The 72,089-nt window shown below is 34.3% G+C and overlaps 1 protein-coding gene across 2 annotated transcripts; it reads right to left on the bottom strand.

Moving 5' to 3' along the window:
* Positions 1 to 35,653: 35,653 nt before the first annotated feature.
* Positions 35,654 to 62,734, bottom strand: LOC145675936 (uncharacterized). 2 transcript variants are annotated; one of them, XM_081746753.1, is made up of 3 exons: positions 62,287 to 62,734; positions 37,879 to 38,177; positions 35,654 to 36,762 (listed from the first exon to the last, which is right to left on the bottom strand). In XM_081746753.1, exon 3 carries the CDS (start codon positions 36,569 to 36,571, stop codon positions 36,071 to 36,073), a length of 501 nt encoding a protein of 166 aa, XP_081602879.1. In that variant the 5' UTR covers positions 36,572 to 36,762; positions 37,879 to 38,177; positions 62,287 to 62,734; the 3' UTR covers positions 35,654 to 36,070. The 2 variants fall into 2 exon arrangements, with proteins under 2 accessions (XP_081602879.1, XP_081602884.1); XM_081746758.1 differs by having other exon boundaries at positions 38,035 to 38,177.
* Positions 62,735 to 72,089: the final 9,355 nt, after the last annotated feature.

Genomic DNA, 72,089 nt, shown 5'->3' with positions numbered 1-72,089 from the left:
CTACTGGTGGCCTCCATTTGTTACCTATTGTGGCAAGTCTCTTTCTATACATCAGTTGCCAGCATTGTATTTTGCCGTGACCCCTCCTTTTTTTGCGGAATTTGCACTTTTTCCCCTTGTCCAACCTTGCTGTTTCCCGAACTTCCACCCCTTGTATTTCTTGGACCTATTGCTATGGGCAGCTAATTTTTTGGGAATGCTCATCTCTGTTACAGCTCTTTCAATTGGCATAGGCCACATCTTTCACTGCAACTATCATTTTCGGAAGGTTCCCTTGTAAGATTTACTATTAAATAGTATGCAATTTATAATATGTTCTTTCTAGAAATTAATTCTTTAGTATTTCGTGGGAGCAGAGGCGTCATTTGGGGAAAGCAAGAACAACATATATATACACGCAACAATATAATAATATACTAAGGAAAAACGTGAAACGGTCAATAATGAGTTTATATACCGAATTTCAAATGCAAAACTTGAGAGTTAGCGAGACATTCTATATTTTCAGTGTTTTTTCTATCCCACTCCAACCTTAGAACATTCAGTATAATAAAAGTAAAATGATAAAATTCCGGCTCAAGATTAGTTCCATGTTCAAAAATTAATATAAAGTTGTTCAGCTGTTTTCCGTGATGATACAGACAACGTTGATTTGAATGTGAAGAGAAAGGTTATTACAAATAAACCCTTCACCCCTTAAATGCAGAATTTTTAGAAAGACTGGTTTAAGTACATGCTTGTTTATAACGGTAAGTATGTACACTCATGTCCAAAATTATTGTCGCATATCTATAACTGTCCTTTTATAAGAATATAATTTGATAATGATTTTGCAGGGTACTTTTAATACTGATACTATTTGTATAATTTGGAAATGTATATTTTTGGTAAATTTTATACGAAAAGAATTATAAATACGAAAATTATAATAAGTAAAATAAAATGTTGCTAAATGGACAAGAAAATTTTGTTTTCGTTTTATTGTTCTTATTTACTGCTCTTTTGACATGAAATTTGCCACATACATGTCTTTGTCGATTATACACATCTAACATTATAAGAAATACCGGGCGAATTTGTTACCAAATTGTATTTCTATAAGAACATATTTATAGACATGCGACAATAATTTTGGACATGAGTGTACATCGAGTTTCATTTCCCTAACTTGTAAGGCTCATGTGATATTCTATTTTTGACATTAATTTTGAGCCGTCTCTACTCCTCTGGAGTTATATAATATAACTTATACAAAACTAAGTTCTAGCTGTATTCAAAAATTCATTTCAAACTTTTCACCTGTTTTCCTGTGGCAATGAAACAGACAACCTTAATGTGATTTTAATGTATTCAGAAAAATGGATATTGATCTTCATTATTCCCTTAGAAACTGAATTTCCCAAAACGTTAGCTCATACGTCCGCTTGTTATTCATAAGACCTTATATACCAGGTTTAGTCTCCTAACATGGGTGACTTGAGAGATACTCTACTTTTGGTATACATTAAAAACTCCTCGATATTCCGATATTCCTTATAATCGAAGTTCCGTCTTTCTAACTTGACGGGCTCGTGAGATATTCATCTTTTTTTTTTCATAAATTTTGACTCTTATACCCCCCTTGGAATACGCTTTTTATCCCAAGTGACATGATAAAATCCAGCTTCAGCTAGGTAAGAATTATATTCAAACATTATTATTAAATTGTTTAGCCGTTTTTCTTTTGCGATTACAATTATTGCTTTCAAGTATATAGACAATTACTACAGAAAGATATTTTTCAAAGAATTTCTCCTTTAGGAAATTGTTTAAATTTCCAAAGCTTTCATTATTTTACACTAAGTGAATGCTTTCCCAAGACATTGTTTCTAATCCAACCAAAAGATTTTAACTAATTTTTCACCATGATGTTGTGAAATAACATTGATATTTGTCTTTCTCCCACCACAAAACATGCATTTTTGCAAATATTTTATACGGAATGCAGATGTTACTAGGGTTCAACTCTAAAATTGACTAACTAGTCATAATATAGAAATTGAGTAACTAGTCATAGTACAGTAAACCAGAAAGCAATCTATTTGCAATCCAGAAAAGCCAGAAGTTATGAATGGAAGGATCTATTTATTTATTCCAAAGTTGAATTGAGCATACTTTGTCTGTATCAGCACTGTAAATACAGTTTCCGCCATTTATAAAGTAGCATGCAGGAAGCCTGTGAAAAGAGACCAAGGAGAAATAAGGAGGCTAACATTAAACTAGATCTTAGAAAGATCTCAAATTAACCTCAAATTCATTAATTGAGCTTGCGAGCACATTTGGACATATGTGCTAAATAAACCGATAGAAAGCCTGAAGTGTGAGCGAACAGAAGTCCCAATGAAAACAGTGACTTAGTGCAAGCGAGAACGAGCGAGTGCTATCTCCACTGTCAGCGAGCCCGAGTCCTTGATGAACGCGAGCCTAGTTAGGTAAATGGGTGCGACATCGGGCTATGCTATCATGATCCTTTTGAGGACAGCGAGACCGAGCTCAGGTGAGTACAAGTGTGAGCCTACGAGCACGAACTTCTTTAAGGATAATGGGGTTAAGCCCATAGACAGACAGTCTAAGCTTGTGCAGAAAGACAGTAGAAAACGTTAAAGAAATTAAGTACAAATTTTGTTGTGAGAAAATATGATTTCCACCATGTTTTTGTGTTATGCCTTTAGTTAGTCATTAAATAGAAACAGCTTATTTAAAGCGTCAACAATTTTCTTTCGACTGTCTCACCCTATGCGTACATTGGAAAGATTCTAGTATCCAGACACAAGACATCCTGGATTAAATAAGTAAAATCTTGTAAAAATTTCATCCCGTTCATGAAGACGTCGTACTGACTTGTTGCGACTCGTTCAAAAATTATAGCGAGATGAGACTTCAAGCAAAGGAAAACTACGTCAAGAAAATGGTGACTCAGCCAGGATAGCGCTAGATGGTGCTAATTTACATCCTTGAACTGTGGTTAGCGGAGAACATCCAAATCTAATAGTAGCAACATATATAAGCAAATCACTTATGTTCTGAGAGATGAGAGGGGGGCCTAACTTGGAATTTATTATTACGTAGATGATCATTAATCAAAATCAAACCAATCTCTATCTGAGAGCAGTGTGTCTGTAGATCAATTTGCTTGTGGTTGCAAAATGCTGATCGATGATCAGGATACGATGTGATTACTTGAGGTGTGGTGTACTTACTTGTGGTTCTTTCTACAGTGTTTCAGTTCCTTAACATGTCTGAACCCTTGTACAGAGGTTACACAGTCCGAACAGTCTTGGAATTGTGATCGCTGTTCAGGAATACCAGTTCAAGATAATGGAGCTATCAGACCTGGGAATGAAACGACTGCGAATGGCAGTGCTGCTATTCGAACAGTTACAAATTTCCCTTGAAATGATGTTTATATTATGTTGACTTGATCACAAATTGTCGGACATCAGGGAGGACATGAAGATACAAAATGAAGAAAGTATCTAGTGTTCGATGTGAACCTATTGTTACTAGTGTGGATAATTGTAATATGTTTGTGTCTAATCCTATACTTTCTTTTTCAGGGAGCGTGATAACTATCCACACTATAGCCACCTCTAACTTGATGGGTACTCCCACTGTCAGCAATGTCGATTGTCAATTAAATACGAATTGTTCAGTGATTAGAGTGGTTAAGACTTGTTATACGAATGCGACTATGAACTTTGAAAACGCGGAACGGCTTGTTTGTCGTTGTAGAGAAACAAACTAGTTGAATAAAAATGTATTCGGTACAAAAAATACCCCTCACCAACGTCAGAGTACGGGTGTAAACAAAACCTTCCATGAAGAGAATATTTCTCTAGCCGATTTAAAGAAAGGAGTGCTATCAGAAGAAAAGAAGCAGGAATGGATTCCCGATAATGTCATAGAGTTGACGCTGAATGGCCTAAATGAGCTTCCAAAACTATGATAGGTACACTACCTCAGGTGCTGGTCGGATGTTCCTCGAGAATTTTGAGTATTTTTCTCGTTGTTTCCATTAATTGGAAAGGATAAACTGCTGGTCTTGTCCCGATACCTAACGAAATCTGAACGTGCTTGATTGCGGAATATGATAAACTCCATGTTCTCATATGAGGACTTTGTTAAACTGTTTAGACGACAGATCCCTTCTTGTATGAGCACTTCGTTAGACTCTTTAGACGACATGTGTCTGTCAAGTTTCGGCAGATACAGAAAGTGAATCTTATAGAAGAGGTATGATAAAACTCGGCATGGTACATTGATGGAATTCGCTTGAAAATTGGCAGAGAAATGTCAGTTTACAGTCGATGACTATGATAGAGTGAAATTATAAGATCATACTGTTCTGGATTTCATCAAAAGACTCCCGCGTTATGAAAGGACCATCTTGCGAAACCGTAGATGCATTATTTTTATACCTATGAGATATGCGGAGATCTTATGTACGAACAACTATCATACCTCACATGCTGATATATGTACTCTAGCTGTACGTATGTGTAAGATTTTAAACAAGAGGATAAACACAATAGATTCTACACTGCAAAAACTTACGGCATTGACTATAACAATAATAAGAGGACGCCGTAAAAATGAAAACAATTATCTTCACCGGCGCAGGTTTTACCCTAATCACGAATTTCACTGTTTTAGTTCTAATTGAACTGCCGAGGTCTAATATAAGGAAACGTCTAAAATAATAGATGTGTTATTCTCAACGACTGATCGGGAAAACTTATCCAGTAATCTGAAGGTGGAGGAAAGAAAGGTTGCACGATCAATGAAAGTTCCTCTGAAACATTTATAGAATCTAGGTTGTATTCTACGAGTCTTCCGATTTGATTTAATTAAAACTTCATTAGGAAAATTATCAGTAAATTAAGAAACGAAATTTTCACGAATCAAAAACTACTGGTGAAAGTGTTGAAAATGTTGATGGTCTCTTATTCGTTCAGAAAATTCCTAGATCAAATTACAGGATAATAATAGTGTCACGAGTTGCTGAAGAATAACAATGACCGAGGATATATAGCTCTGAAAAAGTGTCTAGTTTTTGCTATTGCTATTGTTAGAATGAATGAAGAAAAAGTTTAGTCGTTGCATTAGAGAATATGTGGAATGTGCAAGAACAAAACTTCGGAATCATGCCACCTTGAGTATAGCATATGAGATTACTGTTGTGAGGACCACATGATAAGATATATGTGAATATAGTAGGTAAACTCCCGATGAGTCGCGGATATTACTACATCTTAATTGTGGTCCATGTATATTCGAGATTTGCCGTCTTTCATCCGCTTCGAACTGCACACACCAAGGAAATTGTTCGTGCTTAACAAATATAATTTTACCATTATTTGCAAAGAACACAGATTATTATCAACAATGGACCTAAATTCACGTCAAAATTGTGATAGGTGTTTTATGAAAAACTAGATGTCAGACATGCTACAACCTTACATTACCCTTCATAGACAAATGATGTTGAGAGAAGACACCGAGAGCTAAGTAGGATACTAATATTGAGGTGCGAGAAAGACCATTCAAACTGGAGTCTGTTATTAAAAGAAGTTCAAGATCAACTGAATAATTCGGTTTATGAAAACGCGAATGAGATGCCAGCACAATGGTTTCTCTCTTCCTAGGCTGTGAAGGCGTTAAAGAGACGATATCATTGGCCTTACGTGATTGAAACAGGGAATCTTGCTGATTGGGTAATACACACAAATACGAAACCAGAACAAGGAATTATGATGTAGTTTGGATACTATTGCATTCTAACTACATATTGCATAATCTTGACGTGTTTTACAATATTTGCACATTCGTACATGCATACTCATTATCACAAAAAACTCAATAAGAAGTCACACAGGGTCTGAACTCGAAGTAAAGTTCTTCTAAATTAAAGAGATATTACTTTAAACCACGTATGCGATACCCGAGAGTTCCCTTTTTTGTGTGTATGTTTCATTCTTGGTTTTGTTGCTGAATCGGTCGTCACTGGTATGCCAATTTTTTAGTATTTTTTCTCTTTAATTTCTTATGTTCTTTACATGGCATTTATATATTTATTCAGTAGAAACGTGTAGAGCTGTATTTAGACGGTCTACTCCTCTTTCACACTCTGTATCTGTTTAAGCTGTTGCAGTCTTTTTTTTATCAGGGTTGGAAATTCTTAACATATCAAGGATCGAACAGGAGCATAATAGTTAACGTGTTTTACATAGAAATATCGTACTCTATATATGTGTAATAATAAAAATACATTGTATTAGGATGTGGAATACATAGAAAATACCCTGTAAATATAGCACTGAGGCAATTATTCGAATAGATGTAGTTATTAAGTTAAGCATGAACGCAATTATGGATGTGAGTGTAACTGGTCTACTTCACGAAAGAAATGATAATAGAAAGTGCGAAGTATTTTATTTATATTATTTAAACGGCCCAAGTGGAGTCTTTGTTAAGGGAAAAGCTGGAAATATCCATATTTCATTATTTTTGGAGATAGAAAAATTAAACTACTAATTTTTTGTTCTTATCACCTAGATTTAAATTCTAAACGCAAAGATATTGTATAGCAGTGGTGTAACCGAGATGAGCGCTGAAAGGTTCGATCCGCTATGCTTGAAAGAATATACTGTATAGTTCGTGCTTACTAAACTAAATATAACTAAATTGAATGAAGATACCTCACCAGCGGCACCGATTTCTGTATAACTTTGGGTAAAACACTTCAATGCAATGCCAATTCGAAAACTCAAGTGAATTAGGGACTTAAGCCTCCTAAGCTATTGTCTTGACGTGAGAACTTAAATTACTGTTGGCTCCCAATTCGCAAATCAAGGTAACAAACAAATCAAATTTATTAGGTTCGTCATTTTAATGTTTTCCCATCGGTATTTAAATGCTTATTTTCAATACAAATTATAGATTTTCTTGCAGTTTAACATCACAAAAATTACTTGACATTACTTACAATAAAAATAAAATACTTCTTTAGATGCTTTGCTACATTATTGTTATACGATATTGCTTTCAGCGGCAAAATATATAAAACGCATATCAGCACTTCAAGTTTTGGTTTACTTTCTGTTTTCTGCTTTATTAAATTTATAGGGCTATTCTACAAGACAATTTACCGTGATGTGGGTACACTAGAGTTTGCAGTGAAACTATTAACAATACACATAATAGATGAATAGTCATCGAAGCTTATTTGTAGTCATGACGTTACTTCCATGTCTCTTTTATAAATAGTTTTAGCTTTAATATCAATTAAGTATCAAATTTGTGGCTTTAAAATTGCAGTAATTTTTCTGTTTAGTAGCTACGTTTTCACCGTATATCGTACAAGCTGTGAAATTATGGTATGCATATGAGAGTAACTATCGTACAATTTCCAAAATACAGAGAAAATGAATCAGCTCTAAGGAAATTCGCAAAGATCTACTGTCTTTTTTGGACTTAGCATCTAGAAAGCACTCTCAGATTTTGTGACCATATCTGTCTCCGGTATTGAAATTGAAGCAATAGTCGACAGATGTCATAAATGCGCCAGGTATTGTTTGCAAATTTCCAGTTTTGTAGAATGCATATCTAATCATAGCTTGGAACCTTGGTGCTGTAAACTGAAAGCGGATGAGTGATTGCAACTTAATGAAGTTGTCCCGTAGTGATATTTTGAAGTCGGATGACAGAAAAACGGTGTCTGTTATATATTTTACGAAATTCCTATACAGGCGGAAGAACATATCCAATGGTTGTATGAGTGATGTGCAACTATCAGGGATAAGGAGTCGGGTAAGTTCAACATTGTTCTGTTTCTGCACCAAATCTTCATCTTTATTGATTCATGAATCAACGAGGAGCAGCAGTTTTAGTTGTTCTATAGAAGGCCAGAAAACCTCAGTCAAGAACTCTTTCAGGTTGTCCTTGGTCATATTTGCACTTTTACCAGCATGTGAACGAATATTGGATGGATCGGGACGTTTGTTGGCTGGAAAGTGGTCTCATTCACGTTTGTGGTTGTTCCTCATTCACGTCACCTTTACGACAGTGTTGGTACATTGCCATAGCGTGGAACACGTCCTGTTACAGAAGTCTCAAACTGTACTGACATATTAATTTCAATCGACGGTGTGCGTCAAAAGCCATATATCACATAACCGCCCCTTATATTCTTCTTGCGGCAATTTCAACATGGCAGCTTTTCTCATGTCACCCATGATTCATGTTACGCCTATTCAGTGGAACTCTACATGTATTCCTCATATCCAACATTTGACCTCAATTCCTCTACTCGTTACAAAATTAAAATTACATTTCTAGACATTTTCTACGTTGCATCTTCGAACTTTGCCCTCACTTATCTCCCACCCTGTATATGGTCTGCCACTAAACACCCTCTTTTTCTCTGTTTCTTTTGGTGCTGAATCCAGTGCTACCAATCATTTTCAGCAATTGAATTCGCCAAATAGGAATGTTCCCTTGTCGGTTCTCTAGATTGAAATAAAAGAATTGTTAGATGTAGGGTTGATTGGTTCAAAACCAATTGATCTTAATCAGCAAATATTGCAGCATAAGAATTCTAAGCTTGAGTTCCCTTTTCCTGGACAGAATAATAACAAGTTATTCTTCCAATCCGCTTAACTGCTCTCTCACTTCTTGTCCCAACTTATATCCTCTAGAATCCCATTTAACCAAATTTGATGAGATCGATGATGGTTCGGTTGAACGATAATTGGATTAAACTCGCCAAATAGGAATGTTCCCTTGTCGGTTCTGTAGATTGAAATGAAAGAATTGTTAGATGTAGGGTTGATTGGTTCAAAACCAATTGATCTTAATCAGCAATATTGCAGCATAAGAATTCTAAGCTTGAGCTCCCTTTTCCTGGACAGAATAATAACAAGTAATTATTCCAGTCTGCTTAACTGCTCTCTCACTTCTTGTCCCAACTTATATCCTCTAGAATCCCATTTAACCAAATTTGATGAGATCGATGATGCTTCGGTTGAACGATAATTGGATTAAACTGAAATAAATGGTGTTTGATATATAGTACTACATATATGATATATTTTTAGAATAAAAAGACGTTGTTTTGAATATATGATGCCTTCAAAATTGAACATTGTTAAACTAAAGCCATGCGAATAAAACAATGAAGTTTAATTCAACTTGTAAAAGATTTTTTTTTTCTGGTTTTTATTTTAAGCGATTCGATTAGCCCGGAAATTCGGCTGATCAGAATTCAGTGAACGAGGACTGTAATATATTTCCACTTCATGTTCTTATGCGCTAACAATAAAACAACTAACAGTTCGTTGCAATAGTTATAAAAAAAACATTTATTCACTTTTTTCACAATACAAAACTGTTCATTGTTTATTCAAAAAGAATTAAAAAGAAAACACTTTAATAAAACTCACAATCTACTACTTTCAGAAAGTTGGAACAGTAACAAATCATTGTAATAACATTGTTTATTATGAATACTGAGAACTAAAACGCTGGAATAATAAGAAATCTTATACGTATTACATTTCTCGCAGCGAAAAACGAGGGAGTTGTTATAGCTTAGTTATTAATAAATATTATTTACAAAATATTTACAAAACCACCTGATTTGCTTTAGAGAAAGCCATCAGAAACAAACTTTCTCCCAGCAGTAAACTATTCTTGTAATGTTGTTAATCAAAAATGGTGATGGTATGCTGTAAGGTTGTTTTCTGAAGAATAGGTATTTATCAAATAAAAACAAAATCGCCTAAGTCGTTTTTGAGAAAATTGTCAAAAACAACTTATCGTATGACCATAGTACCCCTTGTGGATTTTCTAAAAAGTCACTTGTGTCATAAAGCAGGATTGTAAGAAAATATTTATAAAATTCGAACAACATTGCACGAGGCGTTTTGAGAAAATTGTCTGAAAATACTATTCCCAAAAGAGAACTATCCTTCCTTAAAAAAAAAAAAAAAAAAAAGTTTGAAATAATATATCGTGTTTCTGCCAAAAAATTTAGTAAATTATTATTATTATTTCTTTAGTTTCCTTGGAGGAGACCCTCGTGCGTGCGTCACTTTCAATGATTTCTATAAAGAAAGAGAAGATGGATGCAACTGCTTTGTTTCTACTCTGTATGTCTTTGAGTATGCCTGCCGAGTGATGTTGAAGAATATTGTATGGAGAGTTGAAAATGAAATATGAAACAAAGCAGTTGCATCCATCTTCTCTTTCTTTATAGAAATCATTGTAAGTGACGCACGCACGAGAGTCTCTTCCAACGTTTAACGTCCCACGCTTATGCCCGTTAGACTAAGGGAGACAATTTTATGCAGAGTTCTTAAACGTATTTAATTTAGGTATTCTGGACGGAAGAGAAACAATTGAGATAGATATCTGGAGAAAAAGACAAATAAGTTGGGTAAAGTTCATGGAACGTTCGTATTATGTTAAAGGAAATAGAATTACAAAATCGTAAAGAAGAGATTAAACGGAAGATTGTTAATAGTTCATGAAGTTAGGCGGAAAGGCTAATGGAGAATTGAAGCGAAAGTTATAGGAAGTTTTTCGCGGAAAATGAGAAATATTGGCCGTGATGAGAGTAATTCTCGGTCAGTGTCTTAAAAATAAGGTAGTGAAAGTAAATTTGTCAATGGACCGAGTTATACAGAGGTTGTTCAGCCTACGTTTGGGCGATTTCGTTCCTTCCCCCTCCTGGACAGAAAGGACTCACCCGACCTGGCTCGTGGCGTCCTGCAGTGTTGTGCAGTGGCTTTCTGAGAACCGAGTTGTTTTTCCGCGCGGACGACAATAACGCACAAAACAGGACCATTGTTGTGAGTGTTGTGTTAAATTTGTTTCCAAGTGTGTGGGTTTCCGCTCTGTGACCAAAATACCGCCCAAACTAAGCCGCTTTTGGGAAGGCTATGTTGCGGCTCTTTATGACGCCCACTTTAGTGTTTCTGTCATTAGAAAACAGTGCAAGAAGAATGGTTGCAACATCAGTTTAAGTGGAATAAAAAATGTTACTAAAAAGTACAAGGGCAACGGAGCTCCACCATTTGGATCACCAACAAAGTTGCCTAGGAAGCGGGAATGCACCAAGACCACCTCCACCATGCATAGGAAACTTCGCAAAATGGCAATGCAAGAAAATCCGCCAACACAAAGGTGTATGACTAATCGTCTTGACGTATCTTTGGGGACTGAGAGCCGGACGTTACACCATCAACTCAAGCTGGAAAAAGCCATCTTCTCACGGATGCCCACCAAAAGGACGAAAGTAAAACGCCCGAAAGCTGTACGAACGGCATCTGACAAAACAAAGGTGGATGTACGTCCTAATGCTCGATTAAGCATGGATTTACCTTTCCGACAGCGGCAAACCTAGAGCCATCATGTACTGAGAGAAAGGCGCCAAGAACTTCAGAAGGTGGGTCCGTGTCTGCAAAGAATCCTTCCCAAAAGGGTTCATGGTCTTTACTGGATATTGTTACCGAGGTAAACAGAAGATTCGTAGGGTGGCGAAGAACTGCAAAATAAATTCGCAGTATTTTCAGGAGCAGATCATGCGGCCGATCTACGAGCATGAGATTCCAACAATGTACGGAAATGACGCCAATCTGGTGCGCATTCACATGGACAAGGCCTCATCACATACCTCACGATCGTTCCTCGCATTCTATAGGGAGATGGAGGAGGCAAGTGGTATACAGGTGATACCTTTCAATGAGGTACCTGTTAAATCTCCAGATGCAAATCCTATGGACTATTGTGGATTTAGATTACTGAAGCAGGCTTTGGGAAAACGGCGTGTGACAACTGTGGAAGGACTTTGGAAAGCTGTACAAAGAAAATGGGAGAAGATTCCCTTCTCAGTTCTTCAGAGAAGCCTATTACAGTGGAAATTACGCTGTCGGGCTATTGTTAAGAACCATGGGAAACACATCGAGCACTTACAGACCTGGCGCCATGGATTCTTCTAAATTTTTAAGTAAGTCGAAATTGGCCAAATGTAGACTGAACAATCTCTGTACAATCTGGATAAGAAAAACAGAAGTTGGTAGTGTTAGACACGTACGCACCAACCTCTACACAGAGTATATGAAAAGTATGAGAAAATAGAAAATATATAGGCAGGATAACGAGAGATACGTAGGTAATTTTAATGAGACATTTCAATACAGCTGGGGGGAAGGACTGCAAAAAAGCCAAAAAAAAAAAAAAAAGGTTTGAACAAAATAAATTAGAGGTTGGAGTTGAGAAAGCTTCACAGCATTTCGAGATATCAAATATCTTATGAATAGTGTAAAGAAAGCGAAGATTACCTGGGAGGGGACCAACATTTTCTTTGATAATGTCCTTGTCAGCTGATTGAAGTGGATAACCAATAGAAAAACGTAGTAGCCAGGAGGAAAATAAGGAACACTAAGTTGAACACTAAAGATTTAAAGAAGGAAAAGGTAAGAAATAGGTTAATACCAACTTTCGAAGGAAAGAAGAACACTGAAACAATACATACTCGTAACGCGCAATTGGATCATATTAAACTTGGCAAGTGTCAGCCTGCAAAAGAAGCAGTAAGGTACGTACTAAAGCAGAAACAAATTAGAGAAGAAATATAGCAGAAAATAATGAAAACAAGGCTTGCAAATTGGACAATGAAAAGAAAGGCATATACCAAGTTAATTACAAAAGGAGACAGAGCAAGAGAAAATTTTACAAAAGAAAATATGAGGACATAGAAAAATAAAGAGTAGTGAAATGTCAGGAAATACACAGGGACGTGAAATTTCATGAAATAATAAGGAAGCAAGAGGGTATTAGGATGGTAGTAGAATATAAGAATTAGAAGACACTTAGTGAGTGGAGTGAAATTTTAGAAAGATGGGAATAAAATGAGGATTTCTATGAAACTAGGGGTAAACCGTGTAGTCAAATGATGAAAAGAAAAACAGTACGCGAGAATGATAAAGAACTTATAATACTTTGGGACAAGATTGTGAAAATAGTATCTGAGATGAGAAATGGAAAGGCAACTGGGATAATTACAAATAAAATTAATTAAAAATATAGAAGAAAGGCCAAGAAGGTATTTTTCTGACTCTGTAAAGAAATTTTCCAACAGAGGGGTGTTACTAAAGAATTTCTTGTAGACGACAAGAATACCATATTGCCAAAGATATCGAACCCAGAAAGATATAAGAATTGCACTATATTACACCATTAACTTATCCTTCAAATACTGAACAGAACACCATGTGAAAAAACAAGTGATAAAGAAACAGAAGGGGTTTCAGTAAATATAGTATGAACTAGGTAAGAGTAATCGAGAAAAGTTTATAGAAAAGGGTTACCATATCAAGATTATCGAATGCCAATATTTTCTTTCAGTAAAAGCATGACTTTTGAAAAAAAAAAAAAAAAAAAAGAATCTTTTACTTTCTACTATATAGTTGTGTTGATGTTGAAGCTCTCGCGTTTGAAATGGGAAAACCTCTTTCATAGTCGTTGTCCAGATATCTTCGGTTCTAAAACAAGGCAGCGCCAAATTTCAAGTAATTTTTTAATACCTTAAGGTCTTATATCAGATCGCCATTTAGGTAAGCTATTCAAGTCACAATGGTTGTTTCTCTGTTGTCTCTTTAAGCAATTAAAAATAAAAATAAACACTCTTCATTTTTACTAAGAGTGAGATATCCGACTGAGCGCAGAATACAGTATATACGAGGCCGGTCCGGAAAGTAAGTACAGTTTCGAAAAAATACTAGAACAGGTTTGTTCAAGCCAAATTTATTCTTACATGAAAGAGCACACCTTAAACTATCTTTCGAGATACTTTCCACCAATGTTCAAACACTTGTCACAGCGGGTGACCAACTTGTCCAAACCTTCCTCAAAGAAACCTCCCGCTATTGTGAAGACAATCATAAATCCACATAGTTTTTTTTTCGTCCTCGTCACTATAAAAGCGCTTACCACCGAGCTCGAGTTTCAGGTGCAGGAACAAGTAGTAGTCAGACAGCGCCAACGGCTGTGCGGCGGTGGTCAAACTGTTGGACTAACGTTATGTGACACCAGCAGTATGGGGACGAGCATTGTCATGGAGCAACACAATTCCTTTACTGATCATTTCTCTCCTTTTGTTTTGGACTGCACGCCGAAGTTTTCTCAGAGTCTCACAGTATCGTTCCATATTGATGATTACACCTCTAGATACGAAGTAAACCAGAAAAACCCCTTTCCTGTCTCAAAATACTGTGCACATGAGTTTTTGTTGTGATATTGTCATTTCGAACTTCTGTTTTATGGGAGATCCTATGTGCTGCCACTCCATCGAATGCTGTTACGATTCTGGAGTGATATGGCGAACCCACGTTTCGTCATTAGTCACGATTTTGTTTAAAATGTCCTCTCCTTCTTTGCTGTAACGGATAAGGAATGTCAAAGTACTGCCAAGCTGTTTGGTTTTGTGGATATCTGTAAGGACCATTCCATGTCAAATCACCTAATTTTAAAACATGACCGTGCTTCAACATCTCAGATTCTCTTCAAAATCTTTTCATATATTACTAGCAATGAAATTATGCTAAATTAATTATTTCCGATTTTTTGGATGAGTAGTGCGGGGAGAATTTTTTGAAAAATGTGAATTTTGCTTCAATTTTACCTTCCGGCACAGCATCATGGAACTAAATTACCATAACCTCCTTATTTTTGAAGTTATTGGGCTCATCCAGGTGTCAAATGAAAGCTTAATTTTTGCTCTTTCAGTAGATCCTAAGTAACCTTCCAAAACCTTACACTGTCAAACATTAAGGGACATAAAAAGCAAATTTTAGGGTTTTATACAAATTGTGCTGTTGCTTAAAAGTTACAACTATGAAACTTTTGAAACCTTTTTGTACATTCATCGTAACACATACATGGTATGGTTAAAAAATAAAGAGGGTGTTTTTTGTATGATCTATATATGTGCTAAAATGATCCTATAAAAAAGATTTCAAAAGTTTCACAATTGCAATTTACGCACAATGACACAATTAGTAACAAAACTTAAAACTGTATATTTCCGTACATGTAAAATACCAAAAGCACCCTTTTTATACAGGGTGCGGCAGAAATAGAGGATTTTTTTTTTTTTTTTTTTTTTTTTGCAAAATAATATTTTAATGACTTTTTATGAACAAAAGTTTTACATTTCCAGAATGTACATACAAAAGCATTACATATGGTAACTACGTCTTGAAAATTATGTCAGTGAGGTGTGCACCATGGTTATTCAAACAGATCTCTGCACGTCACCTCACAGCACTCACAGCTCGTTGAACCATGTCCAGCGGGGTTTGGTGGATTGCATGTTGAATGGATTCACGCAAATCCTGTAATGTTGCAGGTTTTGTTGCATACACTTGTTGCTTCAAGTAACCCCATAGAAAGAAGTCACACGTCGATAGGTCGGGCGAGCGTGTAGGCCAAGGAACATTGCCGCGACGAGAGACAACCGGTCCTGGAAATATCCTCCCAAGAATGTTGATTGATGCAATTGCTGTGTGTGACGTGGCCCCGTCTTGTTGGAACCACATCTGTCTAAGACGACGCCGTCGCAGTTCTGGGAGTAAAACGTTTTCGAGCATGTCCACATATCGAGCACACGTGACAGTTACAGTGTTACCATCCTCGTCGTTGAAAAAGTATGGTCTAATAACCCCATCAAAATAAACACCACACCATACTGTTACTTTAGGGCTATGAAGGGGCACTTTATGCAACATCCTTGGATTTCTGGGTGCCCAGTAACGGAAATTCTGCTTATTTACACACTCATCCATGTGAAAATGAACCTAGTCGGACATGATTAACCTCTGTAGCAAATTTGGGTTCTCATTAATCATTTGCAACAGCGTATTCCAGAATTGTATGCGAGCATTAAAATCCTCAGGGAGCAACTTGTAAATCATCTGAATTTCGGATGGGTGGAAGTGTAGGTCCTGGTGTAATATTCGCCGCACACTCCTATCTGACATACCAAGTGACACAGCATGCCGACGAGCTAAACGCCTTGGACTTATAATTAATGCTTCTCGAACTCTCTCTATGTTGCCTGGCGTTCTCATGAACGTCGACGACATGAAAATTTCTTTGATCTTGCAGAAACCGAAGCTCGGAACTTGTTCACCCAATTAAGAATAGTTTGTCGTGTCGGTGCTTGTCCATTTCTGCCATTGTTAAATTGATTCCGAAACTTACGCTGCGTAATTGTTGCAGAGTCTTTGTTCTTGAAGAAACACTCCACTGCGAAAGCGCGATGTTCGTCCGACCAACGCTCCATGGCTACTGACGGAAGGCTTACGTAATTCTTCCAATACTGCGCATGCGCACTGAACAGTCGAACAAACCTGCATGCATACACAATGCTTTGAACTACTTTATAAAACAAAACAACAATGAGCACGTTATCTATCGGGTTACGTTTTCTATATTCATTTTACATCGTCTATTTCTGCCGCATCCTTTATTTTAACCACAACATGTATGGGCTAAGATGATTCTATTTAAAAATTTCAAAAGTTTCATAGTTGTGACTTGCGAGCAATGACACAATTTGTAACAACACTTAAAACTGAATATTTCCATACATGTAAAATACAATAATAATAATAATAATAATAATAATAATAATAATAATAATAATAATAATAATAATAATAATAATAATAATAATAATAATAATAATTACAAAAATACCAAAAGCACATATTTTATTTTTAACCATATCATGTATGTGCTAAGATCATTCTATTTTAAAATTTTCAAAAGTTTCATAGCTATAACTTACGAGCAATGACTATTTGTAACAACACTTAAAACTGTATATTTCCGTGCATAAAATATAATAAATACAAAAGTACAAAAAACACCCTCTTTATTTTTTAACCGTACCATGTACGTGTTAAGATGAATGTACAAAAAAGTTTCAAAAGTTTCATAGTTGCAACTTTTAAGCAACGGCACAATTTGTATATTTAAAAAAAAAATTATGCCGCTTAATGTTTGACAGTGTAATGTTTTGCAAACTTAGAATCTACTGAAAGAGCAAAAATTAAGCTTTCATTTGACACCTGGATGAGCCCAATAACTTCAAAAATAAGGAGGTTATGGTAATTTAGTTCCATGACGCTGAGTGCCAAAGAGTGAAATGAAAGCGAAATTCACATTTTTCAAAAATTTCTTCCCGGCCCATTTCTCATCCAAAAAATCGGGAAAAAATAATTTAGCATAATTTCATTGGTATTTATGTATGAAAAAAATTTGAAGAGAATCTGAGACATTGAAGCACAGTGCTCTAGGTAATTTGACATGGAATGACCCGTAAGCATTTTCGGAACCCAACAGGAACACAGTTTGTAATAATCACGCGCTCGGTAACAACCTCATGCAAACAGTTCTCGAAACTTGAGGAAACTCATCTGAAAGCATTGCCATTGTGCACCGTCTATTCTCACGAAGTTTCTAATGCACTTTCCTCACCAACTGATCTGTGACAAGAAGGCCGTCCACTTCATGGTTTGTCCACCCTTCATTGAACTGCCTCACCCACTTTCGCACCATGCCATCATTCATTGCATTTTCACCGTAAGTTTCTACAATTTGACCATGAATTTCGGCCGGCTTAACATTCCTTGAATTCGAAAACCGGATAACAGAACGAATCTCAGTCAGAGGGTTCAGCAATTGTTTTAAACATTCGGCCGCCTAAAGGTAAAAGGAAGTATCTACATTTTGCTTGTTTTGAGAACGACGGCAAAAAAAAGGCGTTTTTTGGTAATTAACATTACTGTTAAAGACTTTGTTTTCTTTTCGGCGTCAATGTATACTAAGTGCTCATTTAACAGTATTGTTAATGATCAAAAATCGTTCTTTTTGCTGTTGTTCTCAAAACAACCAAAATGTAGATACTTCCCTATACCTTTGGGCGGCCGCATTGTAAACAATCACAGGACACGGTACACTCGCGACAACAACCGTACTAGCGTCAATGGAGAGGCAATGAAGAAGTGAAACGAATGCGCATGTATGGAGCGCCGACACTAGCACTGCGTTGGCGTTCAAACGAAAGTGCGAACTTACCGGACACAGGAGAAATGTTTCGTTGAGGGCGATTTGAACAAGTTGGCCACCCACTCTGACAAGTGTATGAACATTGGTGGAAACTATGTCGACAATAGTTTAAGGTGTGCTCTTTTATGTAAAAATAAATTTGGTTTCAACAAAACTTTTAGTAATTTTCTTTAAAAAACGGTACTTACTTTCCGGATACGCCTCGCATATATTGAAAATCGAAACAATACTGTATGTTGAAATATATTATACAATCTCTCGTTTCATACAACATACTTAAAAACATACTGTAGCTTTGTTTAAATAAGCAAGTTTTCTTTTTATGCAAAAAGGTTAAAATATACTACCAATACACGTGATCCCTGGTTCAAATCCTGATGAAGCACACAGATTTGAAAAGAAGTTACCAATACCTCAAGTCACATTACGATATTATATATTTTTGGTGTTGTGTGAATTAATGATGATTCCAAAGGGTGGCCCTGGGAGTAAATTCTATCCGTCTTCAAAAGCTGCGAATTTTTCTCCGTGCGTATCTCTGACCAGGTTCAACGTGTTATCAGTGTTTTCGCAGTATCATTTTTACCCCTCCCTATATAAGGTGCTGTTGTAATCTTTGAGTTCGTACTACTGCTGACAAGGGTACAATCTTTATAGTAGCGCAGGTGTAAGTGCACCCGTCATGTGTTCGGTGAGCTGGATAGCAGATTCTCAAGAAAACCACTACAGTACGTAATAAATTTCGAGAATTTCAACTACTGCGGTATAAATATACGAGAAGCGCTTGATAAGTCTTAAACCTACCTAGGAAGGGAATGTCGCAGGCGCCTGCCAATTTTAGATTTCTCTACTTAGTTCCCTATGGCATTATGTACTTCTCCCTCCAGCGTTGCTAATTCCTGAAAGTTGTATCTCGGTTTTCATACTAGGCACACACAACCCTTATGACAGCATCATCACTACAAAACTTTTGTCCCTTGAGATACTTTTCCATTGCGGGGCAACAGATGGTAGTCATAGGGTGCAAAGTCCGGTGAATAAGAGATGTGATAACTATTGGAAGCCATGATCCTAGAGCTACAGAAGGGTGATATAGTCTTGATAAAAGATGATGATGCCATTTTCCAGTTTGTCAGGTCTTTTTCGACAATTTTGCCCATAACTACCGCAGGAGATTGCATTAATACTCCGCGTTTGTGTTTGGCCTTTCTTAATGAAGTCACACAAACACAGAAAACAGATGCCACAATATTTCTGCTGAGAACTACACACAAAATTTCTTGGGTGGTGTGACGTGCCATGTTTCCATTGCTTTGAATGTTTCTTCATTTCCGGGTAGAAATGATAAACGCGTGTCACGTCATGGGTGACCAGATAATTCACAAAGCCATTTGTATCAGCAGGATACGGGTCAAATGGGGCTATGAAAGCCGAATTCGGTGAAGCTTCTCATCGACAGTAAGATTTCGTGGATTTCGCAGTACAGATAACTTCTTCGTTTACAGAACATCATGGATAATGAAATAAACACTCTCTGCTGATATTTTCGCGCAATCAAATATGGTTTTTACACGGCGATAATTCAGAACGATAATATGCAAACTTGTCTCCTTTTTGCAGTCAATGATGTCCTGCTCCGTTTGAATTCTGCTACCCATCTTTTGACCGCTGAGCATCGTTCCTCAATGTAGCCAGTATATCCTCATGAATTTCCTTCGCCGACATGCCATTAAGAAACAGGTAACGGATCACAGCGCGTTCACCAACGTTCCTCACTCATGCATGATTCAATCACAACTGACGTTGTAACACCACAACTACACGACGTTAGCGATTAGCCTTCATAGTTCTTGGACTTTCTCAGAAGGATAGAGCTTCAAGTTGATGAAGAAATTTTCAAATCACACAATTCCTTCCTAGGTAGGCTCAAGACTTATCATTTTTCTCTCGTATTTGCGATTTTTGAATATTTGACATTCATCGCAGTGTGTAAATGTATTTTTTTTTCTGTGCAAAAGAACAACTTTATATAACCTGTATGTTTTTCTTCATATGTTCAATGTTTATATGTGAATAAATACTACTGCATGATGTCTTATTTATAAAATAAGACTGTGTAAATATTGCATTTTCTTAAATTACATGTAAGCAATTTACAAGTTAGACTTACGTAGAATTTAGTTACGTAAAGATTTAGGAAACGCATTAATTGTGTATAGAAGCTTCTCAGTTTGTAGAAAGATACCTCCCAATAATAGTTGAATACTTGTGATAATTATTATAATGCAAATTAATTACTTTCTTGAATGATGGTAAAAAGGCAATATTTGGAAAGAGCGATTGCATTAAAAGCTGTCTCTACCTATTAGTAATTAAGGTTTGTATAAAGGGACAAGTTTTGCCGATAGATATCACTACAATCTTCGTATCTCTCTCATGTACTTTTTACTTTTCACGAAAATTCACAATTTCTCTTCCAAATTTCAACCTACAGACTTCAAATTTTTAGAGAGGGAACTTCATAACTTATCGAAGGCAAGAATCCGTGCCGATTTTTTATCTTGCCTTCGATAAGTTAGACTTGCAAATATCCAGTTTTGTAGAAAGCATATCTAATCATAGCTTGGAACCTTGGTGCTGTAAACTGGAAGCGAATGAGTAATTGCAACTTAATGAAGTTGTCCCGTTGTGATATTTTTAAGTCGGATGACAGAAAAACGGTGTCTGTTATATATTTTACGAAATTCTTATACAGGCGGAAGAACACATCCAATGGTTGTATGAGTGATGTGCAACTATCAGGGATAAGGAGTCGGGTAAGTTCAACATTGTTCTGTTTCTGCACCAAATCTTCATCTTTATTGGTTCATGAATCAACGAGAAGCAGCAGTTTTATTTGCTCTATAGAAGGCCAGAAAACCTCAGTCAAGAACTCTTTCAGGTTCTCCTTGGTCATATTTGCACTTTTACCAGCATGTGAACGAATATTGGATGGATCGGGACGTTTGTTGGCTGGAAAGTGGTCTCATTCACGTTTGTGGTTGTTCCTCATTCACGTCACCTTTACGACAGTGTTGGTACATTGCCATAGCGTGGAACACGTCCTGTTACAGAAGTCTCAAACTGTACTGACAAATTAATTTCAATCGACGGTGTGCGTCAAGAGCCATATGTCACATAACCGCCCCTTATATTCTTCTTGCAGTAATTCCAACATGGCAGCTTTTCTCATGTCACCTATGATTCACGTTACGCCTATTCAGTGGAGCTCTACATGTATTCCTCATATCCAACATTTGGAAAGAGCGATTGCATTAAAAGCTGTCTCTACCTATTAGTAATTAAGGTTTTTATAAAGGGACAAGTTTTGCCGATAGATGTCACTACAATCTTCGTATCTCTCTCATGTACTTTTTACTTTTCACGAAAATTCACAATTTCTCTTCCAAATTTCAACCTACAGACTTCAAATTTTTAGAGAGGGAACTTCATAACTTATCGAAGGCGAGAATCCGTGCCGATTTTTTATTTAGATTTTCCTTCATTGTTGAAATGGCTTGATTCTTGAAATGATATCCAAACCTTTAACAAGGAAACTGTTTCAACAATGAAGAAAATTCTAAATGATAAAATCAGCACGGATTGTTGCTTTCGATAGGTTATAAAATTCCTCCTCTAGTCTCTAGGTTGAAATTTATAAGAGAAATTGTAAATTTTCGTAAAAGGTAAAAAATACATGAAAGACATACGAAGATTGTAGTGACATCTATCGGCAAAACTTGTTCGTTTACTCTAAAGCAGATAATCGCCACTTCGATGCTAATACAAGATCCATATGTTAAGATTAGTCGAAGATGTATTGCATTTGTTTTCGGTGATGAAATCTCACGAATTTCACTATCAGTGGTAGAGTAGACTGATCACCAATAAGCTTTGCCAACACGGTGAGATTTTAGGTAAACATCTCCATTTGTTTTCTACCATAGAGAGAGAAAGAGAAAAAAACTGGTTCTTATCCACAGAAATACGAAATGTGGCTGGACAAGGCAGTGTTCATCGTCACATGCAGACAGAGAATGCTAAGAATCCAAGTTATGAACTAGGTTACTAAATGACTATTATTATAAAAGTGCCAGCTCTTTCAATCAGAAACAAGACTTCAGGAGTTTGAAAATCAACAATCTCACCATCGATATAAGTGATCGAAGAAATAAATAAACAAAGTGGAGAGGACTTATTCTGTTCCAGATACTCAAAGTGTGGCATGACAGGTGCTCGCTCCAAGAAGTGTGAGTCCGGAATCCAAAACAAAACACGAGCCAAATATGAATTGCGTTTTTTTTTTCTTTAAAATTTATTCCAGACGCCCAGTTCTGGAATTTCAGGCAAGCTTCGCCTTAGCTTCCAACAAAATATGGATACATTGGATATCATATATAATTTTCTTAGATGTTATGAAGTTTCACAAGCATAAATAAAAATTTATTTCAATCAGATGTTGGCACTCGTTCATTTTACTGAAGTTGTCGTTCATTTCACTGAAGTTGTCGTTCATTTTACATGAAACGAACATACCATATGCTAAAAATTAAAATAACGTATTTATTCACTTTCACTGTTCTGGCAAAAATACACAGCACTCATAATTACGCGTTTTAGCCATAGTTTAAATTAACCAAATATCAAACAAAATAATTTTGTAAGGGTACATACGACGGGGTTAATTTGTTATAATGATCCTTCTTAGCACTCTTTTCCTTTGAAATTAAGTATTAACCGTATTCCAATGGCTTGAAAAAAATCATACTTACGTTCTGATTTTACTCTAATGATCATTGTCGAAAGTCTACATAAAACTTTTTTATTCATTCGATAATATTTGCCTTTGTCAATCGTTGAGTTTATAACCAAATAAAATAGTAAAACTAATGGTTAAAAATGTAAATTCTTGAATGTGATAACAGAACAAGATACCTTTCAAGGATAATTTAGAAGCTTGCCTCCCAAAATTCAACTCTGCAAACTTAATTGATTTCCGAAACGACCATATAACTCAATGGTTCAAACATTTGAAATGTTTATACGAATAGATAATAGACTGAAATAGTGTGATGTCATATCCGTCTCGTTGCTACGGTGATCGTGGTTTTATTTTATAAACAACCTGGCCTAAGAACAAAGCGAAACAGTAACATGTTAACTTCCGGATTGCAAACATTAGAGTAAAAGAAACACTTGAACGTTTTTTTTTTCTTTTTTTTAATCCAATGAATGAAACTATGAAAATATAGAAAAAAACAAGCAATTAGGTAAATAAAAATGTTCAAATATGTCAAGCGTTAAAAGTGAAATGTTTCCCCTGCTATTGCAGATTTTGTTATTTATACATTTGGATGTTACGTTAAGTATCAAAATATACTTACCTTATTTATTATCGGATATTTAACTTAAATAATGCTCGAAAATTTTTATTTACTATCAACAATATCACACACTGCATTGCAAATGTGTAGTCCTACAGAATTAGTGTTTAAAACTTATGCTGAATCACTCATAATTGTATGTTTACTTGTTGTACTGTCAGTATATATTTTTAAGTTATATAAGAAATATAAGGAAAAATTCGACGCATGTTAACCGATTAAAAATTGGTCCATGTTGAAAATTCTCAACAAGCATATGGTTACAAGCTCTGTCTTTTTTTCATTTTATTGTTTGTTTTTTCTATATTTTGTAGCCACTGAAACTATACACTCATATTTTAAAGGGTAGGCGTAAAATTTCTAAATGCACCAATATAATTTAATATTATTTTCAAAGTGGACAATTATTTTTCCTTGTAGACAAATCGTATATTTGTTTCATCTTCATTGTGCTGACAGCTCATCAGTCTGTACCTTAGAGTTTTTACACTGCGTATAGTTGATTTTGTTCATTGTGCATTACGTGGGTAATAGCGCTGGCATTACTTATGCAATTTCTATCTTATTAGATTACCTAGAAATGCGGCCCCTGTAGAAAACAGTTCCTTATGTGTTACTTCGTTAATCACTAAATTCCATTCGTAAACTTTCTAAATGGTGGACCCATATTCTTTATCTGTATCTTTTCGTGCCAACTTTGCTTTTTCCTCAAAATATTCTAAAATTATTATTAACTGTCTGTTCATATTAACAAGATACTTCATACTATTTCTATCGCTTCATGCATTTGTTTAGAAAAAAAAACATGGCGATCACCATGGTAGCGAAGAGGAAATGACGACATCACTATTTCAGTCTATTGGTTCACTTTAAGGCTCACTATAAATGCTAAAAGTAAAATGTTTTGAATACTAAACTGTTACTAGCATCAATTGTAATGTATGAAACTTTTTTTTTTCTTTTTTTTGTATAAGTTATATTTCTATCATTCCAACTACTTAATTCTTCAGACTCAGCCAACAAATTTCTGCTAATAGACATAACTTCGCCTGTTTATAATATTCTAAGCACTACACAGCAAATCTACACTTGTTTTCTAAAAATGTATAAATCTCAACAGTTAAAGTTTCTTTTCACAAGCATCACAAGAATTTAGAAAGATTATAGTCAGTAGAACTATTTATAGTAGAACAGATTATAGTATAACAGATTATAGTAGAACTATTTATTCTACACTGAGTTGCGACTTTTCGGGCCCCAACTACACAAGTCTCGTTGACTATACTGTAATTCTAACTTTAATAGACAATTAAATTATATAATTGCATTAGAGGGAATAAAAAAGAAATCCCATGCTATAACGTAGATTCTTTTAAAAATCGTCATTTACAATCAACATGAAACCTATGAGAATTATTAAAGTACATATATTTTTATAACAGTAAAATTTAACACATTGCTATCAAAATGTGGAATTATAAGTGAATCAACGAAAAAGTCACAGTCTTAGGTAGTATGTGAATTATATATGAATGGTTGAATACCAGAGTAAACTATCCCTACAGATGAGAAATTAATGTACAGTATGCCTAAAGGAAATCCATGTCGTGATATTTCCACAGGAAATGCTGGAAGTTCCTGATAGACTACATCAGAACTGAGCACTAATAAAATAAGCATTATTTCGCGAATAGTTGATACTCTCAGTTCGTCTATAAACTTATTGCTAAGACTTGAAAGATGTGCTATAAAATTACAAAAGCAACCTAAGCATAACTTAATAACAAGAAAAAAATGTAAATAATTTTACATCATAAATTGCAGTAGAATTCAGTTCAAACTCAAGTTGTAATGATTTTCTCTCTCCCATTCTACGCTGAAACGTGAATTTTAAACTTGACGTCGATAATTTGTTTAATCCTTATCTAACCTGACGTGCGACCTGAATTCCTTACCACTACTACCAATGTTAACATATACACTTACTTGTACGAGCTTCACTGAATACCACTGGGATTTAGGTATTTTACGTGAGACAACTTTCTATACAAGATCCTTGATAACTACTTCAGATTGTACCAGTATAATAGTAACCCTTCACCATTTTAACCAAACTAGTATATGCAACATGAATTTCAATTGTAGTTGTTACCAATTTATCAAAAAGTACGTTGTTCTTGAAGACCACTTATTGAGAAATACTAAGAACAATTTCTTGTAATTACAAAGAAAAGAATAATACTTGTTCATCCTTATGTGTTTTCAAAATTTCATGTTTTAATGGTCTCAAATTACTATACAACTTAAGTTACTATTACAATACTCATAATTGGCGTTAGGTATAAAACAAAAATACAAAAAAAAAAAGTAATACTTGAATTTGACGTGTTAGAGACTAGTACAATGTATGAACAAAAATAATGCTATATTCTACAATATTGTTAGAGTTGCACATATCATATGAATTAATGAAACCTCATTTATAACAAACATGCTTAATACTATATTGCAGGAATCTGATTTAAGACTTCTATATAATTCCATTCATACAATAGGCAAAAACCAATTCTACAATGCTGAGAATTCTCCATTCTGACGATTAAGATGGACCCAAAAGTGTATCTGGACTAGATCTTGATGTAACTGTAGAATATAAGAACACTTGCTGCGAAGATGAGGTGCTGTTCTTAACTTCGGTAACCTAGCTTTATGACGTCAATTACACTCATACAGCTAGATAACCAAAGAAAAAATCAGCGCCAAATTCCACTGGAAAGGAATTTACTACATAAAAGGTTATAAACACAATGTGAAAATTTTAATACTTTAACAAAATGTATTTAAATTTCCTTTAAAATACTACAAGTAAAGTGCTTTATCAGTGCGTAGAATTAGTTGCTACAAAATTAATCTTAATATAGGAACAAAGAGAATAATATAAACACTTCTTGTGTACGTTTATAAATATATACATAGAATTTTTAACCAATATATATGTAGATGTTTGTTGCATTGAAGACAAATATGTTTTGTTTAATTAAAAAATATTCTTCAGATCATTCTGATATTCTTTTTATATATTCGAAATACTGTACACGAAAACAGGTATTTTATGCAAGATCCCAAAAACATAGTATTTACCTTTGCCAATGTTTTTTGCTTACATGATTCCATTCTGTAGATTTCGGTAGAATATCATCTATTCCAGTCTCAGAACAGAAAACATTTTACTCAAGTTGTAAATCATATAATTACCTAATAAAAATAATTCTTAATGCAAACTTAACAGCAATTGAATACATAAGTCTATTATGATACAGAAACACTGTTTCTAAAAATGTTTGCTTTTTTTCTGATACTTTTATAAAAGAACACTGACGTAGTAGTATAAAGAAAACATGCCGTCACTTTCATCCCTGGGGCAATTGTTGATCTTGAAACGCCATGTAGACAAGTACGTTTTATTCACTAACTTTGAAGGTCGCAAACAAAGCAGAATAATTAGCCAATAAGCGTCGTACACCTGCATGAACTATGTTGAGTAAGCAAACACATTTTTTTTTTTCTAGGAGTAATCACTCTAGAGTTGTTCAGCCTTGTTATTAAAGCTTAAAGTGTATACATTAATCATAACGTTTACCCAAGTAACTAGGTATTTATTATACTATGGCTTTAATACTTGTACAGTAACATGCACCAATACACTTTGTGACTAGTATTATCAGATTTGTAAATATTTAAATCCACTAAGTAAATACTGTACTAAAAGTCTATAGGGTCAATTAAAAATAGATTCCACTCCTTTATTTTAAATTCCGTTCAATTAATGGCAAATGACAAGATTATTTATTTCACCCTAACCTTGTTAAGGCAACCATTAGAGCTTTAAATCCCTAAACCAAAACTTTGAATTAGGAAGTTAATCTTAAAAAAAAATCCTTAATAATCTGGTGTATATTAACTTGTTCCTCAAAGCATAAAATAAATAACACAATGAGAGAATAAATGCAAACAAATAAGTTTATTAATTTCGTAAAGAGAGAAAAAAGTTAATGCACATGAAATGATCCGATACGGAGGATGATCCGAAAGAGCAAAATGAACCTGTGTCGTATGAAGATTTAACAAGATTTGGCTGCATACCATCAGTCAAGGATTGAATAAAGATAAAGACAATTCAGCAAACATACAAGACTCTTTATGTTGCATTTAAATATAATGATAACATTTCTAATAAAAACATTTAATATATACGTATATTATCTCAGTTAACTATGAACATATACATTTTAACCTTGTAATTATCTGTATTCCATCTCAAAACTAAAGAAAATCTTTGAGTTTTACGTCCCACGGTTCTGCCGGTGAGGCTAAAGGAGACGGTGATGATGAGTAATGAATGAAATGGTGGAATGAAGAAAGTGGGAGGAAAGGGGAGAACCCCGAGGAAACCCACGCATACGGTGTTTGTCCACCACAAAGTTCACTTGGCGGGGGCTGGGATCGAACCCGGGACTCCAAGCACCAGAGGTGAACGCTCTACCACTGAGCCACCGCGGCTCCTCAAAACTAAAGAGTATTGTCATGATTTACAATAATGAATAAATATTAGGTCATAATTACGTTGAATTTACCTTAAGAACTTTCCAGAAAATGGGTATAAAATAGGATGAAATCAAGACATAGATGATATGGTTATTATAGCTAGGACCGAATAACGTGGGTTGATTGATTGATTTATTGCGTTCATTTGACCATACAAAGTACACAAATTTGTACATATGGTATACAACATGTCATTTCGTAATAATACATTGGTTAAATACATCTCTTCACAGAGTTAATAGTTGACACTGGGAAACATTATGGAATAGAAATCAATGTCGAAAAATCAAGACTCATGAGAATACCAAGCAGAAACATGTCCTTGTGGGTCAGAGTAGAACAAAGAAAACTTGAAGAGGTAGACTATTTCAAAATGTCTGGAAAGTATTTTGACAAGAGACGCTTACTGTACCAAAGAGATAAGGGTCAAGAATTGCCATAGCCAAAGAAGCATTCAACAACAAAAGATCACTCTTAACTAGTAGACTTAATACTGAATTAAGGAACAATCTGTCAACTGCTACATAGAGTATTGGACCGTAGGGTTCAGAGATTTGGACATTATGGAAGTTAGAGAAAAAATATATAGAGAGCTTCAAAATGTGATGTTAGAAAAAGATTTTAAAAAAAAGATAAAATGGACAAGTAACAAACGTTTTAAAACGGGTAGGAGAGATAAGGACGTTTTTAGTCAGTATTCTACGTAAGAAGGCGAATTGGATTGGCCACATCTTGCATAGAAGTTGTCTTCTTCATACCGCCACAGAGGTGAAGACGGAAGAAGAAGAGCACAGCTGATCGATGATTTGAAAAATAGGCGAAAATATTGGGAGTTGAAAGAGGAAGCTGAAGATCGAGAAACGGGGAAGAAACATTTCCAAGCTCGAACGTAAGAAAAAATTTAATTAGTCCCAGGACCTGTCAACAGACCGAATACTTAATAACTGAAAAAAAAAACGTTCTTTCTATTTAATGTTTAATAAAACATTTTAACCATGACGCTAGTCTGAAACCACTTCATTGTTTCATATAGACAAATATTATCTATGATATGTCATTACAGGACAGATTTATGTTAATACTGTTAACTACAGACACTATATTGTTTATTTCAGACTACATTCTTCCATATGAATTTTATTAACAATGGGTAGTTCATTCAAATAACTATTTCCTAATAGATAAGTTTCTTCGATCCAACAGCATTCGTAAGTAAAGGTGTAAAACGACAAGAGGAAAATGCACGAGCTTGAGAGTTCGTTAACATTTCATTGTAATGTATGACAACATGTTGTTTACAAGTCTTGAATGTGTGAATTCAATTAACAAGTCTCACTCAAAGATTTTAGACGGATGCGCGAAGTGGCAATAATGAAATTTACCAGGAAAAGCTTGTTTAACCTTTAGCTGAGGTGACAAATATAACCATGATGGCTGCTACACTGTCACAAGAAGATATTTTGCATAATGCTATTAATTATATCAATATACAAAGTCCTCGCAACATAAATAATGTAGACTTTGTATTATAATTAGTAAGTACATATATTTTTAATAATTGTAGTTGTGTGTTTGTCAACCATAAAGATCTATTACGATTTTTAATAATTTTTTTTTTAATTTTTCTCTTAAGTATCTAGTTCCTAATTTGTCTTAAAATTAAACTTAATTTAAGATAAATTTTCCTATATTCGCCGCATTTAAATACAATTATTTCTCGACATTCAATTCTAGTATTGTGAAATTTTAAGTTCAGCATCTCACGATCACACTTTACTGCAAATACAAAATAATAATAATAATAATAATAATAATAATCGCAAGTCAAATATTCTACTGAAATTGGTGGAATAAGAAAATGAAAAGAAACAAAAGAATCTTGAGAAAAGCCACGAATACGAAGTTATCCGCCCACGAACTCACATTACTGAGATTGAACCAGGAATCCTTTACACTAATGATGATTTCTTTGGCTCTTTATTAGTGGCAGCATTCTGAAGAATATTTATCCTTTGATTTTGTTCAATAAAGTATCAGCCAATACTTCGTTATATTATTTTAAAGAAATAAATAATACTGCCACTAGTATATTTTTCTAAAATCACGTGTTTCAATCTTGTACAAAAAGATTACACACATCGTAATTTGCCGTGCGATTATTTCTTTCAGTGTTTCAAATTATTGAGATGAAGTGAGTTATTCAGCCGGTTTTTACTTGATCGCCTGAATCTATTCGTCAAGAGATTGCTTCGAATTATGTGGATCAGAGCAGGTGACCAACTTACATTAGGAAGTGAACCACTGTTCGGGAAATCCTTTGAAAAAATACTAGCAAATATATGGCATTAACTGTCAAATGCCATAACTAGTGACAATTGTTTCTCGTAGTGACATGTATTGATGGTGAGAAAAGGTGTTGCTTGCATAATGAGATCGTAGCAAAGATATCAGGAAACAAGGGAAACAAATCTGACTTTCGTATGTCATCTTGTTGCTAAGTAGCTTTGACAGAACAGGGTCACGCTCCCTGCACAGAATAGTAACATCAGAAGAGTATTCAATCTATCATATCCATGATACATGATTGCTTTATTTTACAATATAAGAAAATTAGTACGTACGTAAATAATTCGAAATTTAAAAGCAAATAGGGTTAATTAGTTCCATAAAGATCATTTCTTGATGTGTTTTCCTACTACAAGACTAATATGATGAAATATCAGAAGAGACAAAATTGAACTGAAGACAAAAATAATTGATAACTGAATAAAATCGCAAATGAAAAGAATTTCAACAGCGTAAATTCACTGAAAATGAAATGAACAAATCGATGAGTTTCAATTTCATATTTTAAATTTAGAATCACGAAGTAGCCAAAGGTATGGTTGAAAACTGCTAAATATTGGAACCTGAACTTCCGATCCACATTCTTAAGTTTCATCCAACTTGTTTTGAATTGGCATCGTTTCAAATACTCCACATCTAAATTTATATTTGGATCATGAACTAGACTAAGTATTTTATTTGGTTACAAATAGTTAACCAAATCTAAATAGTTAAATCCATAAAAAATTCTAATATTTCTACATCCTTTTAAACTGAAGGCAATGAGAAGCAACTCTAAACTGAATTCCTTAGAGTATGTCGTTTAACGCTTAATTCTCTTTATTCCAAAATCAGGGCTTCCCAAGCACTTTTGGATTTACCACGGAATATATTAAACTGATATTGCCTTCCTTATATTTGTATGCCTGACAATGACATCAAGGTCATATGTGTAGAGGTCATTGAACAATGCAGGGCAGACCTATCTCGAAAACAGTCACGTGGTTGGAGGATTCTACTTAGGAAGACATTTTTATTCAATGTCTTTTTTTCTTCCTACATCTACCTGATGCAGAATGCATATCGAGAAGCGCGTGCACACTTCAAATGCACAGTACGTTGAGTATGCAAAATGCTGTCAATAATTCATTGTATCCATAAGCCTCTATAGTCAAGAGGGAAAGAAAAACTTGTCTCTTACATGGGAATCATGTCCTTTCCTTCCTGTTTTCAATTCCCCATTTCTTTTCTTATCTTTTGTTCCGTGTGTAATGGTAGTCATTCGTCAGCTTTCTGAAAGGTCTTTGTTGTGTAAACACAACTGTTTATCAACGACGTCCTTATGAAAATGAACGCCTCACGAGGTCACTGTTATTCGGAATTTATAGTAGTTCATGAAATTTTCATTCGAAGGCAACCAGAAATGAGGCTACAAATAGCCATACTTTTTTTCCCAACATAAATCATTATAGCGAATCTAAATGTAAACTGTAGGTTTGCCTAAACAGCAGGTGTCTATCGAACGAGAATATTAATAGGTCACAAAATACCCATTTGATTCAAATATACGGTAAGATAAGTTTTGCCTAAAACGTACATTGAATCTAACAGAACACTGAATATACATAAAATTCATTCTCCTTTATTTCTGGTTTTCAATTATGAAATTTCATTAAATACTAGTGGAAGATTTAGTTACAAGTCTTACTTAGAAAAGGAAACCCTGACTGTATTACTTGTTTCATTTTTTATATCTTACTGCACGCAAAATCAAATATTTTTACTGCCACAAGAATGGTACAGATTGATTAACATCCCTGAACAATCCAAGGTACTATTCAAAAAGTTGTTACAATGAATGTAACTCAGTGACGTGTTCATTAATCAAGTTCATTAATTGATCTTCATAATCGTAAACAGACACAATTTTCACAGTCAAATATATTACACGAAGGTATTTGTGTCGTAAATACGTGAGAATTTCACAACAGGTGTCTTTGCTACTTCTTTATTATTAACGTCTTATTTAGCCTGGTAGTTTATAATAACCTCGAATAGCTCCTTCTTTTACACAATTTAAGACAATCCTCACGTAACGATAAAAAAAAAAATCCAGTAACTAATGACTACATCTTAGCATTTAATATATTCTGAAGGACAATAAAGTTGAAAACTGGATTCCATTGTTAATATATTTGTAGTAATAAAGCATCTATATTCTATAAAAATTCCAGACACTCTTATACTGGTTCTTTCTTGATTTATATGTTTTGAGCATCTAATTTTTCCTCAATGCAATCATAATGCATAAAAAATACTTTTTATTTGTCTCGTAATTTCCTAGTCAGAAACACTGCTTTCCAATCCCATCTCAAGAATATACATTTTTGTGACCAACGTTAAGAAATACGACAAAATGCTTTTTCTTTACAAGGCTTCATCATTTTTGTAAGTGCGTTCACTTGCTTAAGACCTTTCCCTACATTACGAAAACTTAATGATAATGTCATCTTTCGTATCGCGAAAGTTCTACATCAATTTATATTCATCTAAGACGGTAAAGTGATGATAATGAAGAACAAGCATTCTCGAAAAATGGATTAAGTCTTGAGAAATAAAACCCCTCCTTTTTCGTATAAACAGTATTAACAGCTGAAGATCGGGTAAGTTTGTAAATTTGTTCGCGAAGACTAACTCCTCTAAGAAGGGATTGCCAATGCTATTGTGTTAAACGATCTGAAAGGAGTGAAATAACTTTCAGAGTTAACCATAAAAACTGTAATCGAGTATACTCAGAAAATGTAATTAAATTTATTAACACCTAATTTAGAAATGTAATTATAAATTCTTGATCTTGATAATTATAATTTAAGAATCCTGGTTATAAAACTCAGAGGAATACTAATTTACGTGTGTAACTGAATATCTAGGCAATACAGTCATTATTATCCAAATTTTGTATTGGCAACACAACATTGCTGCACATCTTGCAAATAAGAACAGAAGTGAAACACTGAACTGCTGAACAAGACTACTATTCATAAAAATAAATACTTTACATGTTGCGTAACATGTAAAGTATTTATTTTTATGAATAGGTTACCAGTTTTGTTCAACAGTTCAATGTTTTATTTCAGATTTTGTATACATGATGGTTTGATCTAACAACACTGAACAACTCAAGATACTATTCAAGAAGTCGTTGCACCATGTGAAACTCAGCGACGTGACATTAAGTTTCCCAATTATATGTTCTTTTCATACATTGTTAAATTACAAGGAAAGAAACTAGCCTTGCTACTACCCCTACTGTACTAGCCTAATAGACCTGCATAGCTATGATAGACAAATGTACTAAAATACACATCCAGGCAGAACATCAACTCGAAGGATAGTTTATTATTGCAAGAAACATGGAAAATTACGCTCAGAGAAAAATATTATTTTTAAAAAAAAAAAAAATACTGTGATAACCTTAATTTTGGAAAGATACCAGATATGTCACTTGATTTTCAAATAGTTTCTGTGTGTACTAGTTATCAATGATCGAAAAATGATACGGTTTACCATTAGAAAGATATTTTGTTGTCAATTAAATAGACATGAATTAAATAGCAATGCATATGAGATGCTAATACTATATTAGATTTCCTCTTTGTATTGTTTTTTCTATTTTTGACTGACGAAATACTAAAAGCGCACATTTACATATTATTGCTCGCTCATGTATGATAGGATAGTTGCAATTTATAAGTAGACAAAATTGAAACCTTCAAAAGTCTACGTAGCGTGCTGCATTGTAATATATTTCTGGACCGGCAAGTCACATGAAAAAAACTTTAAGAAGTACAATTTATTTGGAAGATCTTACATGATCTTACGAGTATCAATGAAGTATTGTTGTGGTCTACAGAAACATTCTGTGAAGTTCGAAAGGATTTTTCAGTATTGATGCTACATAGTTCTTTTTCGCAAAATGTGCAGTATGATCAAATTTGTTCCTATTTTAGCGAAGTGAAGTTATTGTGTCGACTTTATCAATGAAATGTATCTAATTTGTCCCGGCAATTCGTATTACTACTTTGCATAACGAATGAAAGCATTTGTTTATCACAATACTCGGAATAACTGTAATTTGATTAAATATTAAGCAATGCCTTATTAATGTTTCAGGTCAAACTTAACACAATAGTATTAAGTATTAAGTATGATAGTCATAATTATTAATTGGCATCTAAAAGAAATTATACAAAAGTAGCTAGAGAAACGAGAATTGGTTGTTGATCAAAGCAAATTTACATTTTCTTTCTAATTTTCGCTAACAAGAACACTAAAAATGTCAACGCCTAGGCCAATCATGAAATTCTTCTGTAAAGAACTTCGTGTAGTTCTAATGTGAGGGATACATTAAAAATTCACTCATTGAAAATTCCTATAATTGTAAACTCTCATAACTTCGACGTTCTTGTCGACATATATGGCCTCATGTCAGTAGCATTTCTTTTAATACGAATGTTCTTGTCTCAATGAAACTTGTTTCACTTCAATGTCCTCATCATTCTGAATACAAAAATTCATCTTCAGGATTAAATCAACTTTTATATTAAGACCCTTTCCTTAATACTAGTCGCGATTTAACAAAACGAGCAGCATACTTCGTAACTAAGGCGAGTATCGGCAAAGTGATTAACCAAGATCCCTGACACAGTTATTTACAAGCGGGTTGCCGCATACTGACTTCTCAAGGCAAGGTATTCTTGATTATTAAAGTATCAAACAGTGGCAAGGGGAGAGGATTTAAAAAAAAAAAAATAACTTCGATATCCGGTTGTCCCAAGGTCGTTACATTCGACCTATTATGATGATGAAGTGATCGTCAGTGTTGCAACTTTTTGAGAGCTTCCGAAAATGAAAGAAATACCTGGAATAGGTGTTTCAGTGAGAATTTAATCTCTCATAAAACTTAGTATAGTTTGTAAAGAAAGTAATCAAATTACTGTGCAGTCTTATTCAACAAAATTAAGTAATTTAAAAACAAAATAATGAAGATAGTACTTTAATTTCCAAGTAAATGTTATGGTAAATATATACTAAAAATACCAGTAAGATAGACAAAAATGACCTAGTGACGAAACTCAACAAATTTATTACTATAATCCTAATTCCAAATCTTTACAAGTGTTATAATGTTGATTTTAATGTTCTTATCTGATCATTGTTAATATTTAAATTATTTGATAATGATTATGAACAATTTTAATGATACTTTAGTTTCTAAGGCACAAGTGTTACATATGTTAACCCTTAATAGGGCGCATAAGGAAAAGTTACGTAATAGGGCGCGTGGCGTACAAAGTACCACATACACTCATTTGGTCCCTAAAGACATATTTATTGTAACTTTTCAGTCCTAAGTTGTTTTTTAAACTATTTATATGTTAAAAAATTTCAAATTTGACAATTTTTTAAACAAAAATTTACTTAATCTTATCATTTTAAGCAGTTACAGGAAAAAAACTAAAAGTTAGGAAAACTTGACTTTATTACAAGAAATGAATATAAAATGGAACGTTTGACCGACATTGTGGAACGAAACACTCAATTCCTAGTCCATCGTTTTCCCATAGATCTTCCATACGTGTATGGGAGGACCGCAGCACACCGGCAAGAAATAACAAACCCATAACAGCATTGATTTCTAATCGGTCAGTCTCTTTAGCGTCCCTTTCACGAGCATAATTTGCTCTATTTGTCCGTATCCAAACATTGGTGTACTCAACAATTTCGTCAATGAGCGAGTCAGGGAAAAGTAGCTTCCAAGTTTCGTATGGGGTTTTCGTTGCCAAAGCTTCACCTTTTGGTGTAGGAAGACGCACTCCTATTCTTTTCGCTAGAATAATATTTTGTCTTCGCACTTTTCCACGTAAATTAGCATCGTTCATGTGAGCATTCCATTCAGTTTCCTTGTCTTTTCCAATTAACACATTCCGGTTTACTGTTCCATCACTATCATCTTCTATTGCAGTTTCTTCATTAGCAGACATTTGTGACTCCGTATCGTGACCACTGTGTTCCAATTCATCTTCGGACAGATCAGATCCTTCCCCTTCGATGACATCTCCTTGAGCAGGTTCATTACTTCTACTATCATCTTCGTTATTTGCAAACAAATGTCTACGCAGTCTCTATACCAGGTTCTGCATTTCTTTCTTCTTCTTGGATTTCTTTTTTAACGCTATCAAGTAAAGAAAGCAAACGATTTCTTTCTTCATTTTCCATTGTAGCCAAAATATCTTTACCACAAAATTCTACTAAGTAATTGGCCTATTTACAGATTCAAATTATAATACATTACAAACACACAACACACGGCGATATGAAACGCAAAACAAGACGATTTCACTAAAAAAAGTACGTAAAATGTTTGTAAAAACAATGCCGGTGTAGGGCGCGCGGCGTACAAGTGTCCGCACAAAAACTCACACAATAGGGCGCGCGGCGTACAAAAGACAACACTTCTTCCTAAAACGCCTAACCTAGCCAGAGCTGAGCGTCAAACTGGTTCTCTCTCTAAGGGTCAGGTACAGGGGTAGTGTGGGGTAGATAAGGTGGGGGGTGAGCGGCGGGGGTGACACATTGTGTCTCATACAATACTAAAAGTATTTGCTGCGGAACTTTGTACACCGTGCGCCCTATTACGGGTTAATGAATGTTAGTCTTATAGTAAGGTGCCAAATAATAAATTAATACGTCTTTATTGTTCCTTGAAACATCATTTTCTCTGTGTAAGGGTAAAACTTAACTTACATAACACATAACTTTCCTTAATAAATTTAAGGTACAGTCTCCTTAGATGCGGTGCATGGTGGCAGCTTTGAAGCTTCTTCACAAGATTATAAATGGTAAAAGTTAATTTTGAATTCTTGGTTTCCGTTGTCAATCCTCGTGTACTCTAGACTTACACTTAGTTATTCGTTACTAACATATACAACGTCCAGACTTGCAACTGTACAATACTCTTTGTACTTCAGATTAGCATCTTAGAATAGTTTACCATCAGATATTGATATTTTTGATTTTGAGAAACATTTCAGAATAAAATTAGTGTTCCTGTAGTTAAGGTACACTTTTTTATATATTACCCTTGTAAAGTTATTTTCTTTGTTGTATTGTTCCTTGTATATACGTACTTTGTTGTATTGTTCCTTGTATATACGTTATTTCAGTGAAGATGGGCTTTGATCTGTATTTGAAAGTTATAAATAAATAAAATAAATGAATGCTACATGACTATCTTGGTTTTTCTTCATATCGTCGTTAGGACAATACGATAGAAATTTCAAATTCTTACCTTAAAAATGATTTCTTTGCTTTAAGAAAAATCTCTTCACAAACCTTGCCGAGAAGAAAACTTGTTGAAACATAAGAGATTTTATAAGAAACTGTCTCCATTTGTTATAACTACCACGTACAGCTAGCGGTTCCACATGATGCAACAAGCACTCACCGTGTAAATTAGTAATTTTCGTAGCGGCTATTCAAAGGTATTGAAGCGTTAGGTTCACTACACAACAGTTTTCCTTCAGTTCTCTTTTCACCTCCCAACATCAGCTTGAAGAAATGTCTCTTGAAGTGGGCGTTTGACTTCACCTGCAAAAGAACAAACATCTATTAGTGTTAACTAGTTTGCAGAAGAAATTAACAGATAAAGTTTTATTTTTTAAATGAAATCAGAAAGGATATTTTCTGTATAAAAATTCCGCTTTGAATACTCACGTTAAATAACTCTACAACTATTTTCTTCAAAGTTTGTAAATTCAACTTAGAGCAGAAATGATTTTTCTGATTTTTTTTTAAACAATTTTTAATAGAACATTTACCCTAAGTAACTATAGCATGTAAAGTAAACTAAGAATCATTTTCCCCTCTGGATGGAACATAGTTTTAAATTTGAAGAAAATTGTAAGTATAGAATTAATATTTAATATTAATATTCTATGAGAAACTCGAAGATTCAGTTCACTTTGGTAATTGCATAGTATTGTATCGTTTTTATCTGACTTTGCGTGTTAAGCTAAAAGAGATGATAAAAAGAAAAGGGAAAGATGGTAAGGAAATGATTGGTCAAAGTATAACACTAATCCTCATGACCTGAATCGGATTCGACCCCGCAACATACATGTCTTATCTCCAGCTCAATACCTTTCTCCGCTCGACAATACCAACCGACTTTGACAATTCTGCTAATCAATTGTAGTATAATAGGATAATATGAACCCGAATTTAACTTGACCATCTTAAAAATCTGTTAGTGTACCTTTAAAAAAAATGAATTTAGGTATGTTCACAAGAAAACGACATAATTCGTGGCTTGCCAGGAACTGTTACGACAAGTTGATAGATCTTTTGAGATGACTTCTCTTAATGTAGAATAACCTTTTAATCAATGCCTTCTAAAATTTATATTTATCTGATTATGATATTGAAAAAGGCTGTGTAAAATCGAGGATGCTGATTCCAAGTCAGATTTTTTTTTCCCTCGGAATACACGGTGTTACCGACATCATGGCGGTTAGACAATGCAATTTAAGCTTACAGAACCATAAAAAATTGTTGAAGTTTAGGAGTGGAGTTTTTTTAAAGAAATTATTAAAATGAATTCCTCCTGGTGTTAGCCAAGAATAGGTAAAACCTTTGCCAGTAACAGCGCTTTAACCATTTACTTCAATTTCTTGGTTATGGTCAATTGAATGAATATAATCCTAAATAAGGCACAATATTAGGTTTGTATTTCTCTGTAAAGCAAACTATGTAAATGGACTACATTTTCATAATCATTTTTAGTTTAGAGATACCTTTATTTTAAAGGCAAAGATACAGATGTATTTTGCCCACATACGCCAAATCAGATCCTTTCCATTTTAGGCACTTTCTAAACCCATACCTGTTTTTCCCTCTTCCTGTTTACAGAAATTTATCGTAATTCAATTTCAATAAGGTATTATATGTGAACCGGAAAATTAGTGAAATATTGTGCGAAGGTATATCTTTACCTATAAAGCTTTAATTTTCTGTTGCATTGTACATTACTATGTCCTACACTTTTCAGTTGTTTATCAATACTTCTTGTCAATTTTTGTTGGTGGCTAGAACAGAAATATTACTCGTTGATATACTGTATTCATTGATGTATTATATTCATTGGCGGAAGTAAATTTGTATAACTTTGGGAAGGAACGGAACCAGAAGGTATGGATTTGGAAGAGGTTCTAATCTGTAGTGAGTGCGTTTGCGTTTTCAAAGTACTTAACTTTGATGTGACTTTCAAGGAAAGAATAGGAATTACTGCGTATGGAATCCTAATCACGGCTCGAGTTTCATCCAATGTGCTATACTTTCAGAAGTTTACAATTTACGAAAGTGAATATTTTAAGAACATGAAACTTTAAGAAGAGTTCCACGAACAGTTTAATTTATCTTTGAAAATAATTACAATAAGGTTCAGTTGATACAAAAGGTGCTTGATACATTATAGTTAGTCATAAAACAAAATTTAAATGATATATACGTAATACATAACAATACATAATCTCACGTCAATGAGACAAAACTGCTTCTAATTGCAGCCATTTACTACACAATAGAATTACTTAATTTGCTTTATCTCGTGTTAGTTAAATTGACTTCATGCTATTTAAATTAGCAGTTCATTATCTTCACACAAATACAAACATTATTACAGCATTTATATCAACAACTTTGTTAATGTTTCCGTGTGGGGAAAAGAGGTGTTGAAAAATGTCAGAGGTCGTTACGTTAGATTACAAAGCTAATAAGATATTTCCGCTCTTTCACTAGGTGGTAATGGGTCTTCCAGTAAAGGAAACCACTGAATTGTTACCGGAAGTGCAGAATAGAAAACAGGGAGAATTCATGTACAGAATCAACCAACCCTTCAGATGCTTGTTTGACAACTATATTCGTGCTTCCGACACGTGTCGACAGACAACCACAGGAGGAAACAATTTTTTCTCCAACGCACAAAAGAAGGAAGGGGTAGCTCTCGTGCAGCCTTAACAACAGGTTACAAATTTTACAATGCATGCTCTTTTCTATTCTTCTCTCGTTTGTAGCATGGAAACAAATGAGAAGAGTCTTTAAATGCCTTCTAGCTCCTGCAACCCAACAATTTTCCCAAGTAACTTTAACGTTGGATGAGCACAGCAACTACACTACTTTTCAGTCATCTTATGCACTTCCTCGTCACATTAATACAGCACAAAATTGAAATGAAATATAGAAATTTTAGAAAGTCACGAAAATCTTTTAAAAGCAACATTAATACAGCAAATTTTAGTAAGCAAAATATTTTAAAAAAATATTGTACTAACATGAAAATATGTTCATGAACAACTAACACATGCAATCATCTTTTTAAGCAACTAGTATACGGTTTAGTTCTAAAATATTCTACTTTCGACTATTGAACAAACTGACTAAAATGTAACTATATTCATAAAAAATGAATGTCGATACGAAATAATTTAAGGTATATTGTAATCAGGGCCGACGTAAAGAAAAAAATACGAAATACAACTCTTAAATTTTCCAATTTTCTCGATCTTTTAATGTAGGATATAATACTTCCAATATATATATTCTTAACTTATCTTTATGTATTCGACATTTTTTCAAATTCGTGAAGTGAAAAAACAATATATGAAGAAACAAAATATTTGATGAACCTTGCTTCAATAATTGCGTAGAAGCAAGTGTCGTTCACAACGAAACTTTTTTTTTTTTTGTCGAATTCATTCAATTAACGAATTCATTCAATTTTATTCTTTTGTCTCCACAGCAATACAATTGAAACAGAAAAGTACTTTTATTTATAACAATACAAGAATAAGTTTTGTGTAATAGATACACATATCAACCAGATAACTGATCTATTATTTTACACAAAGTTCGCAAGGACTTTGGTTTACATCCCATTAGATTGTACTTAGAGCTTTTGTTAACGTCCCATAAGAATTTATTCAGTAGATTTTCAAAGTCCCTATATCCACTAATTAGCCATCATTCCACTGATATGTTGAATATATAAATGTTTCTATCGGAGCACTTTGTAGAATTAATATAACATTTTTTTTGTATAAAAAAGTTCAATATTAAATTTTTGCGCATACTTCTTGGCTGCAATTCTATTCAAAATATCGCTAATTCTTAAGCAAAGCAGAGTTACTACATAAATATTAACTAAGATCCCTCATGATTACATGGTTTGGTTAGTCTTTGCGTAGGAGACCCGGTACCCGATGGACATGGTTCAGATTTTACGTTAAGCTGCAGGTACATGTCTCATACAACCTTGGAAAGAAGGACGCTAGAAAGCTGAAAAGGACGCTAGGAATCTAATCTAACCAACCAATACGCATTATCTAATATATGTAAAACTTTATTTTAATTTCATTTTGTTTCATTACTGTATGCATTCCAATCATCTTTTCCCCATTCAAATCCATTCTTATCTTCCATGACCCCATAATAGTTAACAGAATTATAATAACTATGGACATTCTAACAACTTAATGTGTGATAGTCACTAATTAAACATTTCCATATTGCCCTCATATTGCCCTCCTCGCTAATCTAGTTGTTAGAGTGGGTGCGTTCAGTGCACGGGGTCCCGCATTCGATTCCCAGTGAGAAAGAGACACTAAACTGAAATCCAATCAATCAATCCAACGTTTCATACTCCATTTAAGTTTAATAACTCAAGCAAATTGTTGATATTAATTATAAATAAATAAAACTACATCTTTGCAGTGTGGAAAATTAAACAGGAGAAATAATCTAGAACATCGATTTTTTGAAATATATTAATATATATAAGAAAATTTATAATAAATAGAATTTAAATGAAAAAATAAATTAAAAGGACATCATTGTGTTTTAAATATCATTATTGCACTAAGTATATCTAAACGGCTTAGCACGGTTGAAGTTGAACTCGTATTAGTTCTTCGTAAGCATACTACTACTTCGACAACAATGGTTCTAACTTACGCAAATGGAGAACGCGTAAGTTATCTGAGTAATTAGCGCTGTTATTGTGAGTTCGGTTTCGGGTTCGATCCAAGGTGAGATTTACATCATTCGGAAGCTGTAAGGACAGTCAAGAAGATGTAACAGAGCAATATTTTACACAGAAACTGACATCAAACGCCGAAGTCGTAACAGCGCACACTAAAAGAATATTCATCGTTACTTCAGATAATATTTTTAAAATTTCAGAATATTATAAGCTATTACCTATAGTACAAAAACTTCACTTTTGTCATAGTAAGAGAGAAACTATAAATATCTTACCAGTAAAAGAAAAATGTCATTTAATAACATGCATTACGTAAACTATTGTTTGAACACTATACGGAGAATCACACATTCACTTCACTGTAGCCTGCACCACACTGCACAATTCATGAATGCCAAGAGATGAAATTGTATGGTTGGCTGTAATGATGGGAAGATCGCAAGTGAAGGAATCTGTCGGAGCCGTTCGTTGAAATTCCTGATCGTAGTCATCGAAGGCTCGTCACGAGGAACCACGTCACGGCTCGCTGAAGAGGCCAAACCATCAAACCACAGAAGGCATTGAAGACCGCGCTTCCCTCACGTTCAGACATCAGAAACACCTTCTTTTATGAAGAGCATATCTTGTTTCCTTCCTCTCGCTCGGCCTGTTGTATGCCATTCGTACTTTCTTTTTTGCATCTTTTCTGGTGTTGCGAAGTTCACCAGGTGTGTGCATGCGTAGGGCTGCTGCAGCATAGCCTTTCACGAAACCGGTCCCTCAGGTCTCTTCTTTATTTTTTGCCTTTCCAAAAAAATTGCAATGTTGCAAACTACTGTAGATCAAAATAATCCATATCTTAATTCCATACCCTAATATTCACATGTTGCTATACCCACTCAAAAATCAATTATTACTTGTTTTCGACCAAGTACTTTAACAATAAATGACACGACTATTGCAGTAACTTTATCACTCAAAAAAATACTTTTTGTATTTTGTCTTCATTAGCTCGCTACTTTTCCTGGCTTTTATCCTCGACAAATGAATTATATACTCTCGTGTTTCCTTGAAAATAAAATCTAATGAGAAAACAAATTCTGGTATAATTTTATGCATTGCCCTACCCCAAACACATTACAAATTTTATTTTCCGTGTATCTCGCAAATAAAGAGAGAAAGCAATCAGAGAGAGCACGTTAGTAATGGTTACATTCTGAGTTGACCAGTAAAAAGTCACAGGAAAATAAACTCTAATTTGTCTATGTGAAAGACAAACTCTTATTTTCATCACAAACTTACATCATCTGGGATCGTACCAGAGACCCCTAAAACCAGGTGAGCATTTTAGTGTGCATGCCTCTGTTTGTGAAAGGATTTCAGCAGTCGTTCTTATCCTATTTTATTTATACAACGTATCGAAAGAGAACGTCAAGCACATACTACAAACCACGGATCCTCATCTTTTGCACTAAAAATTCCGCATACCATAATATCTCCGCTAAGCCACATGGCGTAATTCTATTTCTCTAGGCGGCTGCTGATTTCCCCGAAATTCCAAGATCAGGCAGTTCAAAAACTATATTTTACCCCTTTCATGAACCGCATCGTTTATAGGTTAATCAAAATCGTCTTCCGCCACAGATGTCCACCCTTGGCCTCTCTCGTTGTATAGGTTGGAAGTCTTTCTTTACACTCTCTGTAGCACTTACACACATAGCAATTACTTAAGTTTCCGTCATAATCCTTCATCATTGGATGATGAATGACGCCTATATTTTGCTCTTCCGTCTAGAGAAATAGAATTACATCATGTAGTTTACCCTTGGCAAGTGCTTCGATTGCAATCGATGCCGTTTCATGTTCCCTACTTCACAATAATTGGACACCAGAGTCTGGGTTTGGCACGATAAAACAAACAGATTAGTATTACATGTATTTCTTATTACTGAAAAATGCGTCTGGAGACAATTTACGGTGAAACAGATGGAGAAATAATTTTAAAAAAAATATATATTAAAAGAAAAAACATATCGCAGTGGTATGAATCTTTTACTTTACATTAAAAGTACTAGGAGGCTAAAAAGTCAAAATCACAGTGCTTTGAATCATGAAAGACAAAATAGTCGAAATATAAATGTTTCTGACGACTTAAATACACAAACTACAGAACCTAAACCTAAAAACCTAGGGTTTCTACTTTTCACACGATAGTTCATAATAATCTGAAAAACCAAATTGCCTGTCTCAACTCGATTGTGTATCAAATCAATACTTCATCTGGATTGACAACACTTATCCCGATTATGATATCAGGAAGTGGCCCGGGGAATTTATCCCCGCAGGATATATCTTCGATCGTGGTCAATGTGTTAGTAGTATTTTCGCAGCGCTATTTTCACCTCCTGTATATGAAAAGTTTCCTCCGGGAAAAATCTGAAATCATCATTGCTTATAGCTCATCCACGGAGAACCAATTCTGAACTTTTTAAAAAAATTTTATAATACTTATGTGCAAGCTACTTAAACTCTTCAGTGCACATATGATAATTTTGACGATACATTGAAGTGATTATGATGTGATGAAGTGATTATTTTTAATATGCAAGTTATTCTCCTTTTTTTTTAAAAAAAAAACGAAAATTTGTTTAAACCTTTAAAATCCAAAACTAGAAAAGCACAGTAAACTTTTTTGAAATTAATTTAAGAGAATTAATTCTCGTCAATGACTGTACTTTTTAAAAGGAGTTTCATTTCCTAACAACAAAGAGGAGTGTATTCGGTGATTTGGTAGGACAACTAGATGAGCACGGTGAACCTGACATGCGTAAAACTCGAAGGCATTGATTGTTTTGCAGTACATTAAACAAACTTTACATCATATTTTGAAGTTCTAAGCATTATATTAAATTGTTGCCATAAGTAGAGGTGCGTCAATTAAGTAAGTTAAGAAAAACATTTCATAACGAATTCCATTTCATTAAACTTTGTACCGTTGGTAGCACTGCTTCTTTCAAGAAAGAACATCTTGCGTCACGTGCAAAATACTTTTCTCCAATGAAAAGAGTCTTTAGACAAGCAGAAATTTTATTGCTGCAAGGTTTGCTATCAACTCCTTCCTCTTTTTATTTTCTCTAACTACGCAAGTGAAAAACCATGCTGTGTGAAAGAGTAATAACCCATTTGCACGGAACACCAAGAAACTTTTTCTTTTCGTTTATATTGTTGTTGTTAAGAAACCTTCGTTGTGAAGAAGCGGCAACGCAGGGTAAAATTGAATTTTATGCTGTATTCTTGCAGCAGTTCTCTGCGATATTGTTCACCAGCTGCTTTCATCTTTAAGAAGACTTAACATTGCTTCACATGTAATGCAACCATGTTCCACACTAAGAAATGATCTCATTCTAGTTAATTGAAGGGCTTCACCGCCCATTAGTCGTCAGGCATGTTTCTGATTTTTTTTTCCCCTTCCTTCAAGATGTTTGAAATTAAAAGGTTTGTGCTAATTGTTTGAATAATATGCTTGTAAGAAGGCTTTCATTGACAATTACTTTAATCAGCAAAGAATGTATGAATGCTGTTATTTCACAGGTTATATTTATCGACACGAAATAGGCATGCCTATTTCTTCCAAGTGATTTTCAAAGTAGCTATGTGTCAATGTAAAGAAACATAAAGAATCTCTGCAGGTTGACAAACTTAAAAATAATACAAGGAATTGAAACGTTATAATATTCACATATTATGTTAACAGTCAACATAATATGTGAATAATGGATTTATAATACTAATGCTTCTAATACCCCGGATTCATTATAATAATAATGCTTCTAATACCACACATTTCCTACTAATAAACCACATGCATCCGTTTGCGTATCACAGTGAAGCTTATAATTATTCATTTTCCCAACTTTTCTTACGTTATATGGTTTCTGCCTCTGATGCAAGATATCTGGACTCGGTTCCCTAGAAGTTCAATTGATTATAATCCGATCTGAACTGAATATCCACGTTGCTCACAAAATAATTATTTGATTACATAACTATCGTACTAATAATTATTCGGATTGGAATAAATGATTGACTAGTTAGTATTCGAATGAAAGACAAATTCTTCGAATATTTCTAACGATTATAATTATATACACAGCACTTCGCTTAACATCTGCGATTCCAAGAAAAATTAACGTTGATATTATATTTACTAAAGTCGATGTTATAGTGGATATTCTTTAATGTTAATTTTTGTAAACTATATGATTCGAAATGATTCCAGTCTGTCACCAGACTTTATGGTACAAAAGCGCCAACTGGAATATGTTTCTCTGGTGTTCTGGTTTCTTCCCACTTTATTATTCAATATTATCGTCTAATTTCAGTCAAGATATAAAGGTTGTTAAAATCAAGATTGGATTTATCTACATTTCGAGATACATCCTATGAATATCCCAAGCTAGTGATTCTGTCAGCCACTTATTGATTCTACTTACATTCAACGAATTTGCAATGTCACTAATGAAACTTGGTAACTTTAATACTGATTGGAACGAAACAAGAATCAAGACAGACACAAATGATTCTCAACGTCTCCCGAAAACACTCACTCTCTCACAACACACACACACACACACACACACACACAAATCAGTTGTCTATATTAGTTCTGTTAAAATGCAGGAGTAACTATTAATCGAAATAGTTTGTTCAAATATTCGTACAATGAATATTTTAATGTTTGAATGTGATATGCAAAGAATATAGCCTATATCTTAAACATATCTTAATATGGAATTATTGAAATTTTAATAGGACTTCTCTAAATATATTCTGTTCAGAAAGTCATTCCTTATCAACATGGCTACCTTATCACCCCACTAGCAACGCATATGTCAGCTGTCAGTCATAAGAATGTTATCGAATTTCAATACCTTGTCTATCACCAGAATCCTGAACAAATGTTCTACTTCCAACTGGAGTACACAAGGCACCTACGCTTCCCTTCCCTGAGATCCTGCCAACTCGGGTTTCAGGCTCAATCTATCTCAAACTCAATAGTTGGACGCTAGTTCCTATGCGAGTGAGCACTAGAAGTTGACAACGAGCCAGATTCCTAGGGAGCATGAGCGCTAATAATGTTAATGGGTACCAGTACGAATGAGTACGAACCCCATTGACGATACTGAGCCAGAGCCCTTACTGAACGCGAGTCCAATGGGTTATTCAGCGCAAGAACAAGAGAGTGTGAGCCTCATTGAGCACAGAAGGCTCAAGTACGAGCATGAGACCGTGTGTGTTTCGTTAAAATTAATAAGCCTGAGCCCGAGCGTAGTCAACTACAAAATGCCCATCTTGAAACCATACTAGTTACAAAATAGGAAAATAACGCCAAATCAAATTCAATGCTTAACAAGGTGTTCATCTCACCCTGTCATAGCGTATGTTAGTTATGCTACGTATTAGTCAAATATTTAAACAGTTCAATAACACTCGAAAAACATAGCTCATCAAAAAATATTCAAGGCAAGACAACAGAATACTGTGACACAACGTTCAATTGTATAGATTCTATAGTTTTCCTACGAAAAAGTATACTATTTTTTTTTTCATGGAAGACGCCGTTTTCTTTTCTCTCTCTCTCTCTCTTTCTCTTTTTAACATTGAAAATCGCTCCTATTCTATACATCTCCTATGTCCTTTTGTGATGAGGAGTTTCGTCACGGAGCCCTGCTTTCCATAAATGACAAAAGAAAAAACCTTTGGAAGAACAAGACAATTTGAGAAATATTCGTTCACTCAATGATCTTTTCTTGTAATGATACTATTCAAGTCAATGCAAAACCCCCGGTGGATACCCTATCAAACTAAGTTTTTATTGTTGACCAGTTGAAAGAAACCGTCTTCCTCAGGTAACCAACACCCTAATTGTTCATGTTCTAAATATAGTTTTGCTTACAAAATTGGTGTCAGAAAGCTACAATATATGGGTTCTATTATTCTTTATTGTCAGCCACTTTCTAATTTCTATTTTCGTGTCTGGTATTCTGTAAGAAAAAGCTTTCTATAGTGTGGAGCAATTGTAAACATGCTCTTTTTTTGTCAAAAAGAAAGAAAAAAATGTACTTTTCTAAATGGCTCAACAACGGGCGCCTAACAAAAGAGATTATCAGGCTTTACTCTCACTCATTTAGATGAAATACACGTTGAGATCAACATTGCACGATAATCTTTTTTTTTTTTTTTTTTTTAAATGAAAATCTTAATTCCTTTTTAAACTTGAAATTTATGTTTAGCAAGATATTCATTTCAAGAATATTTTAGTAATATAATAAATACGACAAATTTTCAATCTATCAATGTTTGGCTTTTATATTTTTATATTTTAAAATGGTAGTATGATTTGTTTAAATAGGATTTCATTCTAAACCAAATAACAAAGCATTAGTTGAAATACGTCATCAGATATAATTTAAAGAACAGTAATTGTCATATAAATGAACCATTCTCTACAAGAGGAAGTTATACCATAAACAATTCAAAAATATGATACCGGTATGCAATCCTTTTTACACAGATCTTAACCACCTGGTATTTACTACTGCTGTTAAAATTTCTATAATTCATTATTGGGATAATGGAAATTTTTCGAGTATTTGGATAGTCGAATGACACCAGAATAAATATAAGAATAATTGTTCGCATTTCATATCGCTAGTATTAGGTTAAAGCAAATGAAATGACCGCCCTACGTGCATCATTTTAAAAGAAAAGAAAAGAAAAGCTGCCATCACTCAGCCACATAATGATTGAATTATGTGGCGAAAGAAATCTGGAATTTGTGATGTGGAAAAATTCTCAACCGCATGTTCCAAACTGCCGAATTATCAGGAAAGATCTTTCCTCCCAAGAAGGGATCGAGAAAAAGTAAATACAGTGAAACCTCCCTTAACGGACACCTCTCAATAACGGACACCTCTATAATACGGACAGAGTTTTTTGTCCCGGCAAATTTATATGTTCTCTTATGGAACAAAACCCTCCCTTTAACGGACACTCTCAGATACGGACGCGGACAGTCCTTTCCCCCCCCCCCAAACGTTTCAATAACCTCTTCATAACGGACAGGAATTATTCTCGGTTCTGCGATATATTACAGGAGACTGAAAAGTCTTTTCCCCACAAGTGTATCTATCATGAGTCTCGATCTGGTAAACCGCAAACAGAACAGCTTCAAGCTGAACTTGAAATTCTTCTTTGTTTATGCCCACAATAAACTGCTTTCTGATGGAAATCCTAGAAAACCCTCAATAAGTAATAACACCCATGCAGGTCAGTCGTAAGGCCAAGAATTCTACGTGAAAGATCTTCCCTTCCCTAACAAATTTAGCCCTTTTTCATCTGGGCCTTGCATCTTTCCCGACAGTTTCTTGAATAACAAAATAATGTTTGTTTTACAATAACATTTTCAACGAGCAATGTTTCATCTCTTAATTTTTTTTTTGGGGGGGGGGGGAAAGTAACATCTTTCTTTTACTTACGACACTGGAACAAGTCTGGGTTTGGAGTTTTCCCGGCTTTCTTTTCACTTTCACTAAGAGGATATTCTTTGTGATTAGGACTGGGTCAATAAACATATGCACTTCCAATAACTTGCCTTTTCATCCAAAGAACGAATATATGAACACATTCCCCAGTAATAATATTATTTAACAGGATTATATTTCTCCTTCATCCCTCCCAGTAATTTAAATGGGTACTAAATAGAATATTTTAATATTGAATTTTACGTATCTACGCTCATACATAATACATTTACTGTATATTAATACATACAATTACCATTGTGAGAAATTAAATTTCTGTAACCTCTGTGTAACGGACACCTCTCAATAGCGGACAAAAATTTTGGTGTCCGTTATTCAGAGGTTTCACTGTAGTAACAATGCCACAGATAAATGTAATGAAGAATATGATATGAATTAATCACTACGAGTGTGTTAATAAACAAAAGATTATTGAAGTAAACGATCTGTAATCTTCACATATAGTGATAGTAGTAAACAACATTAGCAATGATTAGTAAAAACTAATATTAAATTAACCTTTTACAAGTTATCAGTGGCTTGCTATCAAGTCCACAGTAGTGTTATGAAAATTCGAAGCCATTATTCGATACTCGAATAACAGCAGAAAAGTTATTCGAATAACGGGAATTCAATTAAGTATTCAAATAACTTGTCCTCCATTAGTCCGCACAACCATTCCCCGCTTCTCACGTTTACTACAAAGAGCAAAGCCGCGTATTCTCAAATTTACTATAAATCTCTCTAGCATTGGACGTTTCATATGAATAATGTCTATCTAAACTACTGGATGAAAATGTTACAAAATGTTGATCCTTGATGAAGTATTTATCAACAAAGTGGCGCAGTCAGAATTTTCGCGCACGCCCTTACTAGTGTTTTAAGCTTTGAAACTAAATACTGGAATAATCCCTTTCACTAACGATTAGCTTCTTTACTTCAGTTAATGGAAAGTAAACCCAGCAATAAGGACTATAATCCTAAAGCTTTAAATACGCTCGTAACTGGATAAACTATTATGTATTGGTGCAATAAAGTTATATCACGTGCAAACAATACCCAGGCCAAACTTAATGTATCATGAACGATCACGTTCGTATTACTTTTAACTTGGAAATAAGGTACTATCTGATAGCCTCTGTCTCACGCCGTGACAACCTATGTTAGTAAATGGAGTCAAACGTTATGGACCCAGCACGCTTTTCTCACTTCACTGCACCAGAATGCAGGCCAATCTCTTAAGTGGGTCCACGACTCAAGACCAATGTCTATTCTAGCGTAACTGTATAGATTTGATTGCTCTTAATAAAAAGAAAAGGAATGTGTCGAAGAGATAATTCTACATAAGCTTCGTAGGTATATGGTGTGCACAGCGTGTTGCCGATGTCGAAATATGTTCCGGTTATGAGTACCACTATACGGTTGGTTAAATTCTAGATTACTGCATCAACAATCTCAACAACTCGACGTGCAATCAGAAACATTTATTTCTAAAATGCAAGCTCGTTATCAATAAAGCGTCAGTAGTGACATACTTTAAAATATACTGTTCGTTTTAATAAATAAATAAATAAATAAACATTCCGTACCCATACACTGCTATAAGATGGAGTTTCTTCTTTAATAGTTACATATGAAAAACTGAAATTTTTTAACGTCTAACGTTTGTGCCCTTTAGGCTACAGAAGACGAATGAATATAAATTGGTAGAATGAAAATGTGGGAGAATAAAGGGAAACTCACGGACACGATGTCGTCCACCATAAACCCACATGATCTGTAATCGAACGGAAATCCCTTATTCAGAGATAAAAGCTTCAGCACTGAGCTTATATATATATTTAATCAAACACTTTACCACATACATCATTAAAACGAACTTAAGAAATTTCTGAAGATAGCCAGACAAGAAAATAGTTGCCAATTAACATTTTATCAATGTTGTTTTAAAAAAAGTACTATAGTCCAGGATTAGAGTAATTGTGTAACAAAAACGCACCCAGATTTTTTTCTTGGGATATACAAGTTTTGGGGGTCCAATACTATGATACAAACTAATACGTCTACATAGTATTGAACGGGTTGAACGGGTATTGCACCGAAAAAGATGGTAAGTAATTGTAAAATACTTTAACTTATTTTTCCAGGGGAAGAAAAATGATAGAACTAAGTAGATGGCTTTTTTATAAGAGAAAGAGTACACATGAAGTATAAGATCAAATTTTCCTACTACATCAATCATTTTCCTCTTAAACATGTATAGTTTTATTGAGAAAATGCACAAATTTATGGTGAGTTAGGAAGTTCTACGGAGGGCGGTCCGAACCCCCTTCGGTGGATGCGTTCCTGATTGTAACGTTATCAAATTCAGTCATGTCTACGAAGCCAATTCCGTAATATGTATTTATGTTCTTTCTGTGCAAGGTTACTTCGTTTTTACATTTTTTTTTTTTTTTTTTTTTTTTTTTTACTTTGGCAGCCGATTATTTAATGCTAAACAAAAAATGTAATCCGTACTGTAAACTCAAACCCGCAACCAACTTATGCGAACTCCAATTGTAGTTGGTTTCCTCCTTCTTTTGAGATTTGTATGTCCTCCGAATTTGTCCTCTATAAACATTCCTTAGTCCCCCATTCACGTGCAAGAAAAAAAGTATTAAATTTCAAAAAATAAAAAATAAAGAATTTTCCATTGACTATATAACATATCAGTACAGCAATCCATCAACACGTCCAAACATGAATGCCATTTTTTTACTTCTTTTACATTTCTTCTAAAAGTAGGGCCAATTTCCATTATAATAGAAGAAGAAGATTTCTGAATGAAAGGTTGCAAAGCAAGAAAGATCTTTGTGAATGTTCCATTAAGTGAATGTGAGGACTAACTACACGTCTGTGGTCGCAGCATTCCTGCAGCTGCAGACAGTTGTGTGGGAAGCAATATTTCCAACTGTAAATTTAAAACAATTGTGTTTTTAAAGTGGCTTGACTATATTCTTTAGGCTAAAAGAGGCGGTGATAAATCTAGGTGAATGATGAAATTACGAAATTAGGAGGAAAAAGGTCGTTTTAAAGAAAACATGCACATTGAATTTTTAAAACAAACAAACAAAAAAAAAACTAATTCTATATGTTGAAGACTTCAAAACCTCAACGACAAATTTGATTTACTGTAAATCCTAACTTTGTTCCTGGATCACGAATAATATATGAATATACTAAATATCGCGTAAAGGGAAATTTTCCCCATATTTATTCCAGAAATAAATAAATTATATGGTATTCGCGCAACAGATTTTGTACCGTCCCGTGAATCATGTTCAAAATCTAAGAAACTGATGATAACGTACTGAACTCACAAGACGAAAAACATAACACATATATACGTATTTTAAAGAAATTATATCTTCTACAGCCACCATATTCGAAAAATTAAGTGCCGCGAGACCAAATGTGGCATGTTCAATAGAAATATTGATGAATTTGTTATGTTAGTACCATAATCACATAAAACGCAGCGCTTACAGCCACCCTAAAAGTAAGCAGAGCGCGAGTTATTTATTACCTATATTCCAGATTAAAATAAAAGTAATAAAGTAAATCTACTCATGTTTGGCACTTTGTGTTTTCTTGGCTTCAAGGAGTGTGTCGTGTTTCTTTTTCTCAATTTATCACCCCTTTTATCAGCGAGGCTATGTGAGACGTGGACCTACCTCGCTTAACGTGGGATTCAAACCACATGAGCTCCCACCGGGAATAGAATTCGGCTCTCCCACGCCAAAGGAGCGTGCCGTATAAATAGTATTACCAAAATGGTACTATCACTACTGAATCATGCGGTCTGTATATATAAAGAACACCAGGTGCAAACATAATGATATGAAAGATAAAAGAGTAAAATCCATATCAATAAGATTGTATTTTGTTTGCATCCAGTACGTAACCTATTATATCATGTTTTTTCCTTGTGAAATATCTTAAACCGTCTAAATCATTAGCAAATGAGCAATAATATGCACAGCAATAAGTCATTCTTCATTTAATACACTGAAAATTAACTTAAACCGATCTATTCATTTCGAAGCAATTGACAAAAGTAATTTACTTCAATACAATGTTGCTTTGTTCTATATGTTCCCATTCACGTTCCCATATTTACACGATTTTATTCAAAGAAGCACGATGGCTGAGTGGTATAGAGTTCACCTATGGTGCGAAGGACTCCTGGTTCAATCCTTGTTTTTTGCGTTTGGAGAAGATGGCAAACATCGTGTCCGTGCGTTCTCTCGGGATCTTCCCATTTCCTCCTACGTTTCTGTTCTCAAATGCTTTCATAATCTATCATTTTCATTAGTCATCTGTCTCCCTTAGCCTAAAGTGTATAGTCATGGGATTTTAAATTAATGATTTTCATTTTCATTTTATGATTTTATTTGAGTACAAATGAAGACAATGTTGTCTGTATAAGTTACATTTTCCATATCTATCCCCAATGACATACTATTTCAACAATTCCAACCTTGGTTCTTTACGTTAAGCGTGTCATTACTTTAATTTGTTGTACTTTTGTTCATCTTACATTTAAATTACATATATTAGAGAAAAGACACTTTTGTTATGTAAAGAATATTTTTGTATGACAGTTGTCAACACTGATTTGTCTAGCACAAAAACAGGCATTGAAATCTGTTACCAGTAAGTCGAGATGATTCGAGTGAGTGGATGGAGAAGCAGCCTTCATTCCTGATTATCAAGTCTGCGGGGTCAACGCCCTTCGAAAAGAGGCCATCATGCTCTCAAGGGGACAGACGGAATGTGCTGCAGCAAGATCGAAGCCAGATTGCACCGGTTTTTGAAACAAGGTGGTAACTGTGTGGAATGGAGTAACAACCAACAGACGTTCATTTGTTGATCTTCACATGCAAAAAGAAAAATAAATAAGGTAAAAAACGAAGAAGAAGAAGAAGAAGAAGAGACAGAAGAATGTTCGACTACGATGTTCCAAGTCAATGACTATGCTTTTAGGTCAACCACATTAGGACGCTGACCAAGTAAGTCATTTGGCAAACGAACGAGACAGCGTTTTTAATTTCACGCTGAATATGTAGTGATGAATTTGCAATTTGCATTCCTTCTTGCTAAGACTTGAAGAACAGATTTGTGTACGTGTATGCTTGAAAATTAAAATAGTTCCTTTCAACCTGTTCCAACAATGATACAACTGAAAAACCTCACATGGAAAAACCTCACATGATGAAAAATCTCACATGGAAATAAATATTTCCTTCCTTTGCAGCAGAACAACATCCGGGAAATAATTTATTAAAACATTTGAAAACTTTAGGTTAAAATCGATCACTTTTCCTGCCAACTTTCTTTTCTTTCTTATGTATAGGCCAGACTTGATATTCACACGTTAGTTTAGAAATTTTCTGTAAACACGTTTCATAAATACAAAGGCAACTCATGTAATTGCTATCTTTACACGTACTTACATTAATTGTGTTTCCTTTTACTAACACCAGGGGGGGCGATCGCCCTCCCCCAGAAGAGGAAACTTTATTGTTTTATATATATAAATAAAACCCATCCCAGAGTTTGGAGTCCTTAAAAGTAGCATTATGACAACCCACCGCCCCCCCCCCAGAAGTCGGTCCTGGATCCGCCCCTGACTAACACTCATACAAGTACTTGATCTATCTCGTGGCATTGTCCGGTGAAGTAATTGTCACCAATTGCCAAGAATGTGAATGACAAGTTTCAACATTAATATTATTACTTATTCCTTCAAAAGCTTCAGTTCGTCTGTAAATCAGTGGTGCCAACGTGGAACCTTATTAAATCCCATCATGAAAGGCAGAAATTCCCATTTTGCTCTTAAATTTCCCACGTGCTACACTAATTACAGAATTTTTAAATTTTATAAAATATTGCTGTATGTTCCTCACTTTCTTCACATTTGAGTGAGTTATTCGTAAATTCCGATTTTCAAAATTCTTATTAAGTATATTTCTTAATTAAAAGAGAGAATTGAAATTGCTTATGAAGACAAGCACATTTTGTAGTCAGGATTTAGTATTTTCATCACGTATTTGTGCTACCGATATAATATTCTATTGAACGTTATGTAACTAGATAAACTTCTTTCTCCAGTTAATTATGTGTGAGACGTTTTAGAAATTGACTGTTGTCGTTTGGTAATTTATTTTCTTCCGTTTATGATTCTTTTCCAAACTTCAGAGTATAGTTTACGTTTTTTTTTTTTTTTTTTTTTAAGATTTACAAATTCCTGCATAAATCACTTTTACAGTAACTTGCACTTTTCAATAACAAAGTTGACAATTAGCGCTGATCTCACATTTATTGAAGCGTCATTAGCCTTCTTCCAGCTCATAGTGAACTTTGTTGGTGTCGATGAAAAAGCCCGTATATGCTGCCAATTTTAACGAAAATTCCCTTTATCCCTATTTGAAAAAAAAAGATGTGAAAAAAACACAAAGTGGGATTTTCCCAGTTCAGCATTATGCTGTAGACTGTCTGAACGGTAGCAATATCTCTCAGCTTCATGCAGAAGGCTACGCAGGGATTAGTGTTACTTGCAGACAGGTGTCTTGCGTTTACAATGAGAATTGAGAATTTCTTAAAATATGTTTGCTAGATGTTTATGCTACCCGTAACTCTTAAATGCTTTGAAATTTAAATATTAACGTGACTCACAGGTGTCTGTTGCTTTCTTACATACATCAATGCCTAAACTTCAGATCACGATTTCTACAATAAATTTACAACTAACAGTCATATTCAGCAACTCAAAAGATTGTATTACGTAGATTTAAAAGGTTATCTCTCTGTTTCCTTTCCTAACTGAGGGCAAGTAGCTGAAACTCATGTTTTCTATGGCTTGGATCATGTTCCCAGGTACATAAACATCAAGTTCTGTCTTTAATCTTTAGAGATTGGTAATAAGCTGTGATCTATCAATTAAGCTCTGAACACTATGTCATCACGAAGGAAACATTGAAAAAATGTTGATAAACAGGGGCTTCTTTCACCTTCTGAAAGCGGGAAGACAAGAAGATTTTATAAAAATGAATAAGCATCATGAGGCAGATGACGAAGAATTTCAATTAAGACTATAGTAACTCCAGTATAGAGTTATAGCGACAATGCGCTATTTGCACATATTAACCAACAGGAAGGCGTCTGGCAAGCCTTTCGTGCGTTTAGCATAGGAAAGAATTATATAGGATTCTTTCCAATTAAATAAAATAAACCAGGGAACAGGGGCGTAAATAATGGCTCCGCAAACCCGCATTGCAGGGGGGGGCCCAAATCCTCCAAGTGGGACGTAGAGAAGAGGCCCCCTCTCCACGATGTTTGCGGGGAGGCCCGCAAGCCTTTAGTTACACCATTGCCAGAGAAAGTACATTTTGATGAGATGGATGATATTGGTGGAATAAAAAAGTGTGAGGAAACGGGAGAATCCGAGAAAACTCACGCACACGGTCACCAAGAACCCCACGCACCAGAAGTGAGCGTTATACGACTGAGCCACCGCAGCCCACCGAAAAAATACATGGTAACGTTATAAGACGTCATAGTTACCATGTATTCCTTAGTTAAAAGTAACATGTCCAAAACTATCAATCCTCGATTCGTATGTTCTATGCTTGTGCTTCTCCACATATTTATATTATCTTTCGTTTCAAACAGTAAAAGGGCGCGAATTTTAATTCAACTAATAATGTGATATTAGAATGAAATACTGTATTATAATTGTCAATTTTCCCATAAATGTAGTTAAAAATAAAAATAAATGTTTAAAAGCATATCAGCTTTGATAAGAATATTAAAATTACTTGAAAAGAGACTTCGGTAAGCATAGAAAGATAAAATCGCGACCCTGTGGTGGTATCTCAAACGTCCTGCATACAGTATTTGCTAATGAAGGAAAACAGGATTGATCTGAAAGTTCTTCCACAGTTCTCAGAAATCAATCTGCAAAATTGCATTTGTAAAAGATTTACTTAATTATCTGCTTCCTGTTTGTTTGAATTCATAATAAAATTTATGTTTAAACGTATGTATAATGAACTCCGAAACGCGGTGTTTTCAAAATTACTTCCGCATTCCTCAAATCTAGCAATATTTAAGTCCTCCCGTGCGTAGTCAGCTTCTATGTGACAGCTGAGTTGGGAAATAATAGTATACAATTTTAGCCTTAGCAAACATTTTACAGATTCAGTCATGTGTTAAAATACAGTAGTAGTAGTGAGAAGGTTTTTTTTTTTTTTTTTTTAAGTAAATAGATGTAAATTTATTCACCCCGTAAAATAGTTTGATAGCAATCGCATGACCTCCCGTGCTTTTTACAACTCAACACCTGTTCTGAGTGTTGTTCATATTCTGATTACCATTTCACATTTTATTTTCTTAAATAGAAAGTCTAATGTGCACTTCAGGAGCAGACCGACGAGTGATTGTAACGGGCAAGTACTTTATTTAATTTCTTGAACTTCAAGAAAAAAAAAATGTCAACTACAGAAATATCTAGCCAAATTGTTAGCCTTTGGTGCTTGTAGTTCTGACGTTGATTGATTTCCGGTGAGATTATAATACAAAATGTTTGGTATTAACCCGCCATATTTCAACAGTTGAGCAACTACTTGAAATTAAAGACAAACATAGTGAGTTAGAATTCGCTGTGCTGATCACATATCGGCCAACTGAATACGATATCGGATCACGGCAGGAGGTATATTATTGAGATATAACTCAATTGACTTGGCGCCTAATACTTGACTTGACATATACATATATCAGGGCGCGAAATTTTCGCCAGGTTGTCACTGGAAACTAAATATAGTATTTTAGTAACGAAGACGTTTGGGTTTTACTTTGACAAATGCCAAATGGCGACCAAAGACTCTGATTTGGCTACTGGATTCTGATTTGAAATTTTATGCCCTAGCAGCAAACTACTATGTAACAGTATTATCGCGTATGTACCCATTACACATTACAGTAAGTAACGTTGCTTTTCCATCTACAGATTTCGTTGTTCAACTTAGATTGTCGATAAAATTAATATTTCCTTTACTCACAACAGGGACGTTACTGCAAGACATGAAGCATCAATTGTCTTTCTTTTTAGTATTAAATATCTTGAAATATGATTAAATAAAATAGTAACGGAAATACTCTTTCTTGTTTATAAAGAATAGCAATTTTGTCTGAAATTCATTTTTACCCAATGTTTCAAACACAGATTTGCACCTTTAATACGGACTTTTAATATTTAACATTATATATGCAATCAACTAATATGGCGAGAAAGAGGAATGAAAATTTATGTTAAACAAAACATGAAAAATTACGAGAAAAAAATTTCAAGTTGTGTTGGTATCTGTAGATGTAAGAATAAGAGATGTCCGAAAACATCCTTTGTAATTATTTTCAAGACGAAACAATATCAATACTTAATAATAATAATAATAATAATAATAATAATAATAATAATAATAATAATAATAATAATAATAATAATAATAATAATAATAATAATAAATCATAGCAATGATGGATAAATGGGAACATTTTCAAGCGTAAACACGAATAATAAATAATTTCCGATATTCATTGGTTTTTAGTGGAAAATCTGTAATTTAACTGCGAATAAACAATAGCATAAAAACACAATGGCTGAACCTAGTAGTAGAAAAAGATTCATCCGATAATCAATTTGTCAATGGAATAAGCTAATATGCGACCAGTGGCAGCTCTTGAAGGAAATCACATTAGTTAAAGGTTTAACTTTTATCGCTTCAAGAACAGTTACCTAATGTTCTAATTCCTGTATGCAAGAATTACTACAACAGGTAAATTTTCTTCCCATAGTTTGAAGTGATCACTAATGTTGATATGAATTCCCTCACAACCCGCCACTGTGTTTGATAAATCAACATAGTACACAAGATAGCTTAACTTTTTCAGCATCCTTCAGAAGTTCCCTTTCAAACTGAACCACAGTAAAATTAAAGGAAAGCTTGCTCTTACAATAAATATCCCCAGCAGATCACGCACTTCCATGTATTCTTCGCACAAAAGTGAGCAGAGAAAAGTCTTAGATGCAAGCTATAGACCTACCTGCGTACAGCTTACTATAAATGACAGTATATGAAATTAGCTATTACTGTAAATGTAAATATGAGTTATTTATAAGGGTGATGATAGTACACACAGAGGTAATTTTTTGTCTTTGGTGTAGGGTCCCTGTTTCGACCCCAGATTATGAATTTCTGGTGGAACATCGCGTCGGGTGAAATTCTGGTTTTTACTTACTTCATTTCACCCACAATTATACAATCATCGTTTACTTGCATTAATCATCCGTTTTTCTTTAGCTTAGAGCACTGGTTCCAAAACTTAGGGTCGCTCTCTACACAAGACATGAAAGACCAGCAAGAGAGACGCAAACTACTGAAATATCACACGGTGAAGCTAAAGGAAGGCAATAAATAATTACGAAGGACATCATGATGTGAAATCGAATCCCCAAAAACACACGCGTAAGTGTTCATTTTTTTAATATGTAGTCTAGCCCATTAAGATTATTACTGCCGTAAAATGTAGGTCTACTCAAATCAGCACACATTTAATTCTCCATAAAACATTTAAATTTAAGATGATATCCTAATTATATTATATATAAATTTCTGGGTTATATTTTTAGTGTTTTCTTACTGTCGCATTGAATTCCGATTTTCATTTAAGTACTTATAGGTACAAAATATTTTCTTGAAAAAATTAACCTAGCTATTAATTCGACAAAGGATTTCAAGTATAGAAGAATAGAGAAAGCTCTTTAAAATGTTAAGAATTCGGTGATTTCAATCAGTGGTAAGAAAGGAAACCTGGTATAGCTAATGTTCAGTGCATTTTTAGCTAACTAAATTCATTCAGTTAGAAGTTATATAAATAAATTTGAAATGTATAAACTGGAAATAGCTATAAATGTATGAGCAATCAATAGTTTTATATCAGTTTTTCTTTCTTTTTCTTTTTTTCTTTCTTTTTTTTTTTTACAATAAGGAGACTCTCCAAATGCCAACATGTCAGTAAGTGTCATATTTCCAGTTGGTAGAATTAAACTAAATTAAAAATCTTTAAGTTTTACGTCCCACGGTTATGCCGGCTAGACTAGAGAAGACGGTGATGAAATATGAATGAAATGGTGGAATGAAGAAAGTGGGAGGAAACGGCAGAACCCCGAGAAAACCCACGCTCACGGTTATACTAAATTCCTTGGGATTGTAGTTTACCTAGGATTGTGATAAGGTATGCAGTTTTTAATAGGGATTATGTGCAGTCTGCACACTGGTCTACTAGACAGAAGTTCGTTCCCCAATATTCTAAAATCTAAGTAGCTCCCGAATTGTCAAATAATGATGCGTGAAAATTATACACCCATTAGAAATTGAACCCTGAAATACGCGTGCTAACCATAAAGCCACACCAAGCAACCAAAGAAAATATGTATATATTTAAAAATTCTGTACAGTAAGCCTAATTCCTCAAATTTCTCACATAACAAATTCATACATGTGACGCTTCTAGACATGACCATTTAGCTAAGACGAATCTTCCATAAGAGTGCTTAAACTTATTTTTAATATTTCCCATATCGGACTATTGATTGAAATTTGCCAAGAAAAGCTCATTAATATTATTTTCTAGTTGGGTATCTATAGATGCAGATACTCTGACACTCTTTAATTGAAATCAAAAATCTACCTGAAAACATGTTTCAAAACCATATAAATAAGTTCGTTGCTGTTTTCAAATTTGTAAAGTTCCTTTTCTTTCTTTTTTGTATCACTTTAAATTATTTTTCTAGAATAAACGCATAATAATACAATACTGACTGATCTCATAGCAAAACAAAATTGAAATTTATCAATACTCTAAAAGAAAATAGAGAACATAGATGTATTTGAAATCTTAAGATAATTTACTATTGAAGTTTCTGCGTTCAATCACCCGCTTGATTATACATCTCGAATTAAATTCAAATTTGAGAGAAAAAATGTAATTGGCTTACCTTAGAATAATAGTCCAGAAATATTTTTGATTGCTTGAAAGTCTGATCTTCTGGGCGATCAAAAAAATAAGCAAAAACTGCACTTTTCCTTAACTCGAAAAGAAAATAACTTCAGAAATCAATTTAAACAGCACTTTTCATCCTGTTAAACACGATGCAACAACAGAAAAAAGGCTCCTCACGTTAACACTTTTTTAAACAGAAAGAACACTATTCTTATTCTTTTCTGTGGATGAACGCCTTCCAATTTCTCTGGTGCTGTATGTTTAGTGGGTCCTCTCTGGTGACCGTCCGTCCAACACTTTCGATATGCAAAAGCACTACTACACACTTGCAGCAGAGCGAGCGAAAAAGATATCGGCGCTCAAAATGTGAACAGACTTCAATAGCATCGCAACAATTACTAACTGCCCTCTCCACCGTCTCTATCTGTATCTGACGCTGCTGCAGAATCGCTTTATAAATTCTTTCACTTTAGCTCTTGAAGACCGCTGATTGGTTCATTCGAAGATTTCCGCGTGGATCTACTGGAGGCTAACGTCTCGATGTTGATGACGTCACTTACAATTTGGATGCCCAGGATTGGCAAGACCTTCGCGCTGCACGAAAACGCACGTGATTGTGTTTTGTCTTATGCCGTCACGCAGAGGGTAATGATGGCGTCTACCCAGGGACAGAAGGGAAATCTTCCGCTATCCACGTTTGTTAGAAATAGATGGTGTTCTAGAACATTCAATCTCAAATAGTAATGATGCTAATATTCTGGATAGTTCTAACATGAAAATGAAGGTTAGCTTCTAATAAGGATTTTTCAACAGAAGTCGAATATGTACTTGTAGGAACTTTCGAGAATGCATTTCGTCAACTTACGAAAGGGGTGTATTGTCTAATTGTTAAAATAGAAGCTATATGGACAAATAATTTAGACCTGACTCAACCCAGGAATAAAACTCGGAACGTGAAAAAATCCTGCTGGAGCCTTCCTGTATGTTCGTCTACATTAAAAACAAAGCCCTGACCTTTTCACAAAAAAATACACCAAGTAAATTATTCACACATCCACCCACCCTGTGATTACCAATGGAAAAGGTTTTTCCGCCTTCCTTTATCTTATGAGACTATATAAATAAATCACACACCGAGAGGACCGGCAGCTAAGAGAGTGACACCTCGTATTGCTGGACTTAAGCATCAACTTCAATCAGATACAAATTACATTCAGTTCGTTCTCTGAAGTCCATAAATTAGAATCTCAAGCAAACTTCTTTATATTGGCGTTTGCAAGAACCAACTTCCATAAATTTTGAAAGAAAGCTAACGCGTCGTAAATAGATTTTTTAATGGTTCTAAGTCATAATGTTCGTTAGTCAACTTGACAGTGTTTCTTGCTATTTAACGATAAAAAGCAGTAAACTTTCTTGCAAATCGCTTTTCTGAGTGCATGTTGACGCATTAACATTCGTAAAACTTGTAAGTTTTAATATTTTGGCTTGATACATAATTTTGATCGGCTTTAAAGAAGATTCACGTTTTTTTAATTTAACTCGAACTATAAATAAGAATAAAGACTTTTCCAAATAAGTGGGGGGGGGGGCAGATTTTGTGCACAGGCAAGGATTTGTGAGGGAATGTACTCCTCCTGCCAAAGTTTTCTTCGTCCCAACTATTTAAACGAATTTGAGAGGCTGGTCTGTCTACTATATACTATACGATGTCGAGCTTAGTTTTACCGCTTTTTGGCATCTGAAATCTACATAATCTTCAAAGTACTACGTCCCAAAGGCAGTATTGTGCCATGTACTTAAGGGCATACCTTTTTGTCAAATTAATGTGAAAGATCTTGTGAAAACTTGAACAGAAAGAGAGCTACGTCTGTTAAAGGTGAGTTAACAGCTCACACATAGACTAGTATTATTATTATATTTTATTGTCTTGTAACTGAAAAATGAAATGTATGAAACAATATTGTAGTTTTGCTTTCCATGGTTAAGCCCTGTAGGCTAAAGGAGACAGATGATTAATAGAAGTGAATGGTTAAGAAAGAATTGATGGAATGGAAATGTGAGAGGAAGCTGGAGAACCTCAAGAATACTCAGGCACATAATGCTGCTCACCACAAACTCATAGGGCCTGGAATGGAATCAGAGACACCTGCACCAAAGGTAAGCACTCTACCACTAAGCCACCGTGTCCCCTATTCTTGTAACAATGAAATTTGTCATTGTTACAACGAAGGCCTAACATAATTTAGTAGTAATCTTGTTTTACGATACCCAAATATGTTTAAATTATATTCTTCTGTTAGAATCTTCCTAAAAAAAAAACAAAAAAAAACTAGGTAGATGTATTCTTAACTACTATATTTGGCAATAATAATAATAATAATAATAATAATAATAATAATAATAATAATAATAATAATAATAATAATAATAATAATAATAATAATAATTCTACCGATATTCTCATTTATGTCTTGCTGACTATGTCTGACAAATAAAACACACACATATATAAACGTGTTTCTCCAAAGCTACACAGAAATCGAAGCAGCAAACTTTGTGTAAATATCACTTGCTAATCCATTAAAAAATGAATTACCTTGTCGATTATGATTAATCAATTGAAAGTTAAATGCATAGATGAGATTCTAATAACGAATCCTATTATCTGATACAGCAATCAATGAAGAACTCTGCCAAGCAAAACAACTTTAGATAAGTGACGTATGATCCCATCGTCGTTACTTATTATTGATGCTAGTTTTCTAGGCTGGAGTTCGCAACCTCTTAATTCAAGGGTCCCAAATTACCACATGACTTTCGAAGGAAAAGATCTTCTATCACTCTGAGAGTTCCTAGAGTCTTGCCTACTAAAACTCACATAGGATAAAATTAAAGTAACTTGTAGAAATGCACCATTTAAGGTGTACTAGTTTTGTTAGGGGAGCAAACGGCGGAAAAAGTCTTGGCATTTGTAAAAAGATTTATTCTTCCTGAGAAATGCAGGGTTAAGTCATATTCCCCCTATTTTCATCGTAATGGATTAATATGGCGGTAATAATAACACCACTGGAGCTAACGTATAAAAAAAACGTATAACGTATAACGTTATACTACACCATCGGTCCCGATACAATGCCACCCGAAGGAGGATGCCGCGGACGCAATTTGAAGAAAGAGAGGAGAAATGAAGTATCACCATTGAATATCTTCCCTCTAAGTAGAAAATAAGTGGAAAAGGGCTTTCAGTTGCCTCCTCAGCTCCACCACGTTACTCACGGTAAGAGGATAATACTTTCTCGAGATTCTCTCGTTCCCTCCCAATAATAATAATAATAATAATAATAATAATAATAATAATAATAATAATAATAATAATAATAATAATAATAATAATAATAATAATAATAATAATAATAATAATAATAATAATAATATGTTATATGGAGAGAGAATAAGAAAAGCTAATTCCGTACCATGAGTGAAAGAAGTTTGATCACTTCAATAAGATATATGGCTGCCTCGGAGAGTATAGCATCCTGCGCATCTTTGGACTGCTACCAACGAGAGTGTTCAGGAGAACTTGGGATAGGTTGTCCTATCCTCCCTTAAGGACATTTTGAGAACCTGGAGGGATCGGGATGATGCGTTTCTCTATGCAATTCATCTTCCGAGATTATTCAAGGTATGTTCGGTGTGATTACGATCATGGGAAGAATGGTAGCTAATCCACTTAGTTGATTGCCTTCTTTTTTATATCACTGTGACTTGCACAGTTAGATTCTGTTCTTTGGTAATGGATCCTGCACCGAAGATAAACAGTCTTTACATCTTTCATTATGTCTGCCCATATTATAATTTCAGGATCCCCATACCTGTCATATTCACTGATATAGTGTGGGTGATATCGTGTTGCATGTGTCTATATGTTCAGAATTGTTGCCGCATATAGTGTTGTTGCCTACAAACGAGACAAGACCAGTAATGATAATTTTTTTCTCGTAAGTTTAGCAAAGATCTCGTCCCGTTTCGTCTCATGTCGAGAATTTGTCATCTTATCTGGTAAACTTATTTGAATTTTGGAAGTAGTCTTCAAATATGATACGTAACAGAAAATTCAAATATGATACAGGAATAAATGTTGACTAATTAACATGAGTAAAAAAAAAAAAAAAAAAAAAAAATTAACCCCAGGTTCATAATTCAACGTCTATTTCCAAATGAGCATAAAAGCCACTGACAGCATAAAACTATTAGTACGCAATTTTAAAATAACAAATCTTTGGGGTATGTGTGAAAATGTAAAAATAGTGACTAAATATTTCATGTCTTAAAGGCATAGGTAATATAACAGAAATAATCACATGAGATTGATCAACTATAAGACAAAGCATTCCATTAAAACATTAATTCACGTAGAAAGTAAGCTGACTTAATATAAGAAGTTACAAAATACAATAAACTTTTTTCAGAAAATGCAAGAAAATATATAAAAAGCCTAACTAAAAACGTATGAACATAACCATAAGAAATGATTTGAATTTTTTGTCATTTATCCCATCCACGAAATACAGAACAGAATTTTAATGAAATATAAATTGGTTATTTATGAAAATACAAAAATCAAAAGTCAATTGAATCAGACATAAACTAGACTAATACGAATGTATAGTACCCAAAAGTCCAAAAATCAAACGTGATGGACAAGCGTGTAAAGGTTTCCCCACAGCACACAAATTCTATTCCCGTAATTTATGGAAATCCCTGTTGTACTATGGGAAATCCTTTACGCACACTCATTCATCGTGTGCGACCTTTGCATTTTTGAACACTTACATTATGTTTCTTCAGATGCTGCCTAACACTGTCGTCCTATACTCATTCGTTTTGCGAATATTTCGAAACAAAGTTCATTTTTATCCATTTTCATATACCCGTAACTTAGAGAGGATGCAATTTCCGACATTTTGTCACATGGACATTAGTCATTGGTTTTAAGTGTGGAATCATCTCCGAAAGCATCAACGACCGTGCACATTAACACCCTGTATAATGCAAAGCTATTTTACCTGTTCGTCACGCTAGTTCGTACAATGTTATATAAACAGCAAAATGTTTCAGAATTACAAATTGCATAAATATCTAGGCGAAATATTTATATATTAATAGATCAGCCGAAGACTGGTTGAAAAATAAGTAGTATACATGGTCAAGGAACGTGCTTGTATGAATAATTAATTTCAGCTTAAATCACTAAAAATAATGGTGTATGACGTAGGCTCTAACTTCGGAACTTCAATATTTCTTACCTAATATATACGCAAGAAGTGATTAAATGTTCAGAATGCTCTATGTGTTGAAATTCTCTTAAGTTATAAAATAAATAGAGTACGATATAAATGTATTAAATTGCAAATATCCATTTAAATCAAATTTAGACTTGGAGAGTAACGACTTGTGCATTTTTAAATGTATATACTGTACATAAATGCCGTTGCATTATGTTTATAATCAGTTTACCAATTTCAGTTTGTATATCGTTAATCATGTATTAAAGTGAGTATAGAGGCTTCGCTATGATCAGTAGATAACAATATTGAGCGACAGTGTTGTAAATGATTTAATCAAATTTAAGGGACAAACATTCAAACTTTGTGCGAAGACAAGTTGCACAAAGAATCAGAAAATAATACATGCATTTTGTAATTATTTTATTTTATTCATTGCTGAGAGCGCTTAATTTTAGACTTCAGAAACATACTTTCAATAATGAAATATTCAACAATGAAAGAAAAGTCTCTATTTTTTATTGATTCAATTTGTCTTTGGTCAAGGTTTGAATATTCCTCTTCCGAATTTGATTAAATTATTTTGAATATTGTCTCTTCCTACAAAATACGTGCAAAACAGTGGTAAGTTGCTTGTCAGAGAAAAGGGAAATCGCAAGAATTTAAGGAAATACTGCTTTGCACGAAGTTCTCTACTAGAGATAAACTAGTCACAAATTCATTATCCTTAAGTGAAACACGAGTAAGAAATTCATCCAACATTCACCTACTTTTAGCTGATACTTGTTATAATACTAAGAGGAATATCACTTGTAAAAAACTCTTTACAGACTTAAAACTCGCAAGGACTTTTCTATAGAACGACTGACAACGGCAGTCACTGTGTGTGACCAAAAAAAAAAAAAAAAAACTATCCTGAAGAGTTCAAATCAAACAAGGCGATACTAGTAGAATAATCTATTTTGAGGTTCACAAATGACCTTTCATTGGTATCGAACTATCCAAACTCAATAAGTCTGTTATCTCCTGTTCTACTACTATCGCAGCATTATCCTAGTTGAAAAAAGAACAGAGCCTGTATAATTGTTATAGTTATGAAACAAGGGATGATGATATAAACACTTCCGGTCAATTAGTGAATTGTTATTCATGCAAAAGAAAATAAATTTGTGTTTGGTATTTTAAAAGAGTTTTTGGATGTATCATAATATGTTGCATGTTGTGGATGAATTCCCAGCTTCCCTTCATGCAGCGGACCGTCATCATCGAGAAGGGAATTTAGCTGAGAGGGCAGCTTCATTCATCATTCAAATATCATTTGTTTATTTGCATGTTCTTTGACTGTCCTCTTAGTTGCGAATACCACTGCAGGCAGACCTCTGCCTTAAAGGCGGGTGTACCAGCTATCCAGCCAGGAGGTAGCGAATCCCCTTAGAGTATGAAAAAATGAAATGAAATCTTTGAGTTTAACGTCCCACGATTATGCCTGTTAGGCTAAGGGAGACGATGATTAAAGAAGTGAATGATGAAGAATTGGTGGAATAAGAAAGTGGGAGAAAACAGGAGTACCTCGAGAAAACACACGAGCATGATATTGTCCCCCCACAAACTTACTTGCTCGGGGATCGAACCAGGGACCCCATGCACCAGAGGTAAGCCCTCTACCAATGAGCCACCGTGCCCCCCTCTCTTAGTTTATGAGATAAATGCGTTTCTGTGGGAGTACATTGATTCTAACTCGAGCTGCTGTGAGAGTACATTGATTTTGATCCTATAGTAAACATCTCATACAACCTTGATAATAAAAAGAGATATTAACTGTTAACCAAAAATTTACGAGAAAAATATAAAAATGATCTTTTATATGGACAGTGTACTGCACTACAAATTAGCAATTACTTAAGAACTACAGAAAATCACTAAAAATAAAATGATAACGAAAATTTTGCAATGCCAATGTCTATCACAAAGATGTCAGGATTATTTTCTCCTTTAATTTAATAGAAGTTACCACCTTTTGTATATCTTCTTTTTCTTTTAGAACTTTTGACATTCCTTTCCTTTATATGGATATATGTGTAAGGACCTTTAAGCTACATTATATACTTTCTCTTTTTCAGCTTTTGTCATTTTCCGAGGGCAATGGTAAATTATTACTCAAAAGTTCAACTACCTTCAAGACGTCAAAGCTGTTAAAGTCTTCCATTTTTTTTTTTTTATAAATTATCTTTCCTTTTCTTCTACTATTATTACAAATATTATTGTTATTATTACTATTATTACCTTCCTCTCTTGTAGGCTTCCTCTAGTCAACACTTGATTATTATGAAGCTGAATAGTGTTGCTAGCTCCTATGTTATTCTCTAAGTATTGAAGGCTCCTGCACAGTCTATATCTTTTTTCGAAGCTTCATTGTTTTTCAAGAAACCTGGTTCTTGATTTGAGAGTGAATGTGTTTTAATGTCAGTTATTCTATAATAGTATTGACTATATATTTGTATGAGTGTTCCTAAAATCTAAAAAAACAGTTTTTCTTAACTGAAGTGGAAGATTTCCTTCCATTTCAATTTCAAATTTTAACTTCATCAAGTAAAACTAACCGTTTTAGGTTCTAGGTAGCACTACAGAATAACGTTAATTTATTTCAACAGATAACAGTTTTAATTTGATTGTTGCCAATTAAATATACATATTTCAAAAGGTAATATATCAAGATGAATTTTATTTGTTCTTGAGACTGTAAACAGATTTTGAAAAAAAAAAAAAAAAGAGAGAGAGAGTTCTCTTGTTGCTATATGCTTAGTGTACACGTGTTTGGCACAAGAGAGCTGTGTTCGATTCCCGGTGCAAGCTCATGTGGTTCGGATCCCGCGTTAAACTTTAGGTACACGTCTAACATAGCCTCGGTGCTGAACGGAACGCTAAACTTCAAATTAACCAACAAAATTAAGAAAATCTGTAATAAACTTTATTTGCACTCCTACTTGGGTATTCTTTCTTGAATATGCGTATATTTAAAAATGAATACATCTCTTTCACAACATAATTCAAACAATCACAAAGTAATTCGATTTGAAAGGTTTTATATCATTATAAAGAACAAAAGAGTATAATAATAAATATCGCTATCAGCGCCTTCACTTGCCTGTATATCGAAATCCTTGAATAATGGTGTGGAGTTTGAGGTAGTTGGTGGGAAAACTAAAAATAAAATTAATGTCTTAAATGTGAAGCTATCCAGTGGTCCAAAAGCTCGGGTGGAACAACTACTGAAATTTAAAGAAAAGCATAATATTATACAAAAATTTCCCAAAATGATGGCATTTCAAAAGAGATTTCTTAACTTTTCCTTTACAAGTAAATTTCAGCTCTACATTTCTTTTCAAAATGCTATGCACGATTTAAGGTCTGATGGCCCTGGCGTACAACTAGTTACCATGATGGTCAGATCGTCATCACATCTACCAACAGTAGTTTACAAACGAAATACTTTCTGTTAAAAAAAAAAAAAAGAAAAAGAAAAGAGAGAGAGAGAGAGAAAGTTAAAAAAAAGTATATTTTCAGAAACAGCTAAACCAAAGTACAATATTTTTCACCGGTGTTTTTGTACAGAAGTTGATTGGTTCGAAAGATGTTGAAAGTTTTGGAGTAAAAATCTTAATGTAGGGTAGATGCAATTGATTCGTCTTTGACTGTTAGCTCGTCGGTCTGTGTTCTATTGTCTGTCCCTCCCCCCCCCCTCTTCACACACACTTCAGGAAGTATAAAATTGAACAAACTGGTTTGTAATATTTTGGATCAATAATTGGTAACTGGAAACTGTATTACTTAATTTAGTTTGTGTTTGTATGTGTATTTGTTAGTTTCTTCTCGCATTTTTATCACCATACTTGTATAATAGGTGCGAAAGCATTTATTTTTATGGAAAAAATGGTTAAGTATGTTGTTCTATATTGCAACACTGTGTTGAAACTATGGAAGTTCAGACAGTGCCTGAAGGAAAATGAGTACTGAGCGGACAGTCACGTTTCATATGGACGTCCGACCGACATGAAAAAGAAAAAGGTAAACCATGCGACACAGAACAGGCTTTTCTTGGTCCACACTACTACATTTCGTTGCAGACAGACAGCCTGGTGACTTCGTGAGAGGATTTGACGAGACTGCGTGTCATTTGTCCCCCCTCCGCCCCCTCAAGCATTTCACAATACGCAAAGTTATTGTTAACAATGTAAAATAATTTCTTCCCCACGATTTGAGATTGCTACATGGAAGATTTCGGCACTTGGGCCATTGTTCCTCCAGAAAATTCATAAATCATATGTGTCATCATATATAAAAGTCAATCCTGAAATACCTGTTGGGAATTAAGTAACATTTTTGTATAACATAGAAGATATTTACGTATATATTCGCGATGCAGGTGTCAACGCTTCATGCGAACATGATTATGTACTGGAGAGTATAAGACTCTTATTTCTCCATTCTGTTTCTTCAAAATGTTTGAGTACGC

The sequence above is a fragment of the Thermobia domestica genome, chromosome 2 (genome assembly GCF_964235325.1).
Source record: "Thermobia domestica chromosome 2, izTheDome1.hap1.1, whole genome shotgun sequence".
Lineage (NCBI taxonomy): Eukaryota > Metazoa > Arthropoda > Insecta > Zygentoma > Lepismatidae > Thermobia > Thermobia domestica.
Note: the sequence above shows the minus strand (reverse complement) of the source record. Positions and strands in the feature narration are given on the sequence as shown.

What these genes read in the sequence shown, in the direction of transcription:
- LOC145675936 (XM_081746753.1), bottom strand. Translation starts at nt 36,571, where the DNA reads ATGTCTGCTAATGAAGAAACTGCAATAGAAGATGATAGTGATGGAACA.